Raw genomic sequence first — 72,089 nt, 5'->3', positions numbered from 1 at the left:
CTGATGGCTCGATATCAATAAGAGGAACATATTTCATATTTCCATGAGTCGTTTATTATAAACTCATTTGTGTAATGTAATATTTTATTTTAAGAGGTCGACATTAGAAGAGAATATAGTGAATTATATGGTAGTAAGTTTGACTGATCTCACACTTTAACTGATCAGCTCACAGTATTAATATATTTATGATGATTATGTGAGACTGTAGTTATGATCTGTTTATAGTCTTCATGTCGTCACTGAAGACAAACTCTTGTTTTCTCTATAGCAGTGATTTTATATTAGTAATTCTTCAGTGAATTCTGCTCTTAAACTGAATGTATTTCAGAAATGACATTTCTCTTCTTATGAGCATTAACAGTGGAAAAGTGCACAAGTTTAGTTTGTGATGAAAACTTCACAGTTTGTGTCTATACAACAATGGACAGAAATGAACAATTATCCCACATATCCTCTACATAATATACATGTGAACTTTATTATGATGAGTGTAAAACATGTTGAATTATTGATCCTTCATACAATTAAAGTTAAAGGTACAGATTGACAGATTCATGACATGATATTATTCAGTTTCTGACGGATGTTTTGTTGTTCTGCTCCACATCATCTCTCACAGAAGATGCATATGTTGAAGATGAAGATGAAGATGATGAAGTTGAAGATGAAGGAATTCCCAGGTCCCAATCTATGGATAATTTATTACTTGACATGAATCAGCCTCAGCTGGAACCCAGTGAATAATGTTGAATAATGTTGTGTATTGTAGTTCAGCCTCTCAAAATCATCAGATCAATCACATGTGTGTTTATATCAGGTCAGTGTGTGTGTTTACTGTTGATCATATGTGTGTTTATATCAGGTCAGTGTGTGTGTTTACTGTTGATCATATGAGCTCCATCATACACTCACTGACATATTTCACTGTCAGAGGCCGACATCAGAAGAGAATATGATAGTGAATTATATAATTATAATTATATAGTAAATTTGAACTGAATCACACATTCACACTGATCAGACCAAAATATGAATATATTTATGATGATTATGTGAGACTGTATAGTTGGTGGAAGTGTGTAATAACAGTGTTTATAATTATTTTAAGGACCCCTTTATAGGGCCTATTTTAACGATCTAAGCTCATCGTCTAAAGTGCACAGCGCAAGTTCACTCAGGGCGTCCGAATCCACTTCTGCTAGTTTAACGACGGGATAAATGGTCGGCGCTCCCGGCGCTGGTCTAAAAGGGTTGTCCCTATTCTCATGAGTAATGGGTGTGTTTTGGGATTTACGTGCGTTAAACCAATCAGAGTCTCATCTCCCATTCCCTTTAAATGCCAGTTGCGCTCGTTCCATGGTGGATTCGCTATTTACATGACGGAGTTTGATAGTGGAAAGACCGAACGCGTCTCCAGAGCACAGACGGATCTGCTCGTGTGCAAGGTCAAAGTGTGCAAGCAGAACATCTACGGGACAAGCCGGATTCACCATATCTTTATGTACATAGTAATAATCTTTTACATTGTAATCCTTTTATTTTAAATATTTGTTATGTTTGTGTGCCGCTGTGCGTCCCTGTGTGTGTAATAAGCAGAGAGTGTGTGTGTGTGTGTGTGTGTGTGTGTGTGTAATAAGCAGAGTGTACGCGTGTTGTGGACCCGCCTATAGGCGCACATTACTAACACGCTCTTTAAATAACAAAAGAAATTGCATCTATTTCTGATGCCTCAAAATAGCAATGCGCCAGAACACACACCTCGTTCTTTGACCAGAAGCACATGGACGATCAAATGGGCGCAAATGCATTTGCTATTTTTTTAAATAGGGGTTATTTAACATTTCTCCTACATTTAGATAGGTGGGCAAGCACATTTTTGTCTCAGTGCATGCATTGTCTTAGTCTGGCAGCGCCGCTGCTAGCTTAGCTTAGCATAATGAATTGAATCCTTTGTTGCTGCATGTCGTGAGTAAAAAAAATAAATAATAATAATTACTTCTTGTGGCCTGTGTATTCACAACGACTACAAATAGCGATGCAGATTAACACTAGGCGATTTCCTAGGCAGAGATTGACTTGGGATATTGGGGGGAAGCACAGGCGAAGCACGGCTACATGGGTGCAGAGATATCACTCAACACCTGAAATCCCACAACTTCCGTCAACATACCGGCGTGAATATTAGCTGGTATTAGTATTAAGGTGTTGCGTAATATCTCTGCACCCTGACTAAGACCATGCATGCACTGAGACAAAAATGCATTGCCCACCTACAGTATCTAAATGTGGGGAGACGGTGAATAACCCATATTTAAAAAAACGGTGGCGTGTTCCTTTAAACAGCGTGGCGCAGGACGTGAAAATGAAAACTGCGTCGGACTGAAACTAGCAGAAAACACTTGGTCTCGCGAGGCGCTGCATTGTGCCGGGTGTAAGATAGGGCCCATAGTCTTAAAAGTGCCCAAATTCTTGTTTTCTCTATAGAACTGCTTTTATATTAGGAAGACTTGCTTCAACTAAACTACATAGACTATATTATTTTATAAATAATATATTTTTATCCATTTTGTATATCTTACACGATTAAACCCCACAGGAGCACCAGACAAGTGTCAGTTATATGCTCAAAGTTTTAACCAGTGTTTTATACCCAGCAAACTTTGTTTCTCTCAAAGTTATGAACAAACGTTCTTCCAGTAACATTAATAGATGCTAGTTCAATGTTATCTGTTTTTTTATAATGTTCACAAAACATTAGAAATAGTCTCAAAATCAGGCCGTTATCATCATATGCTTTACTGCACATGTGATTTACTGAATGTTGATTTGTTTGCATTTGTACATTTGCATTTGTTTTATTCTCATAATTGTGTTATTGTTGAACTTTCTTGTTGTGTTCTCTCTCCATTGTATTGCTATAATATTTATGTCCACTAGGTGGCGCTGATGTGTTTACATGTTCAACTGATGTAAGAGCTGATATGATGATATGAAGACGATATAGTTGAGTAAAGTGAATGCTGAGCTTCTGTTTGTGTCTGTCAGCTTTCTATCCATTCCTCCTTCAACATATCAAGTGGCGTGAGGATGTTAAGATGGCCCTGTTCTCTCCACAGTAGTGTTCCTGGTGAACCAAATCTCTCTCCACATCCCCAGTAGTGTTCCTGGTGAACCAAATCTCTCTCCACATCCCCAGTAGTGTTCCTGGTGAACCCGAAACTCTCTCCACAACCCCACAGTAGTGTTCCTGGTGAACCGAAACTCTCTCCACAACCCACAGTAGTGTTCCTGGTGTCCTTTGATGCGTGGGAAACGTTATTTCAGAACTAGTTGCGATAGTTGGAGAAGAGTTTCTGCCGAGAGAAAGAGAGCACTGCTGATACACTGTTTAGGAACAGAAGGGTAATGAATCTACAATACATGGCCTCTTACGGCTGATCACTACGACGGATCGCCACAAGCACTGCAACAGGTCTTTACTCCTCAGCCGAATGTGGGTTCAGAGAGATATCGCTTCAGACAACGTGCTCAAGCCACTGATCATTACGCTGAAGCGCTTCGTGAACTAGTGAAAACATGTGCTTTTGGAAATATTGAGCATGAAATGATCCGTGATCAGATTGTGGAAAAAACGTTCATGCCCCGAATTCGACCATCCAGCATTTCACTTGTTTCTGCTGATAGTCCTGTTTCTGTATCTACTGTTGCTGGATTTGGATGCGCTAAAAATTTCACACACAAAGTGAAGATCCGCTCTGGAGTTAATCCTGTACACACAAACTCTGTCACTTTCCTTTATCAGTGCGAGCAAAAATGCATATTACCAAGTACAATTGACCGTTCGCAAAAGACCCGCCCCCATTAGTTACTGTTGCTATGTCCGACAAGCCACGCCTCTCTCATGCCACACCACGTTCTCACGCAGTGAAACACACATCAGTGGAGCAGAGAGGACACTGACAACACACTGACACACTGGACAGACCAGTTGAGAAGTCTCAACTTTGAAATTTGATAATTTTTTAAAGAAATGTAAACAATAAATACCGTTTTGTGGCTCTTTAATGTGTCTGACAGATCGCCTCAGTTAAAGCTGCTCGTGAACTGATCATCTAGTCCTTCTAGTTCATTTATTCATACTGTAGATGCCACCTACTTCACTACAAATAGAACGTCGCCATATTTACAACCGACTCGCCCGGTATGGCCGCCCAAACTGATTCGGCTGTGATTAAAAGCTATCAAGAGGTCATCAGTGATTATAATATAACGACTTAAATTGCAGTTTGTTCGTCACATAAAGCTATTATATGAATAAATAACGATATTAATATAACGGTATACAAATATTACATATACAAAAATGTCCCTTTGTCTTCCACGGAAAGTAACCTTAAAGATTTGCACATGAAGGTGAGTAAATGACGGCAGAATTATCATTTTTGGAAGAACTAGTCCTTAATATGCATTTCAAGGCTGAGATTATGCATCGTGCAGAGCTAACGTAACTTACACAAAATAACATCTGAAGAGCATGTGACGAAGACAATACTTTTATGAACTTCAGAAAAATATTTATTAGATTTAGGTAGGTATTAACTAACAGACAGACAGACAACCCCAAATCTTCAAAAAACATTATCTGTTGATACCTGTCTGTGTAAGTTTGGGCATTGAGAGTATAATGGAAATATAATTAACCACAAACCAACATGAGACTTCAAGGGCCCTATCTTGCACCCAGCACAATTGACTTTGTCCACCGACGCATGTATTATTCCTATTTTGCACCCGCGCAAAGCGGACTTTTCCCTCCACAGAAGCACGTCGGTAAACTAGCAAATACACTTGCGCTCCCTGGGCGGTTCAGCGCAAAAAGGAGGCGTGTTCCAGCGCAAACAATCCCTGGTGCTATTTTACTGTCCCATAAAACAATTGCGCCACTGGCCAGAAAAAAACCTAGTCTATAGTCAGTGGCGCGTTGCGCGTTGTTCATTATGCTATTTTAAGGGCGCATGCTTGACCATAATGTATACGTGCACAACGCGCATACACTTTGATTGTCTAATCTACACAGAAGCAGCAGTAATTTTTGCATTTTCATTTTTGCAAATCATATTATTACAAACGATAGATAGATAGACAATTTATTATAAAAGCATACATCTAGCTTACACATTTACCCACATTATTATATGCCTGTTTAACCGAAGTTAATTTGGGTGGGTTTCTCCATTCCCAATGTCACTTCTCTCTCTTTTACGGCTGTGACGAGAGCGTTGCTCTCCTCGGCTGTGAACCGCTCCTGGCGTGCGTCTGGCAAATCCGCCGTTATAATAGCAATACGCCAAGGATAAAGCGCATCTGCTCTTAAAGGGAATGTGAGATGACGCTCTGATTGGTTTATTTCACGTTACGCCCAAACCACACCTATGAGTAATGAAGCTCTTCAGACCAACCTCTTTTCGATTTGCGCCGGGCGCAAGAGTCATTTATCCCGCTGGGAAAATAGCAACAGCGCCGAGACCCGCCCACAAAGTTACTTGCGCTTTGACATTTGCGGGCCCCAAGTCTTTTAAATAAATGATTCTTTCTTCTATCCTTTTCTTTTGGTATAGAATAAAATACCAGTTCGGCATTTCTCTTTCGGCTGTTGTTGCAGCCAACTGCACAACATATTGCAGGCATACTTATACTGTCTATGGGCATTACTGAGACCGTCGGTCGCAAAGATGGCGGCGCCAAAGCTACAGTGACGTCACGTCAGGTGAACCGAATGAATAGCATCAAATAAACATGAATGAACATATGAAGGAATGTTGTTTTATCCATGGAAATACGTCAGTACACTCAAGTTCAAGTTCTTCAAGTTCAACAGTTTCACACACTTTCACGTGTTTCTTCCATCTACCGACGGTGTCGCCATTTCTCATTTCACCCGTTTTTGTGCGTATGCCTGGGTCAGAGTTTGCACATTTCCCGTCAAGTTTGATTTTTATAAATACCAATTATTGCGTAGAGAGCGGCGTACGCCTTCTTTTCTGCGTATGCAACGTTTATAAATGAGGCCCCTGGTGATCTAGTTCGAGTTAAAGGGTTAGTTCACCCAAAAATGTAAATTCTGTCAGTAATTACTATCCCTCATGTTCCCCGTCAGACTTTGGCTCATCTTCAGAACACTAATTAAGATATTTCTGATTAAATCTTAGAGCTGTCTCACTCCTCCATAGGCTTCTCTGTAATCGAAACTTGCAGCCCAGAAAGTTAGTAAAGACAATGTTTAAAATAGTCCAGTGACTACAGTGGCTCAACCTTCAGTTTATCAAGCGACGAGAATATTTTTGTGTGCAAAAAAACAACTAATATAAAGACTTTATTCAACTCTTCATGTTCTTGTGTGTTTCTCTGAGTGAGTTGACGTAGTGTAACAGCGCTGCGCTTCTGGGTTGTACGTCAGAACGGAGGCTCACTGATGCTGGCCAATAGTGAGCCTACGTTCTGACGTGACCTAATTACCCAGTAGCCTATGGAGGAGTGAGACAGTTCTCAGATTTCATCAGAAATATCTTCATTAGTGTTCTGAAGATGAATGAAAGTCTTACGGGGTTGGAACAGCATGAGGGAGAGTAATTACTGACAGATCTTTTATTTTTGGGTGAACTAACCCTTTAAGAAAGCACAACCAAAAGCTGTTGTACAGAAGAGAGGTGAGGATTCTGCTTGATGACGGTATGGTGAGGAAAGCCTCACGTCTCTCTGGAACGCAGAAATCCGCCATTTATTTAATTGTTTCAAAATACTTGTTTATTTGTGATTATTTTTTTAAATTTCTGTTGTGATAAACAAACAACTGTATTCTTTCTGAAAAGGGGAAGATGTTGTGTTCTCTCTCCATTGCATTGCTATAATATTCATGTCCACTAGGTGGCGTTTACATGTTCAACTGATGTAAGAGCTGTGAGTATGGAGCTTATAATATGACAAAATTATTTGAATTTGAATTGTGTAAATTTGAATTATTTGCAAGTGTAATCAACAAAATTTAATTTTAGGTGGTAGTTTAAATAGTTCTGAATTTGATTTTTTGAAATTTGAAATTTAACAAATTGAAATGTTTTTATGGTTGAATTTTATAGACATGTATTTTCAAACAGCTAGTTTTTTGTTCTGAATTCGTATACTGCAAATATTCAGTTTAAAAAAATACAGATTCAAGTTTTCAAGATGAAGAAATTCGGAACTTCAAATTCAGTTTTCTAAAATTCAGTCTCAAAAATTCAAGTTAAAAAATTCAGATCTTACAGAAAGTAGGTCACAGGTCATCCACAGGGAAGAGTAAAGGATCTCAGATAAGTCGAACAGAGCAGTTTGGCTGCACTGCAGTAGTTTTCTGCCGCAAACGCGGTGGTGGTTCAAGAGAATCCGTGTATCTTTCGTTCAGTCGTTTTTTTATTTAATATTAAGAGTAGAAAAATGAGAAAACAGCTTGAGTATTAGATTTCTAATATTCTAGTAATAATAGTCCGCTGCAGCAGTTGCACGGAGCTTACAAAACTTAACGCGTGTATTGCAACTATAGGCTACATTTAATTTTCTCATCAAACAACTAGACTAACGAATGGCTCGACACAACAGAAGAGCCTAAGGGCTTTCTCTCTGTGTAGACCAGCACAGGTCTGGTCTGAATTTGCTATTTAGCCTATAGCCTATTTTCGGACTGTATAGGCTAAGTCACGTTTTATCATGAAACACACTGTGATTTATTCCAAAGTGACTCAGGAATATATAATGCATTTATCGTTAAATAATCTAAATGTTGACTTTCAAAAGTAGGCGCCCCAAGAAGGCTATTCTCTGTATTTTGGTTAATTTTTGGTCAGCGCCAGAAAGATCTAGAGACAGAGACACGCTAAAGCAAACATGTTGTTTTATTTATTTTTCAATGGCATGATATTTTGTAGTCATTTTGAATGTACAAAAATAAAAGTATACATTTTACTGTTTCGAATGATGTCATATTATCTGTATGACTATAAATAACAGAGTATTAAGTTATTTCCCAGCAGTGGAACAAATCCAAGAGATGGCACTCGCGCATCGCGCTCTCACACAACATAGTATCAGTTCTGGCGTTGCTTCATATCGCAGACTGCTCATTATCAAAATGAAACACAGTCAACCAAACATATAAAAAGTTATTCTGCCTAATTTAATTGGTCTGTTGTACAATATAAAGGGCGTTTAAAATAGGCTAAATGTTGTTTGTAATAAAGGGCACAATATAGGCTATTTTTATAGTCTATATTATTTTATTATACATGGCTACTTATTTTTCATTCTTGTTGTTTTCTGCATTCATTTGTCATACAGTAAGGGAAAGTAAAATAGGCAACACATAGCCTACATGTTAATAGTGTTTATCATGTAAATGTTGTATTTTATTTACAGGTCTTTATTGCTGAATAGGCTAATATTGAAAGGTTTTTTATTTTATGACGCATTTCTCTCTCAACATGATCCGGTGTGACTTGCACTCATGTGCATGCGACTTATTTTCTGGCAAATACGGTCAGTTAAAAAATGTTGCTGTATTATTACAACTTGCTAATGATGCCTCAGGCCATCCTGCAAGGGCCTTTTTTGAAATGCTTCCTTCAGGGAGAAGGTATCGCTCGGTCAAATGTTCCACTGATCGCCATCTAAATAGTTTCTTTCCCCAAGCTGTGATCACTTTAAACAAAGCATTTTTAAAATAGGCTTTTAAATTTTTTGTATAGATTTTTAATGTACAGCATTTTACTCTTAAGACTTTTATGTGGCATTTGCTTGTTTGTTTTTTGTGTTGTGTCATCGTAAGTGTCGACTTTGCACTTTGAGCTTCTTGTACATTTTTTTCCAATGTGGTTTCATACTGCAAATGGCTAATAAAGTGAATCTGAATCTGAAATGCATAGAGTGGAGACCATTTGGGCAAAAACAAACAAACAAACAAACAAACAAACAAACAAACAAACATATTGTGTTCATTTCCCCCACCCACATTTGGGCTTAATCACTGGAGGGATAATAGGCTATCAGGAGATGTGGACTCAGAGGAACTGGAGAACATGACCGTTGGAGAGTTCAGAAGAAAAGTCGATGGCACAGGTCAAAGTAAGTCGAGTAACACAGAGTTATGTGTTAATATCCATGTGTGTTTTTTCTGACTCATTTTAAAATAACATGAATTAACATATGCGAAAATGATACAAACAGGAAAAACTGTATAAACATTGGAATTAGAGGTCTGCAAACCTGTCGGGGCCGATACGCTAAGCCCGTTTGGCCGGGCTCGGGCCATTTTTTTTTTTTTTTTTTTTACAGATCGGGCTCGGGTCGGACTCGGGCTTATTTAGCTTTTCTCCTTTCATTGTGCCCATAATGTACGTACAGAGCACACGTCACATAGTGTGTATGAAATATTGTTATATTTATTATATTATAAATATTATACACCGCCTAAGCAACACAAACGCAATACACATATGCGCACGCGTCACTCGTGCATTAACAGGTGCAGTTGACCATGCAGAGGATGAGGGAGAAGTTCGATTTTTATTTTTTATTTTTGTATTAATATTATTTAACATTAGCCAGTTGGCGAAGAGTTCTTCATTTTTGAGCATTGTTTTGAACATTGTTCTTCAGTTAGCCTACTTAAAAGCAAAGGCAAAAGGTAGGCCGTTTATTTACTTACTTTTGCGGTTGGTTCCCATACGCTATATTCTCCACTGCATGCTCATGCTTCTCTCTAATGGACAGTCTGTTCAATTTTTGTGGGCATGATTGGTGATGTTTCATGCCTATAATAAAAGTTTACCTTTCAGTAGCGTGTGACGTGCGTGTGTTTGCGTGTAGCAGAGTCAGAGACAGCGCGCATCAGAGAATCTACAGTGCATATGATTAAACGTCTACGTGTAAGAGGTAAAAACAGTGTTAGTTTATAATGTTTAATCTGACTCCTCATGTCGTCACTGAAGACAAACTCTTGTTCCCTTTCATTGTCACTCCGAGTTATGTCGGATGACGACGAATGGGGTTTCGCTTAGAAAGCCTATCATCTTCGAGTATATAAAACGAGCCAATGGCAATAAAAATGCCATGGGTCTGCGGAATTTGCATAGCGTATCTCCGCCCCACCCTGGGGGTATATAAGGAAGTCGCTGGCAACATGCAGATATGTTTTCGCTTCGGAGCCAAGTTTAATACTTCACTCCACAAGCCTTTTGAGTGTCATCTCAAATCTCTTCGAGACGAGCGGCTCTTCAGAGTGTTGGTGTGACGGCGGATTCCAGCGAGATCGCATTTCCTGCTGCTGGTCTGTGCAGTGATCTGCCGACAGTGAGTGTGTTTCTCCCTGGGCGTTTCAGCACTCTGTTGAGCTTTTCCAATCTCTAAAAGAGCTGCACGCGGCACGTCTTTTTCAAGACGGTTCGCCCGTGTATTTTCTATTTCCTGGATGTGTGTGCGTGAATCATCTGCTGCAACAGCGAGCGCTGTTTTGCGTGTTGGGCTTAATCACGCTCGGCAGCGCTCGTGGATGAGTCATGTTTTCATTGCGGGAACATGACCATCGCGATGTTTATAGATCGAGACTCAATGATCTCCATGTGAGTAGAGTCCCCTCTGCCACACCCCAATTTATCTTTTCCTCGAGAGGGGATACTTTGGCTGGTGGCCAGGGTGATCTGAGGGTTACGGTGTGGCACAACAACCGACGAGTCATTCCTCGGGCCACACCCCCCTCCACATTGCAAACCGTGGAGCTTCTGCATATGCCTGGTTCCCTTCGGGGACCCAGTGTTTTATTCGGGGCTCCGGCAGATGATCTCATGTCACTCACAGCATCACAAGGCGGGCTTGATTTCTCTGGAAATGAAGTTCGGCTGCGTTGCCTCCCACGGGAGTGCCATCGTTGCCGGGACTGATTCAGAGTTGTCAGCCATGCTTTCCCGGACAGCTGAAAGCATCGGTTGGAGTGGCGCTGCCCTCCCCCCAAGCGCTGTAGGCTTCGTCCGGATGTGCATTAGGACGCCTCCGCTCCGCGAGAGTCCACGTGACTTTTCGCGGCCCGCGGGCGTCCTCCGCCTTCGCTGCTTGATCGCACAGCGATCATGGTCTGTATGTTCTCTGTCACTATCGTGACACAGTCGTGCAGTGCTGTGTGTCGCCTGCGCCTTCGATGCAGTGCTGTCCCTCCTCAGTCTGCTTCCCGCCAAGCCCCCCTCCATGCGGCTGCTCCCCTCGGGCCTGCAAAAAACGGACCTGAGCAGGAGGAAGCCGCAGGAGGGCGGCGCTGCCCGTCTCCGCCCCTTAGACTGCCACGCCAGCCTAAGCAGCACCTTGAGGCGGGCAGCCTGGTCGGCGGGCTGGTTGAGGACTGCGCCCAACAGTCTTCGATCAATCCAGAAGCAGACTGAGGCTTCTGCACTGACGGTCATCCGTCGGTGTGGTCTGCTTAGTCTGCTTTCCGCCGACGCCGCCTCCTTGCGGCTCCTCCCCTCGAGCCTTCACTGGCCTGAGCACAAGGAGGTTGCTGGAGGCTGGCACCACCTGTCTCTGCCCCTTAGCCGGCTAACACCTGGCTGAGCAGCACAAACCTGAGACAGGCAGCTTGGAGTTAGGGCTCAGTTCTTCAGGAGCTGGTAGCAGGACCACTCCTTCCCCCGCTGGAGGGTCGGGGCAGAATCTCTACAAAAGAACTGATGCTCTTTCTCTGAGCCCCAAGAGGCTATGGATGACAGCACGCGCCGCCCACGGGCCACGCTCCTCTCATCCCCCTCTGTCGCCAGACCCCTGCCAGAGCACGCCCCCGTGGGACGCTGGTCCTCCCCCGGCCTCCTCTGGCAGGACGCGGTTATGACCGTGCCCCCGCACAGGGCCGCTATGCCACCCTCGCCTGGGCTGGTCATTCCGCCTCGCTGCACCCCCGACGGTACGTCTGTGGTTCGAATAACCCCGCTGGCGCAGTTTCTGGAGGCCTGGCTAGAGCTTTCCGGACTGTCCCGCCGGGTCGCGAGAACCATCAGGCTCGGCTCCGTGATTCAGTTCGCGCGGTCTCCTCCCCGCCTCAGGGGAATCCGCTCACTATGGCCGGTGGCAATGCCCCTGTCATGAGAGCGGAGGTCGCTACCCTACTGGCGAAGGGTGCGATCGAGACTGTCCCTCCAGCCGAAATGAAGTCTGGGTTTTACAGCCTCTACTTTATTGTACCGAAGAAATCCGGTGGGTTTCGACCAATCCTGGACCTGCGCATCCTGAACCGCTCCCTTCAAAAAAGAGGATGCCGTTCAAGATGCTCACAGCCAAACGCATTTTCGAATGCGTGCGGCCGCAGGATTGGTTTGCAGCGATCGACCTGAAGGACGCCTACTCCCATGTCTCCATTTTTCCTCGACACAGACCGTTTCTACGGTTTGCTTTCGAGGGACAGGCATACAGTATGCGGTTCTCCCTTTCGGGCTAGCCCTGTCTCCTCACGTCTTCACGAAGGTCGTCGAGGCAGCCCTTGTTCCCCTACGTGAACACGGGGTTCGCATCCTGATTTATATCGACGACTGGCTGATCCTAGCTCACTCTCGAGACCAGGTTTGCGAACACAGGGACCTTGTGCTCCGGCACCTAGCTCGTCTGGGCCTTCGGGTCAACTGGGAGGAGAGCAAACTCTGCCCCGTGCAGAGGATCTCTTTTCTCGGTATGGAGATCGACTTGTCTTCGCCAATTCGAGGGCAAGAGTGCGGCCCCACTGAAACTATTTCAGAGGCTCCTGGGGCATATGGCATCCGCAGCCGCAGTACTGCACTGGAACTGGCACCACCGGCTCGGGAACTGGCACCACCGGTTCAGGAACAGACACCACCGGCCCAGGAACAGACACCACCGGTCCAAGTGTGTGCGTAGCCCACACACACCACATAGCTGTGGTCATAATGGCCAGTGTCGCGGTCACTGAGGGCTCAGGAACAGACGCCTCCGGCTCAGGAACAGACACCACCGGCTCAGAAACAGACACAGAAACAGACACAGGCTCAGGAACTGGAACAGACACAGACACAGGCACTGGCTCCGGCTCCGGCTCCGGAACTGGAACAGACACAGACACAGGCACAGGCACAGGCACAGGCACTGGCTCCGGCTCAGGAACTGACACAGACACTGGCTCCGGCTCAGGAACAGACACTGGCTCCGGCTCAGGAACAGTCACTGGCTCCGGCTCAGGAACAGACACTGGCTCCGGCTCAGGAACAGACACTGGCTCCGGCTCAGGAACAGACACTGGCTCCGGCTCAGGAACAGACACTGGCTCCGGCTCAGGAACAGACACTGGCTCCGGCTCAGGAACAGACACTGGCTCCGGCTCAGGAACAGACACTGGCTCCGGCTCAGGAACAGACACTGGCTCCGGCTCAGGAACAGACACTGGCTCCGGCTCAGGAACAGACACTGAAGGTTTGAAGGGCGTCTCCAGGATCCGAGCTAAACGCTCTAAATAGCCGATCAGTGCCCCCCCGGCCATGAGAATGGGCATCTCCCGATCTGTCTCCGACTGGGCAGACGTGGCTTGAACCATCTCTGGCTGGGCAGATGTGACCTGAACAGTCTCTGACTGGGCAGACGGAACGTGAACAGTCTCGGGTTGGGCCACTAGACTCGGGACCACCAGACTCGGGACCACCAGACTCGGGACCACCGGAACAGGGACCACCGGAACAGGGACCACCGACATAGCCACGGAGGGGTTCCTTCCTCTCCTCCTCCGTTTCGGAACCACCGGAACTGGGACCACCGGAACTGGGTCGAGGAGGGGCCAGAGTGGAGAGTGGTCTTGAAATTCCTCTCGCCCACCTCCTCTACTGCGGCCTCCACGGGTCCCGCGAAATATGACCAACCGGGTCCCCTCAAAACTTTGCCTCCTCTCCCGCTCGGTGGCTGGGGAAGAGACCCTTTGCTGAGTCCTTGACATGGTTGGATCGTTCTGTCACGTTAATTACAGAAAACAAAGGGAGAACTCAAATGCAAAGGGAAAAAGATATTTATTACAAAAGAAACACTAAACACAAAACAAAACCCACGAGGGGGAAAACATAACTAAATACAAAACAACAACTTCAAAAATGAACATACCAAAAGGGGTCACAGGAGAACAGGAGACGTGTACAAGACAACGATCCGACACAGACTGCAAACACAAAGGAACTTATAAAAGGGACAAAATCAGGCAGGTGATGAGGAACAACAGGTGGGGCAAATGAAACCAATAATGAGATAACAAGGAGGGTGGGGTCAAAACAGTGACAGGAACACAAACACCACATGTGCTACACGAGACAGGACAGGCATGTGACAAGCGCTCCTGGTTGCATTGGCCTCTATCAAGAGGGTAGGGGACCTGCAGGCTTTTTCGGTTGACGAAGCGTGCCTGGAATTCGGGCCGGCTAACTCTCACGTGGTCCTGAGACCCCGGCCTGGATATGTGCCCAAGGTTCCTACCACTCCCTTTCGAGACCAGGTAGTGAACCTGCAAGCGCTGCCCTCGGAGGAGGCAGACCCAGCCTTGGCACTGCTCTGTCCAGTACGCGCCCTCCGTGCTTACGTAGACAGAACGCAGTGTTTCAGGACCTCAGACCAGCTCTTTGTCTGTTATGGTGGGAAGCTGAAGGGAAAGGCTCTCTCCAAGCAAAGGTTGTCTCACTGGATAGTGGACGCCATTGCTTTGGCATACCAGCAGCAAGGTCGACCATGCCCCCTTGGTGTGAAGGCTCACTCCAATCGGAGTGTGGCCTCCTCTTGGGCTCTAGCGCATGGCGCCTCGCTAACAGACATCTGCAGAGCTGCAGGCTGGGCGACACCAAACACATTTGCGAGATTCTATAATCTCAGAGTAGAGCCAGTTTCTTCTCATGTACTCGCTTCAACTAGCCGGTACTAGATTCTGCTCAGGTGTCTTCGCTTGCTCGCCATTCCTCTCCACGGACGGGATACGTGTGATATTCTCCTCAGGTGAGCCTAATAAGCCCTGAGTCTCCTCCAGCACTGTTGACGTCAACGCCAGAGTTATGCCACCGGCAGCTCTCGTGCTTGGCTAGGTGCCTCCATGTGCATGGTTCCCCCTCTGGGCGACCCCCACATGTGTATTTCCACTGTAAGCCTCTCTGAGCATGTGTCTTTCCCTCGGCAAGCCACCTTGCCACCCCTGGGGTTGAAATATTCCACCTGCGGCTGGACACCCCAGTGTTACTCCGTATGCAGCCCTTCGGGGTCATATGTGTATTCCAAGTCCCCCCCTTCGGGTTGGGCATGATTGCGTATTTCCACTGAGATATGCTTCCCAGTGTACCTTGGTATTCCTGTGTTAAGTAGGAGTCCTTCGTCCGTGCCAGTCTCACGACAGGGAGCTCAGACTTACGCAGGGCACTGGAAGACAGTCGAGAGGTGGCGTGATTACACTGGGAACCCCATTCGTCGTCATCCGACGTAACTCGGAGTGACAACGAAAGGGAACGTCTCGGTTACGTATGTAACCCTCGTTCCCTGAGTAGGGAACGGAGACGTTGCCAGCGACTTCCTTATATACCCCCAGGGTGGGGCGGAGATACGCTATGCAAATTCCGCAGACCCATGGCATTTTTATTGCCATTGGCTCGTTTTATATACTCGAAGATGATAGGCTTTCTAAGCGAAACCCCATTCGTCGTCATCCGACGTAACGTCTCCGTTCCCTACTCAGGGAACGAGGGTTACATACGTAACCGAGACGTTTTCTCTATAGCAGTGATTTTATATTAGTAATTCTTCAGTGAATTCTGCTCTTAAACTGAATGTATATTGTATTATTTTCTGTCATTATTAATATCTGTTACACGATTAAACCCCGCAGAGGAACAGCAGTCAAGTGTCAGTTTATGATCAAAGTTTTAACCAGTATTTTATACTAACAGGGAACGTTCTGGAAAGATTCTCTCAAAGTTATGATCAAACGCTCCTCCAGTAACATTACACATTTGTTCACAGTTATCTGGTGTTTAATAATGTCCTCAGAACATCAGCACTAAAACATTATTAGTACATCATTCATGGAGCTTTTATTCTCAAACGTTTCAGTTGGACGTTTTTTTTCTGGTGTTTTTTTTTTTAATGTTATTTGTTTCAGAATATTCAACATTCATAAGTAACGTTTCCATAATGTTTGTAAAATGACAATATGGAACGTTCTCTTAATGTTTTGCTGATTTAAATATAAACATGAATAATATTTTTAAAACAATAAAAAAAGAACATTCAGAAATAATGTTTTCATAACTCAACAGGAATTTTATCATACATTCTTAACATTTCTTTGTTTTCTGGGAAGATTGAATGTTTTTTACGGCGACTTCTCAAAATCAGGCCGTTATAATAACATGTTCTCTGTAACACTTTATAATAATGTTCAGTTGTAAGTCATTTATAAGTGATTAGTTAATGATGAACTAATCATTTACAAAACATTCATAAATGAGTAGCAAGTGACATACTAACATTTTATGTATGTTTTGTAAATTGTGTTACAAGTCATTTACAATTGATTAGTTAATGATTAACTAATCATTTAAAAACATGACTAATCATTCATAAATGATTAATTAGTGATATGTTCATTATATGTTTTGTAGATTTAGCTATAAGTCATTTACAATTGATTAGTTAATGATTAACTAATCATTTACTAAACATGACTATGCATTTCATAAATGTTTAATAAATGATGTTACATTTTTTGTGCATGTTTTGCTCACATCAGGTGCACAGTGGTTAAAGACTCCATGTGTTTCAGAGAAGCTGTCTATACCCTCACCAGTCAGCACTTACACTGCAGTACACACTACAGTGTTCAACACCTGTTATAGATGTGTAAACGCATGAATAAATCATTTACAACACTTTCTGCATCCCCTAATCTAAAGTGTAAACTATTCATCACTTGTAAATGTCTTACACATCATTCGTAGATTACCACTTCAAGAATCAAAAAGGCATAAGGTCTGCAAATGTTATCTACGAATGTATATGTAACACATTTACAAGTGATGAATAGTTTACACTTTAGATTAGGGGATGCAGAATGTGTTATAAATCATTTACAACACTTTCTGCATCCCCTAATCTAAAGTGTAAACTATTCATCACTTGTAAATGTGTTACATATACCTACAAATGATCTGTACATGTATTCAAGGCATTTACAACACTTTCTGCACCCTCTAATTGCTACATATATACAAAAAACAAACATTTATTAAACATTTATGAAACACATTCATGTTTTGTATATGACTAGTTAATCATTAACTAATCAATTGTAAATTACTTATAACTGAATCTACAAAACATACATCCAATAATTAACATATCACTTATTAATCATTTATGAACGCATAGTCATGTTTCGTAAATAATTAGTTAATCATTAACTAATCACTAGTAAATGACTTGTAACGGAATTTACAAAACATACATAAAATGTTAGTATATCACTTGCTACTCATTTATGAATGTTCTGTAAATGACTAGTTCATCATTAACTAACCACTTATAAATGACTTACAACTGAACGTTAGATTCACGACACGATATTATTCAGTTTCTGACGGATGTTTTGTTGTTCTGCTCCACATCAGCTCACTCAGGAGGACCTGAAGATGAAGAAGAAAAAGAAGATGAAGCAGGTGGATCTAATGAAGAACCAAGGCCCTCAATGCAGCAGGAGGAACACAGTGAATAATGTTGCTTATTGTAGTTCATAATCATCACATCAATATAATTATACTTTGAGCTGATCAGTTATAGTTAAAATTTACTACCATAACATTCACTATCATATTCTCTTCTGATATCAGCCTCTGAAAGTGAAATATTTCATGACAATTCATTTATAATGGACACCTCGTGAAACTATGAAAAACAGTCTGTCACACTGAAGGACTCGCCTGTATCACACACACACATGTACATCTGATCAGAAACTGAATATTAACCCTTCAGTGTCTATAAAGCTCACAGATTCACACAGTCTCAGAACATCATCAACAGCTCTGAACGACGAGGATCTTTATAATAACATGCACTGATGGGCCGATTTCCTGAGAGGAACATTTACTATATTTTTAATATCTCCACGAGTTGTCCATTATAAATTCATTTTTGTAATGAAATATTGTACTTTAATTAGAAATTAGAAGAGAATGAATGTTATGTAAATTTGAATGATGTCACATTTTAACTGATCAGAGCACAGTATAAATATATATGTCTGTGATTATGTGAGACTGTATAGTTGGTGGAAGTGTGTATTTAAAGGGGACCTATTATGCCAAATTACTTTTATAAGGTGTTTGAACACAAATATGTGTAAACAACCAGGATATAATGGAAAAAATCCACTCACTCCTTTTTTCTTTTTTATAATCTGACTGTTTCTTGCCTCTGGTTCTCTTAGTTGGGGACATTTTAGATCTGCACAATATTGGAAAACACTGACATCACAACATTTTGTTTTTCTGTGATATATATTGCGTTATAAAAACAATTTCACCTTATGATTTTAATAGCTCTATTTGTAAAGAAAGAATCATTCTAGGATGTTTGAGGTAATTTTGTAGGATTGTGAATCTGCATAGAAAATAATAAACAAATTACAATCATAAATGAATACAATAGAAGAAAGACAGATGAAATAAGCAGTGCTTTATGTTTTTCAGGTAAATTAACTATATTCAGGTACAGACATTGAAAATCAAATGTAAAATAACACTGGATAGTCTTCACTGTATAAACCAGAGTTCTTGTGGGGAGAAGCATTTATTGAAGGTTTGTAGTGTAGCAGTCCTTCAGCAGTGATGTTAGCATGTCGCCCTTCAACAATCTTAACCCAACGTTCTGTGTCTGAGACAGAACTTTATACATGAAGACAAAAGGGGTACAAACAAAGGAAAACTGTTAGGGACCTCCCACAGGAGATCGATCTATACTACAATCTACCTTGAGCAATGTGGTTTCACACCCATCAGTTTCTATGGGCCATTTGTCTGTATGGGCCATTTGGTTCACACCTTTACAGACACTGTTTTCAGTTGATTAAATCTAAGTCACAATGGCCCTCATTTATCATTCTTGCGTAGAAACGGGCGTATATGTTGGCGTAAGATTATGCTTACACTCTTCTCACCGCCTGATTTATGAAGCTGTGCGTACCTTTGAAATCCAAGTGTACGCAATACCTGCCCTTGATAAATGCCGCGGCTGAAAACGAGCGTCATTAGAATAACACGCCCCTATATATTCAAGTCTCCGCCCCCCCCCCCCCACGCCCTCATGTTACGCCATGGACACACGGAAGACGGCAAAGAAGAGAAACTTCTTTGAGAAAGAGAAAGAGAAACCAGGGAAGTGGAAAGAAACAAAATTTATTTCTAGATTTTTATTATTAATGACGCTTATTGTTATTTAGAAGAAGAATGTCGTTATTATTATTATTATGACCGCCGCTAGCATAGCTAGCGAAAGCGGTCATATAGGGATTGTCAAAGTTTTTTTTTTCTTTTTTTTTTCGTCACCTACTGAATTTTCCGTCAACGATACCAGGGACACCGAAGCACCGGGGAACATGAAATTTGGTGGGCATGTAGCCCCACTAGACTTTTACGGAAAAATTTCGTTTGGTCCCCGGGGGCCACTCCCCCCCCCCGCGCTGGGCCCCCTCAAACCCCAAAAATGCAGTTTTTCCTACATAACTATCTGAACCGTGGCACCGAGGATGAAGACATTTTTATGGTATGTTGGTCTTAAGGGCCCACATCAACCTAGCCCATAATCACTCATTTGTGATTTACGCCACTCCCATAAAAAATGAAAATGCAATATTATTCTGCTTTAATCGCCCCTATCTTCAGTTGAGATGTTCAGAACTGCACCATATTTCATGTGTATGATTAACTTGACATCCTCTGGGGGTATGCTAAGTTTCGTAGAATTTCATCCATGGGGGGGGTATAAAACAAATTCATTTATGTGCACATTTAGTGACTGTACACTCATCGGCCTGTAGATGGTGCTGTTGAGCGAAGGGTTGCTGGTTTAGGATGATACTGTCACACACACACATGCAGGAATACAAACAAACGCAAGCATGCGCACACACTGACATCCACACGCACAGACACACACCCATACACACACATACAAATCCACATGCACAGACACACACACACACACAGACACATACACACACACACACACACACACACACACACACACACACACACACACACACAGACAGACATGCACATACTACTACTTTTTTTAGGTATATACATAAACACGCAATACAGCCAAATTGCTCCACGTCATTTATTTTTGTGGAAAGCCAGTGCAGGCCTGAGCGGCGGTCATATTTTGTACCGCCATGCGGTACATCTAGTTATTATTATTATTATTATTTAAAAGAAGAAGAATGTCGTTTTTATTATTTTGTCAGTCTGAATTATTTTTTTGGTCATTGAAAGCCTTTCATTACTAAACCCAGTCCGTGCACACCTGCCGGGCCTAACCCTGGCCTAACCATCGTTTCAAAGAATAGTACAACGGCGAGCGCGTTGTACTATTACGCCTACTGGCAATATTAAAGCGGTTTAAAACGTCTCCCCTTAAAACGGTATTGGTCTCGACTATTTAAAAAGTTAAAGGAATATGACTTGGCCTAAAAAAAAATTTCAGTCAGAGGAATTTTTTTCACTTTAATCCCTGTGCTTAACTGTACATGTGATTTACTGAATGCTGGTCAAAACTTTGGTTTGTTTGCATTTTTACTGTTGTTTTATTCTTCATAATTGTGTTATTGTTGATCTTTCTCTGACTGATTAACACTGTTAGAAATAAAGTTATTCCATACAAGTTATTTTCTTTCCGTCCTTTATTTGGGTAGTGAATGAATAAAACAGAAGAAAGACCAGCCTGGGAAGCTAGGAAAAATAGCTCAGCTCCCAATATTCTGAACAAAGAATATATACTGAAAATGCATAGGGAGTATCACAATCTCAACCAATAAGATTATAAATGACATCATATCATATCAGATATACTTATATAACAATCCTATAAATGGTAAATATCCGGTAAAGTTTTCCTTCTGAGCCTTGTGGTCCGAAAGCTTTTCTGTATCATACATGGAAGAAAACAAGACCCTCTCTCCCTCAAACTCTGAGGGTCCTTCTTAATGTGAAACAGATGTGAGATTACATACATACAAAAGAATTTGCAAACAAGGCCTTTTCACTGTAAAGCACAGGGCCTTTTCTGTGGACACAACTTATGCTCTGGACAAAACTATTTTATGGATAAAGCTATTGCATGGACAAAGCTGAGATAAAGAAAATACATTTCTAACAATGGCCCCTTTGATAAGATAATTATCATATAACAGAATTATCATATCACACCATTCTCAGCATGTCCATTATGTGTAAGATAATACATTGGAACATTCTTCATTCAAACATTACGGCTTTACAGTCCTATTCATCAAAGCATATTGAGAAGATACAAAAGTATTCATAGCACGATAAATCAACATCCTAATGAATGGAATAATACAGCAAACAATAAATGCAAGGATTAACAGCAAGGCCGCATTAATGCACGGGCTTACCTGGGCTGAAGCCCAGGGGCCTCCCAAATCAAGGGGCCTCCCATGTTCAAGTTTATGATGAGCTGAAAAGGTCAAATTGTTTTAACTTGTCAGATTTTGTCGCAGTATGTCGCTAGTCACTTGTGGACGTTGGTAGTGCTGTCGCTCTAATGTTATTGTTATGGTGCGTTCGCACCAAACGCGAATAGAGCGTCTGGCGCGAGTGATTTCAATGTTAACCCTCTGGGGTCTGAGGTGTTTTTGGGGTCCTTGAGATGTTCTGACATGCCCTGACATTTGTGCTTTTTTCAGTTGCTTATAAACATAGTAATGGCAAAAAAAAATTACACACTATTTAGCACAAACAGGGCTACCATAATATGTGAGCAACAAGAATGTACATGTCTGCATTTTTGAGAGAATAATGTTTATGCGTGGTTATTGAAAAAACTAAAAACTAAAGTTTCTGAAATAAGACCACAAAACACACACTAAATATGTGCCCAAAAGACTTTTGTCTAATGGATGTCATCGCCTAGTGTTTTTTCTTCAAAATTATGTGAAAATCACCCTGCCTAATCCTTCACATAACACAATACATTGATTTGAATTTTGCAAAGCACTTTCTGTTTGGAAAGGCAATATTCGAGTGGGCGTCACAGATCATGCATATGTAGTGGTTCACACCTGAGGACCGCATACTTAATGAGCCATTCATTCAGGTGAGTCACTGAGCCACAAGAATGCAAGAGCAACAGTTGGAAGCATCTCAATTCTTTTTTATTTTTCCACATATTGTGCTTGCAATTTGGCCTATAATAGCCAAGGAAAACATGTAATTGTGCAGTTAATTCTCATACTGTATTTTCAGTTTTGGAATATTTATCCTCTCCCCAAATTTGTCACTAATAAAACACAATAAAAATTATTTAAAGAAAAGGCTTATATTTACCTTTTAATAGTTTGTTTACATCTACCTTGTAAATATTTAAATAAACAACAATTCAAGTGTAATCTTTCTTTGTACAAACTAAAGTATACATTTTATCATACATATTTCAAAGTTAAGGATTTGATTGATTATTTGATTATTTTTGACAAAAAAATTGGCAAATAAAAGCTTATTTGAGGTGGCAGATATTTTACAGTAAAAATGTATAATCTATCCAAAACTAATCAACGAAATGTTGTCTTTCATATGTCTGTAACATAGGTCTTTCATTTTTATTATAAGGAATATAAATGCTAATTTGCAGTTTAATACGTTGCTTATACAAATATATATATGTGCATACACACACACACATATACATGTGTATATATTTATACACAAAAATAAATTTTATTTATATTTTTTATATACATTTTTTTTTCCACAAATTGTGCTTGTAAATTGTATAATATCCAAGGTAAACATGTCTAGTAATTGTGCAGTAAATTCTCATACTGTATTTTCAGTTTTGGAATATTTATCCTCTCCCCAAATTTGTTACTAATAAAACACAATAAAAATTATTTAAAGAAAAAAAATTTATATTTACCTTTTAATAGTTTGTTTACATCTACCTTTTGAGGGACATTTTCCATTATTATTATTATTCCTCACAGCGCTGCGAGACGGTGTAAACAAGTAATGATCTGAATAAACTTGTGTTTTCTCGAGCTGATATGGGGCTCGAGAAAACACAGCCCCTCACAGGTTTGCGCCGTGGATTCCCGCGAGTCAGACGCGGATACTGTGTTTGTTTTAGGCTCACGCAGTCTTCACTCGGACGCGCGCTTCAATCCGTTGTGGAGACTCTCTTTTCGTTCCAGTGAAATTACAAAATAAAATACACACAAGCATGTCTCTGCCTGATATACAACCACTGATAAACATAATCTGATTTGACAAAAAAAAAAAAAAAAAACTATATGAGTGCAGATTTCGAACTCAGAACCTCTGACACGCTAGGCAAATGTTCTACCACTAGACCACTTGAGTTCATGATTTACTCACGTGAAAACTCGGTGTTTACTCGGCGTGATCAATTCGCTCTTGAACATGCTGCCGTTCGTCTGAGTTACAATCTTCCTCTGAGGAAAAGCCAAGGTGAGTTATTCCTCGCTGTCCAGGATCATCTGAAGGGCGTCTTTAAACGTCATCCTCTCTAAACGCGATGAACTATCAGTGAATCTGATCTGATGAAACTTCGTGTTTTCAAGGCATTGATCGGGGGGCGGGTGCGAAGCATAGATCACCTAAACTATTTACCATGTCAATAGCGCCGGGGGCGGGGCAGCCTCAGTTCATTATAGAGATAATTAGGCAGAAGGAAAAAACGGTACCTCTCCTTGCTTTCAAACGGATTACATGAGTTGAAAACATTTGTTTTTTTTATTAATTACTTCATTTAAAAGAAGAGATTTCAAGCTTCATAAAGACATATATCACGTGCCTGTGTGAGAAGTATTCGCTGAGTTATGATTCATTTTCGGACGCGTTTCAGAATGGACTACACGGACAGAGAGAAGGCAGAACTCGCTCCGTGATTATTTTTCTTAATTTGTCGAAAAGCACAACACTTTGTTTTTATTGTGAGTATACAGAAAAATAATACACATTTAACAGAATCGATTGATGTATGAAACTCCTATGGAAAATCAAAGTCAACAGAGTATTTATGAGTTTCTTTTACACTGATAAAAAAAAAGCGAGCTGGTATCGCCGGCGATACCGCCGACCTCAGGGGGTTAAGTCAATGCAAAGACGCGTTTACGCGCGTCTAGAGGTCCCGCGGCGCGAATGAGGCGATACGGTGCGTGTCCACTACAGTGGCAAAAGTCCTCTCAGTGCCTAACGTCTCCGCTTTGTGGTGTGTCTGTTGCAAGTGTGTTTAATCGAAGTTTTTTTCAACACACGGACAGTATAATCATCAGCGATGCACGCGATTACATTTAGAAATAGACAAGCTTTGTTTCCAAATGCACCAAGCAATGATCCTTTAAATTTTATTAACTTTTATAAACCCAGCCAATATAATCACAATGAACACATCCAAAATAAAATCTTTAACATGTAGGCTATATAACAACTGCAAAGCATCTAATTTGTAAACAAAATGATTTAGTTGCTGCGTGTGGTTGTTAAATAAAGTGTCTTGTGTTTATGTCCTCAGTGATATGTTAATAACAATATTAAAATTGAAAACATTATTAAAAAAACTCACTGTTGTAGGTCTCGAAAGAAACTAATGCATTCTGTGATGTAGATTACCTAGATATTACACTTTTTAAAAAATCGAGGGGATGGGGGGCCTACAAAACCTCTCAGCCCCGGGGCCTAACATTAGGTTAAGGCGGCTCTGATTAACAGTATAGTTCCTATTGGAATTAATGCAGAGACAAGCATTTGCCTCCAACTCGTTATCCAGTCCCCGAAGCCACTTCTGTCACTCACTTCTCTTCTCTGTAATTCGTCAGCAATATTTGTCATATTGTTTATTCCATCAGCTATAACATGACCATCTTCGTCATTCGCCGGGATAAAAGTACAACAAGAAATACCAACAATAACACACACACCACCCCTGGCCGCAGTAAGTTGGTCGAGTGCCAAGCGGTTTTGAAGTGCTGTCAAGCGTATGGCTCGAAGTTCTTCTTGGACACCAGCCAAAGTGTCCCTTGTAGTTTTAATAAAAGAAATCAACTCATATCTTGTAACTTCTACTTCAAGTTGAAGATTGCCAATTCCTATTGATGGAAAGATACTTTCGAAGAATTTTTCCATACCAGTCCATAGTCGATGTTCTTTTGGTACTGGATTATCTCTTCCCAAACTACTAACTGAACTGCGGTCAGAGAGGGAGCGTGTGCTTCTTTGGTTCATCACATCATTTTTGTGTGGTCTAATAATCATGGAATATTCCTCTAAAGTTACTAGGGCACATCGTCCACTCCAATTAAAAGGTAACGAGGTGTAAACCATGTGCCCGCATAACCAGAACCAATCTCTTAAAGCTCTTGTTCCTCTTACAGATGGAACATACCTATTACAATTTTTACCCGAGTAAAGTCCACAATACTCATCACACAACTCTTGAATCTCAGGAGTTGCTACTCCATAAGCACTCAAAGTAGATATAGGGCTTGGAGATGTTTTGGTACATAGTCCTAAGTAAAATTTTCCTTTTCCTGACAAACAGCTAAGACAACAGGGCATGTTTCGTACTTCACAGCGACGATATATTTGACTACATTTACTCTCAGGAATTGTACCCAATGTTGCAGCTCCTACTTTTCTTTCAATACAGAACAATGAGTCTGGAATGGGGCCTACAGTTGCCACTTTAACATGTACTTGTACTGCAACTGTCATTTTCTTGTTATTAGGACAAGTCCAATTTACCGATGAATTTTGAGGTGCTAGCACTCCAACATTACTAATGAATAAAGGACAGAACAAGTCTTCTTCAGTCGTTGGTGATTTAACACTTACATGAGGTCCGGCAGCACTTTGTGGCATTTTCGTGCAAACATAACAGTCACCCTTTTTTCCTGTAGACTTAGCAGTGAAGTTGGCTAACCTCCACCACATATTGGAGGCAAACGCATGTGGTTCGTCTTCGTGGGCTAGCCAAGTTTCATTACCACTGCTAACAAGGGCTTGTGTATAAATGAGCATGGTTGTCAGCACGAACAGGTGTAATAGCAACTTAGCAGACATGGCTTAGTGGATTCAATGAGAATTATTGCTAATCTCAATCAGCAATCTCGTTCTTCGTCTACTTCTCTTCCTCGCTCTCCCTTCGATCAGTGCTGGAGGTCCACTTCCGCATAGGCTTATGCGTTCCCCTGGGATGGAGCTGCCTTCACTCTGCTGGCGTGGATCCACTGCGGCTGGAGGTCAGTCAGAACACCAGTCCTCGTCACAGCGATCACCGTGGCAGGCCCCAAATAGTTTGGTTCCCCAAGTTTCGTGGGCTTCAGACACTTTATCAGCACCTGTTGTCCTGGAACGAAAGGATGAGTTGGCTTTTCTGAGGGAAGAGGGAGAGACAGAGAAACATCACCATTTATGCCATTCAAAGTTCTAACAAGGGAATCCACATAATCCGCGATGATCACCTCCGTGTCACCTGTGGAAAGATTGCCAGCGCGACCTCTGACCCAAGGGGTCGGGAAAGGTCTACCCATGAGAATTTCGAATGGAGACATTTTTGTGGTGGCTGATGGAGACATTCTCATTTCTGTCAATATGGCAGGCAACAAATCAACCCAATTTCTGCCAGTATCTAGACACGCTTTATTGAGACGTTCTTTTATCGTTTTGTTCAAACGTTCCACGTTCGCTGAGCTCTGCGGATAATAAGGAATGTGAAAATGCCAATTAATATTAAGCTCTTTGGCTAATAATTGTGTCACTTTAGAAGCAAACGGTGTTCCATTGTCACTCGCTATAACGGTTGGAATGCCGAAGCGCGGTATAATTTCTTTTGCAAGAACCTTTACTACCGTCTTTGCATTTTCTTTGCCACACGGAAAAGCTTCTGGCCACTTAGAAAATCGATCAATAATCACTAGCAAATATTTATTATTTCCACATGGAGGCATGTGTGTGAAGTCGATCTGTAAATATTGAAAGGGAAGTTCAGGATGCGGTAAAGCCTCATGGGCGATTGCCTTGTGCCGATTTGTTCGCGCACACACCAAGCAAGCATCCAATATCAACAAAGTACTCCTTCGAACGTTTGCTATGCAATATGATTGATTCAAATTTTGGATCACTTTCTCTTTTGATACATGCGATACACCATGATAATGCCTGCACAACATTACAATGGTGGATGCAGGTAGCGCGATTCTACCTTGTTTATCTCTCAGAATACCAGTTTGGTCTGGTTTTACTTCATTGGCTGCCCAATGATTCAAATCATCTTGAGTAGGATTCGCTTGTAGTATTTTTATGTCTTAATCATTAATCAATGACGAATTCATCATTGGCACTTCAGTGCTTTGGTCATTTACATGTGGACTACGTATCGCTTCTTTTGCTGCCCATTTCGCTACCTCGTCTGCAAATCTGTTTCCTTTTGCTTCATCAGATTCACCTGTCTTGTGACCAGCTACTTTAATGACAGCAAGCTTTAATGGTTGCTGTGCTGCATTAATCAGCTCGGCCACGATGTTATGATGCGAAATTGGTTTTCCATCGGAGGTTTTAAAATTTCTTTCTTCCCACAATTTAGCAAAATCATGGACTACGCCATACGCATATTTGGAGTCAGTGTATATGTTAACGCACTGACCTTTTGCCAATTGACAAGCTCTTGTTAAAGCAATTAGTTCTGCAACTTGTGCTGATTTATATGGCAGCGAATACGCTTCAATTACCTTATCGGGCAATTCAACAATAGCGTAACCACACAAGTATGTACTGTCATTCGGCTTGAAACAGGATCCATCGATATACCAATTCCGTCCCTCCTCTAGGACAGATGCAGACACATCTGGCCTACAGGCAGTCGACGTCTGGATCCTGGTCAGGCAGTCGTGGTCGTCACTCTGAAATTCACCCTGTGACAGTAACCTGTGCAAATGTACAGTGGGACCGTGAACAACAGAGGTTACTTTCAAAGTTAAATTAGCAGTAGCTAACAATATAGCCTCATAGCCTGAACGGCGTTGAGCAGTCATATGCTGTGTAGAAATATTATGCATAATAGCTCCGACCTGATGAGAAGTGTGTACCGTTAATGGATGAGATAAAACAACCCTTTCAGCATCCTGTACCATGATCGCTGTAGCAGCCACTGCACGCAAACAGGCAGGGAGGCCCCTAGCCACTGAATCAAGGGTTTTAGACAAATAAGCGATTGGACGAAAAGTACCGACATGATCTTGGGCCAGGATTCCCGCAGCAGTTCCTCCACTTTCGTGAATATACAGATGAAATTCGCGAGAGTAACAAGGGAGGCCGAGGGCGGGAGGCCTTAGGAGAGAGGATTTCAAATGTCTGAATGCTTGATCCATTTCAGAAGTCCAATGTCCTCTTTATCACCCAGCGTAGCTTCTCGCAGAATTTTGTCATACATGGAGCAGTTAGGGACCCATAGCCTGCAGTAATTGACCAATCCCAGAAAGCTTTGCATTTGCTTCCGTGTTGATGGAGGCTTGAATGCAGCAATGGCTGTGACCCTGTCAGCCGACAGACGTACTTGGCCTTGTGACAGTTCATGGCCCAAGCAGGTGACTTTTCTCTGCACCCACTGGAGTTTATCTTTGGATGCCTTGAATCCAGCCTCAGCTAGAATATTGCAGACAATTGTGGAGGCAGCAGCACACATCTCTGCAGAGGCGCCAGTGACTAGGATGTCATCCGCATACTGGAGCAGGCAAGTCTCTGGGGGGAGTTTGGCATCCTTCAGTGTAGCGTGCACTACGGCGGAGAAAACAGCTGGAGAATCTCGAAGGCCCTGGGGTAACCTTGTCCATTGGAATTGACAATTTCGATAACAAAACGCAAACAGTGGCTGCGTTTCAGGATCCACAGGAATGCTGAAAAAGGCAGAGCTTAAATCAATAACAGAAAAAAATGCATGTTCTGAAGGAATAGAATTGATTATAGTCTGTACATCTGGCACAATTGGTGCAAGTGGTTTTATCAAATCATTAATTTTTCTCAGGTCTTGCGTTAAACGCCAAGAACCATTTGCTTTTTTGATGATTAATTGGTGTGTTATAAGGTGAATGAGTGCGAACCAGGATGCCTTGAGCCAGTAGCTGTTCTATGAGGGGTGCAATTCCCTCCTCTTTTTCCTTTGAAAGCGGGTATTGTTTCTGAAACACTGGCCTATTGGTTATCAAATTTGCCCTATAGGGCCGGACATCAATTAGCCCTACGTCATCCTTGTGTTCCGCCCACAATTGAGGGTTGACGCTCGGAATTTCCTGTGTCAGCACAGTTGCAGGCAAATCGTCGACAAGAGCACTTCCTGTGTCGGTTGTGATGGAAAAAGCTGCAGGAAACATAAGTGTCAGAGAGTTAGCGTCAAAATTCAATTTCATACCAAGTTTATGCATTAAATCTCTACCCAACAGGCAGAATGGTGAATTCGGTATGATTGCAAAGTCATGCATTTTAAACAATGATGGTACATCCTTAGAAGTAACCGGTAAAGGTGGCGACATTTCACATTTTACTGGAACGTTGTCAATTCCGATAGAACTGATTTTCTTTCCAGTGATCAGGCCCTCATAAAAGTTTGATGACAATGATGATACACTGGCACCTGAATCAACGAGAAATACATATGGTTTATGATCAACATTTAATTCAATGAATGGCAAAACATTTGACTTATTACCATAATTCAACGTAATCATTGAAATGTTAGATTGCTGAGTGTGCAGGCTCAGTCATTGTTTTCTCCATTCAGTTGAATACGGTCTCCCTTGTTCGGAAGAGCGCAAGGAGAGGGCTTTGGGCCCGCAGCCATCAGAGCGCCTAAACATCTGGTTTCCATTAGTCTGCTGCTGTTCAGCTCTCCTTCTGCAAAACTTGGCAATATGCCCAGGACGGCCACAGCAGAAGCAAGTGATAGGCTTTTTAGAGTTATTAAACGGACGAGTCGGAGCCTTAACCTGCTCAGAATTAACTTGCAACATTAATGGAATTTTTCCTTTAGAGTCGAAAGCACCGGCACATGAAAGTTCACGTAAACGCTTGCCAAGGTCATCAACTGACATCGTGAAAAGATTATTTGTCGTAAGTCGAATTAATTGTGCAGTCTCGTTATGCATGTTGTTCAGAAACGTGTTCACAAACAACAGACAATTGTCATCATCGATCGGAAGTGCTGATTCCTCGATCCACGCACTCTTAAATCTATTAAAAAATGCCGTTGGCGTCTCGCCAGATCTTTGTTTTGTATTTGCGGCATGCGAGATATCTTGTTTAGCAGATGACAACTTCAGCAAAAATGCAGTCAATTGTTTGAAAAAAAGTTTAAGTTTGTTTGGGTTGGCCCATAGCCAACCTTTTTCCGATTCATCCTCCTCATCGTCATCCCTAAATCTCAAACCACGAAAGGATTTAGAGAGATCAATCGGTTCAGGGTCTGTTTTCACAAGACGGCGTGCCGGTGGTACGTCATTAACAGGATTCAAAAGATCAACTGCTCCAATCAATTCTTCCTCCGTAATGTCAGCAGGAAGAGTTTTAGTCAGTATAAAGCGATAATCACGACCAGTCAGCTGGCTGTAGGCAGTCAAACGCTTCAAAACAGAAACATAATGATGCAGGGTTTTTGACGGATCTGGCAGTTCTTTACAGATAGCCATTACTTCAGAGATATTTAGCGGATGAACTTTAAATCCATCTGAAGTTTCAACAAAAGGAAAAGCAAGTGCTTGTTTTAAATCTGGATATAATCTATTTCTAGCAGGTGCTTCAGCGGGAGCTTGAATGCTCTCATATTTGGGAGGGAGGGGTTGCGGCGTCTCTCCCTGCTGCACGGACTTTTTTTCCTCCTGCAGAAAAGTTTTTTCCGTGTCTGGCTGAGAGACAGAGACAGCAGAAACTGCACTGTTCCTCACAGCTAATTCAGGGTATGGAAAACGTCTCAGGTTACGACTGTAACCCTAGTTCCCTGAGAAGGGAACGAGACGATGCGTCAATGACGCTTTGGGAACGCTTCTGCGTGATTGCGTCTGAAGCACTTGTATCAACTAGTCCAATGGCGAGAGTGGGCGTCACGGGCGGGTGACGTGACGACCAGGAAAGGATAAAGGACATCTGGTTTAGAACCGCGCTAGCTTCGAAAAGGGCCGAAGCAAGTCGATCACAGGGATGTAGGAAGTATGGCAAAGTGACGCATCATCTCGTTCCCTTCTTAGGGAACTAGGGTTACAGTCGTAACCTGAGACGTTCCCTTTCGAGGGAACTCGCGATGCGTCAATGACGCTTTGGGAACGAGGATGCCCAATACGCCATACGAAACAGAACCTGTCTGTGTGAATACTGCACAACTAAGACAAGAGCATTGAGAACCTGGGGAAACGCCCAGGTCAAAGTTGCAAAACCTTACGAATGTGAGCGGAGATGACCAGGCTGCCGCATACCACATCCTACAAGGATATATACATATATAATAAGGCTTCTAAGCCGCCATACTCCTGACCTGGTCTAAAAGCACCACGGAGGAAACAACCAAAGGTCCCCCCCCCCCCCCCCCCCCCCTCAGGGAAGTACCACCAAAAGGGACATGGTTGGCATTAAGGCCGCCACATGCACCCTCAGTGTGGAAGGGGAAAACCCTGCGGAAAAATTAACCAGCAGTAACTCCAGCACTGTACCAATCGGGCAGTAAACTGGGCCACACTGCCCGAGACCCTCAATATGAAGTGAAAACCCATCACAAAGTTTCCTCGTGGAGGGAGCTCTGGAGTGAAGTATGGTCTCCACAACCTCAGTTGAGAGACCAAAGTCAATGAGTTGGGCCCCCTCAGAGGCCAAACCCACGGGATCCAAAATCTCTGGGCTGGGTGAAAGATCACCCAATCCACTTGAGACTGAAGGTCCCTCCTGACTGGAATCTCCAAGGGAGAGCCGTCGAGGAGAGACACCGGGTCTGAGAACCAGTAGGCACGGTCAGTACGGTTGTACTAATAGTATAATCATCCATCCCGGCGGACCTTCTCCAGAACTCCTGGGAGCAGAGTAATCAGGGAAAGATGTACAGACGAAGCCTCGGCCATGTCCATACCACAACGTCCAGCCCCAAGAGAGCTGGCACTGCATGAAAAGTGGGATTTTCGACAGTTACCGGCGCTGTAGATTGTCGTGGAATTTCAGGTTTACGACTGCAAACGGCAATTTACAGGCAACACTGCAAACTGTCGGAAATTGTCGGAAATTGACGTGGGACTTGCTTGCCCCGTGACCCCCCTCCCTCTAATGCTTTAACATGTAAATGAGACTGCTGTGAGCTTTACAAATGCAAATGAGGGTAGCAGGGGGAGTTTTATCCCAGGTGACTCAAAGGTATTAACTTAATTCTAAAAAAAATACAATATTTATTTATAACGCAAAATTAAAAACAGCCAAGGCTGACCAAAGTGCTGTAAAGGGCAATAGATAAAATGCAGGGCAGAAACAGGACAATTAAAAAAAAAAACAATAGTTGTGTCAAGGGGTATTAAAAGTTTTCAAGGATGTTTTGAAGATGGAAATTGAGGGAGCTAGTCTGATATAGAGGGGTAGACTGTTCCAAAGTTTTGGGCCTGCAGTCGCAAAAGTGCAGTCGCCTCGTTTTTTAAGTCTGGATCTCGATGAGAAGACAGTGATCACTGGATCTCAAAGTACGAGATGGAGTGTACGGGCAGAGGAGATTGGTCAGATATTAGGGGGCCGGTTTGTTAAGAGCTTTATACACAAATAGTACAATTTTAAAATCAATCCTGAATGTGACAGGTGGAGTTTGAATAAAATAGGGGTGATCGACTCATATTTGCGTGTCCTGGTGAGAAGTCTAGCCGCTGCGTTTTGAACTAGCTGTAGACGAGAGAGAGAGGCCTGAGATAGCCCAAAATAAAGTGAGTTACAATAGTCTAAGGCCATCCTTAAAAATATTCTTGTTTGCCGTAACCCGACCGACCCTGTCAATTTAGTAGCCTACCGACCCAATTATTTATTTTTTCCCCCTTTTAGTCCGACCGACTTGCCGGCTGAAACTTGTGTTAAGACCGACCGCTTTTTTGTAACTCTTCAAACAACTAATATAAATGCAATAAAATAATATTAGTTATTAAGTATTGTGAATATAAATTCCGTAGGCCTGCATACAAACATAAGCTATAGCAGTGTGATTTTTATTTCAAAATAAGAGATTTTTGTTTAACAGTAACACCAGTGACACAACTGCAGGGGACCACTACTTTCATTATAAATTTTATAATATGTATTCTGCATTTTTTTTTATATATATCATTTACATAATATATTTGATAGTTATGTATACATTATTGTATTTTAAATGGTGTGAAAATCTGTTATTGACCTCAAAATAAAGCATTTTCCCTCTGTACATGACTGTGGGGACGAGCACTTCTGTGGTGCTTGAAATTCTATATAATTCATAAAAATCAAATATTGCCACATTGATGGCTCAAGAGGGTGTAATTGTTCAAATAACATATTGTTTTATTTTAAAATGTAAAGAAATTGTAACCCTAAAGTGTTTTTTAAGTGTAATATTTCTGTAAAGGCTAGGGACAGAAAAATTGACATTTTCATAGAATGACCCTCTTACATTTTAGCTTAAATTGATATATTTAATGAAAGTAGCTAGATTAGTTACTATGTGTCATTAGCAATAGCCAATGTTATGTAAAAAAGACACAAAACCATTTATTTCAACAATTAATTTCAATCAGGCTTTGCCACAAAGGTAAAATGTGCATTCCATGCAAACAGCATCACAATCTCTTAGAGCCCAACCACTGTGCATAATACAACACGAACAGAAGATTGTATTTGACTCATGCTGCATACACATACGCAATGACAAGAATTATGCCTGCTGTACATATAGAGTTACAACTACGATTAGAGTTGTTTACATAAAATGTACCTCGTTTCTATTTTGCATTAAAAATGTTTGTGGCCCCTTTAAGAAATCCCTCTCTTCTCGCGATACTATTCACTTGTGCTGGACGCGTGCGCGCGACCAGAGAACGGCAGCCATTTTTCATTGTTCAGGAGAGCTCCATGACGGTGCGTGCATCGATCGGATTCTGTGTTATACGTTCTTCTTTCTTGGTAAATATTACTCCAATATCTTTAATATGCACAAATAATTTGTGAAGCGAAGTTAAAAGAACATTTGATGTGTACATTTTTGTTTATAGATTTATTTGGAGCGCATGTGTGACGAGTGAACCTCGTGGTGATCGGACGGTAAAGGATTGGGTATGTACATTTTATGGTTTATGGGGGAAATTACTGATGGCATGTTTATTTGATAAATCTGTTAATGAGTTGAATCTATATTCTGTGATTATACAGTATAACTTTATGGTTAAATGCATATTTCTGGTTCCGCGTGGCATGATTAAACGTGGGTTGTGGCTTTGTTAAAGTGCTTTTATTTCTCTTGTAACTTAGGCCTAAGTTACCTCAGCCACTGCCGTATTCCAGTTTGTGTTATCGTATTTAATTGTAGCCTAACATATTTTGGTTTGGAGAAATCAATTTAAATCTGACCAGTTGCAGTGTATTACACTGCATTTCAGTTTGAATTGAGTTAAGTATTCTGTGGATTTGGGCATTGATCCACTGGTTAAGCTTTTTGTGACATTTGATTGTCATCTTCAAATTTACTGTAAACTGTTTCTACAATTTCTTTTTTTTTTTTTTTTTTTTTTTTAACTAGTGAAATCTATTTTTTTTCTTGTGAAATCTCTTCGAACAAGGCAAACTTTTTTCTTAATCAGACTTTTATCTGTTTAATTGTGCTTCCATTGACCGCTGTCACTTATTTTAAACAGCAGTCAGAATAAAACCCCAATTTCAAAAAGCATAGTTTGCTTCCGGTGTGTATTTCTGCAATTTCACCCGGTTGCATTTTTTCTCCTTTGTTTAATTTTACTGTGACTTATGTTGTTCTTATTAATTTTACTGTGACTTATGTTGTTCTTATTAATATCACTCTCAATTAATTGTTTTCCAGCTGCCTTAAAGACATATTACAAGATAGTGCGCAGGAGCTTCAGGTACAAACAACCAGATCTTGCATTGCAGGCGGAAGCTGTGGTGAATTCAGCTCGGAGTCGAGCGAGAAGAAAGACGGTAAGATTTATTAGATTAGATTCGTTTTTGGTCAATGTGACTATTTTTCAGGTGCATTAATAGATGTGTGTTGTCCATACGCAGTGCATTGCGCAGTATTGATTGTCTTTATTGGTTTTAACAGCTGCTAAAAGCGAGACAGAGTGTGCTAGCTGAGGATGAGGTGGGCCTTCGGAAGTGTGCTACCATAGACCTGATGTCTGATGAGGAAGACGGCATCGTCGGCGGGGTGTCTGGATGGATTGTGCGACCTCCGTCCTGTCGCAGCCAGGAGCTCACCGAGCTCTGTGCTACGCTGCAGTCGAGATTAGAGGCGACTCCAAAGTTCAGGGCAACGCACCACAGACGTCTGCAAAATGGACCGAATTCAGACAGAATGCCGCTAGTTACCTGCAGCTGTATTTTGTCAGGCCTTGTGAAATGTAAGAATATTCTGTTTTTCATGATTTCATCATAAAGCAAGAGGTCATGGGATTGATGGCTATTATTTGTTTAATAATTGTAAATAATCCTGTAATTTACAGGAAGCCGTATGCCATCTTCACAACTCTGAGACAAATTGTGGGCGCTACGAACTGGATCAAGGTAAAAAAAAAAAAAAAAAGAATCTTACATTCTTTTATTTTTTTACTTTCATAAAAACTTACAAACATTTTAAAGGTAAGATTCAAAGAATATGCTTTCATTCTCTTGTATAAGAAAATAGATCCGTTATAGTTTACGATCTTATTCATACATTTTGTTTCCATAGAGTAACCTCGCCTCATAACGAGGGCGTAACCTTACATTTACTCAGAGCTATGTCTGCAAGTCCAGATTTTCATGACGCTGATCATGACGACATTGTAAGTAACTTTTACTATTTTCTCCTTGTTTCATTTTACTGTGACTTGCGTTGTTTTTATTCATATCACTCTCATTTAATTGTTTTCCAGCTGCCTGTAAGACATACTACGAGACAGTACGCAGGAGCTTCAGGTACAAACAACCAGATCTGGCATTGCAGGCCGAAGCTGTGAAGAGTTCAGCTCGGAGTCGAGCGAGAAGAAAGAGGGTAAGATTTTTAGTCAATGTGACTATTTTTCACGTGCATTAATAGATGTTTTCGTGTCCATACGCAGTGCATCACAGTACTGATTGTCTGTATTGGTTGTTTTTACAGCTGCTAGAAGCGAGACGGTGTGCTAGGTGAGGATGAGGTGGGCATTTGGAAGTGCGCCACCATAGATCTGATGTCCGATGAAGTTCAACCACCAGCCAGGAGCTCACAGAGCTCTGTGCTACGCTGCAGTCGAGATTAGAGGCGACTCCTAAATACAGGGCAACGCACCACAGACGTTTTCAAAATGGATCGAATTCAGAGAGAACGCCGCTAGTCACCTACTACAGCTCCGAAGATGAAAACAGACACTGAGCTTCCAATTTGTTGTGTGTGCAGATGATCTATGCTTTGTACATAGGTGTATATTGTTTTGTGTTTGTGCTAATAAAGCTCTTTCTTTGAAAGAGGCAAATTTTCCTTTCCTTTATAAATTCATGTCCATGATGGTAATAGTGTAGTCCATAGGTTAACAATGACATGAATATACCACAGAATAGCATATTATGAATATAAAAAAATAATTTATATAGGCTATATTATTATTTATATGAATATTATAATTTTTTGAATTTTTAATGAGCGAGGGTGACCAATAGTAACAGATCTGCCAACCAATCACGAGTGATTTTTCTTGTTTAAACCACGTGGGTTCAACCAATAGTGAGTGAGGAAATTCAAGCCTTTCTCTGGCGGGAGCTGCTATTCATATGGTAATTAGAGCCATTCACACCTCCGGCGCGAGCGCTCTGCATACGTCATGGTTCGTTTCCGACAATATTCGGCACAGACGAACGCGACGTTCACAGGCTGTAAATTGTCGTTAACTGCCGAAAATTAGGGAGATTTGCGGCCGTTTACGGGGTCGGAAATCCCAATTTTCATGCAGTGTGGGTGTGTGAGGGAGAACCGAAGAGAGACGAAGAGATCCACTTGTGCCTGACCATAAACCCCCCAAATGTACTCCTCACCTCGGTGTGGAGCCTCCATTCCCTGGGCCTCAGCCCCTGCCTCAACAGGATGTCTGCTCCAACATATTTATGTATTACCATATTACCGATGTGTTGTCTGTAAGGACAAGCACATGATGGTCCCTCAGGTCTGGGAGGAATGTCTCAACGCATTGAAGACTGCCATCATCTCCAGGCAATTTATGTGCCAAAAAGATGATGACTCCTCCACAGGCCCTGGGATGAGCGGCCTCCCAAAACCGCTCCCCAGCCGGTGAGGGAAGCATCTGTCGAGATAGCAACTCGATGGCAAAGAGCTCCCAACACCGGAACCTGGGAAAGGAACCAGTATTTCCTCCATATAACCAAGGCGCAGAGACACCGCTGCGTGATCTTGATCGTACGAAGTGGGTTTCCCCTCGGGGAGAACCCTCTGGTTCTGAGCCACCACTGCAAGGGTCTCATGTACAGTAGGCCAAAGGGAATCACAATGGACCTGCTGCCATGAGGCCCAACAGTTTCTCGAACTGTTTCACAGTGCGTGACTGCTCATGTGGGATAGGAACCAGTATTACCTCCATATAACCAAGGCGCGGAGAAACCGCCGCGTGATCTTGATCATACAAAGTGGGTTTCCCCTCGGGGAGAACCCTCTGGCTCTGAGCAACCACTGCAAGGGTCTCATGTACAGCAGGCCAAAGGATATCACATTGGATGCTGCTGCCATGAGGCCCAACAGTTTCTCAAACTGTTTCATAATGCGTGACTGCTCATGTGAGATAGGAACCAGTATTTCCTCCATATAACCAAGGCGCGGAGACACCGGCGCGTGATCTTGATCGTACGAAGTGGGTTTCCCCTCGGGGAGAACCCTCTGGTTCTGAGCCACCACTGCAAGGGTCTCATGTACAGTAGGCCAAAGGGTATCACATTGTATCACCAACAGTTTCTCGAACTGTTTTACAGTGCGTGACTGGCCTAGCATCAACTCTTTTGTGGCTGTGAGGATAGCAGCTACACGAACGGGCAATAGTGTGGCTCGCATCGTGACTGAATCCCATACCACACCAAGGAAAGTGGTTCTCTGTAATGGAGAAAGCACACTCTTCTTGGCATTGAGTCTCAACCCCAAATTCTTCATCAGAGCGAGGACGACATCTCGATGCCGAACCGCTAACTGCTCTGATTCCGCCAGAATCAGCCAGTCATCGATGTAGTTCAGAACGCGTAGCCCTGCAGCCTGACGGGGCCAGAGCTGCATCTACGCACTTTGTGAACGTGCGGGATGATAGAGCTAGACCGAATGGAAGCACCCGATAATGGTATTCTTTGCCCCCCAAAAGAAAACCACAGGAACTTCCTTTGTAGAGGGAGGATGGAAGTAAGCGCCTTTTAAATCTATCGTGACAAACCAGTCCTCGGATCTGATTTGAGTCACGATCTGTTGAGAGTGAGCATATTGAACTTGAGTTTCATGACTGCACGATACAACAGACGGAGATCTAAAATGGGACGCAACCCCCCATCCTTTTTCGGAACAATAAAGTAGCGGTAATAAAGTAACAGTAAAACCCCGATACTCTGTCGGGCGAGTACACCTGCTCTATAGCTCCCTTCGCTAATAGAGACTCTACTTCTTGCTCCATTACCAGAGCCTGCTCGGGATGTACTAACACGAGTAGCACCCCGTTGTAACAAGTTGGAGGAGAACGAAACTGGATTCTGTAACCTCTCTCTATTATCTGCAGGACCCATGGAGATATATTCGGCAGATTCTTCCACTCTGTCAGAAAATCTACTAAGGGTACCAGTCTCTCGAGACTGGCCTCTGATGTTATTGTAACAGCCACTTCGGTGACCTGAAGCATCCTGGCAGGAAACAATCGAACTGACTGTTTTTGAACCCCCCTAAGAGGGTGCGAGTTTGACACGGTGTCGTGGTGACACTGAGCCATGTGCTCGCTGGAGACCGCTGCGCCCCGAGACCAAGGGTGCGGGGTTGGCAGAACGGCCTCCTGAGGGCACCGAGGTGGGGCGGGCACCGTATACTGAGGTTAACACCGCTCCTCCTCGGTCGGGGTTGCCCCCAGAGGTCTGACACCAGTGGCATCAGGACCTTGGCCGAAGGTCCTTTTTCACCTTTTTCACAGAAAAACAGTCCTCAGATCCATCTTCTGCTTTAAAGGCTTCTGTTGAGAATGCAATTCTGGTCCCCAATCTTTCTGAGGGGGAGCACAGGAAATGACACTCTGCCTGTACAAGGAGTTTGTTAATGGCTAGTGCTGCTCCGCCCAGCAGCCCCATTTATGAAGTTATAAACTCCAAACTCATTGTACACAGGAGATTGAGATGGTTTTTAGAATCTTCAATTCCCTTAACTCGATGCTCAGCACATAATTTTACCATTTAATTCCTCCAAATAAAATGTAGTAAAAGATCAACCAGACAAGTTACACAGTCTGGATGAAATGCTGAACTTATACATGAATCTAACTAATGAAAGTCAGATAAGCAAATTTAAATGCAGCCCACTTATTTAATTCCTCAGAATCAAACAGCAAAAGATCAACCAGACAAGTTAATATAGTCTATGGCTGAATATATATTTATAGGCTATATAAGCTTATATATAAAAATAGATTCAACATACAATAAAATAATCCTAAATTCGTAGCTTGCAATACACTATATCTCTTTAATCAATGCATTGCATTTGTATAACCACTGGAGTCTTATTGCAGTCTTTTTTTAAATAAACAGTGCATGGGGAAACTCTTGATAGTGAACACACATCGGTAATGTTCATGAATGAACGTATCCAGTCCACTATTATTGTTATTGCAGACCCCGTAATCTACGCCCTGCCTCAGCACACGCGAGATCCGAGATCGAGTAACATAATCTTTATTGCAGACCCGTAATCTACGCGCTGCCTCAGCAAACGCGAGATCCGAGCCAAATAATCTTTATTGACTTTCTTCCCTCGAGAAGAAAGCCATCGGGAGCAGAGCTAAACTCTCGATAGTGCAAAAGATACACGTCGGGAATTTATGAATGAACACTGTCAGTCCCCTTATTTTACTAGAGCTGACCGTGCATGCTCCACTCCCAAACAAACAACACATGAATCGCATGTGTCCCCACTCGTAATGAAGCAAGGGCAGGGAGGAACACACAATCCAAAGCTGTTTGCTCCCCATACTCCTGTCTAGATATATATATAATATGCTTGTGGTTGTGGACATGCATCGATGCTCAGCACTCTACCTCCTCAGAGATAGACCGCTGAAACACCGGGCTCTCTAACCAGGACGGAAGAAGCCGCAGCGCGGGCTTCCGATCGCAGAGAGAGAGCGCTGGATCTCCCGGATAAAAGCAGAGAAAAGGCGGAGCCCGTCTCTAACCTCTCCGCGAGATCCATTTGCGAACCCACAATACCAACTTCCGTGCTGCCTCGGCAACACGGGGTCGGTACTGCAAGGAACGCGAGCCTGAACACCCTCCTCAAAGAGTGACAAGCGGGAACGGAGCGAGTACGATAGTAACTCGCAATGCTCGTAGTCAGCACCCTCGAGCGCTGACAGAACATGCTCCGTTCCAAACAAACAACACATACATCGTGTGTATCCCCACCCGTAAAGATAGAGGGCAGGGAGGAATACACGATATAAGGTTGTTTTGTTCGCCATAATATCTATGCTTGTGACAGACAACAATAGAAAGACTGATCAGGTCTTTTCTGTCGTCCCTCCTGCTATTGCAAGGATAACCAATTATGCCAAATATGGTACAACTCACGGCACGTTTCAAAATTCATCTATCTCAGCAGATAGTAAGAAACTGTTCTTATTAAAAAAAGAAATTTTCTTACCATCTGGAGTAGATCGGACGAGCTCCCATTTCTGTTAGAAATAAAGTTATTCCATACAAGTTATTTTCTTTCCGTCCTTTATTTGGGTAGTGAATGAATAAAACAGAAGAAAGACCAGCCTGGGAAGCTAGGAAAAATAGCTCAGCTCCCAATATTCTGAACAAAGAATATATACTGAAAATGCATAGGGAGTATCACAATCTCAACCAATAAGATTATAAATGACATCATATCATATCAGATATACTTATATAACAATCCTATAAATTGTAAATATCCGGTAAAGTTTTCCTTCTGAGCCTTGTGGTCCGAAGGCTTTTCTGTATCATACATGGAAGAAAACAAGACCCTCTCTCCCTCAAACTCTGAGGGTCCTTCTTAATGTGAAACAGATGTGAGATTACATACATACAAAAGAATTTGCAAACAAGGCCTTTTCACTGTAAAGCACAGGGCCTTTTCTGTGGACACAACTTATGCTCTGGACAAAACTATTTTATGGATAAAGCTATTGCATGGACAAAGCTGAGATAAAGAAAATACATTTCTAACACTCATGGACGAACAAATGGGCACAAATGCATTTGCTATTTAAAGGAACACGCCACCGTTTTTTTAAATATGGGTTATTCACCGTCTCCCCTACATTTAGATAGGTGGGCAAACACATTTTTGTCTCAGTGCATGCATTGTCTTAGTCTGACAGCGCCGCCGCTAGCTTACCTTAGCATAATGAATGGAATCCTTTGTTGCCGGATAGCATGTCGTGAGTAAAAGTGATCCAAAAAAAAAAAAAAACGAATTTCTTCTTGTGGCCTGCGTATTCACAACGAGTACAAATAGCGATGCAGATTAACACTGGGCGATTTCCTAGGCAGAGATTGACTTGGGACTATATTAGGGACTACATGGGTGCAGAGATATCACTCAACACCTGAAATCCCACAACTTCCGTCAACATACCGGAGTGAATATAGCTGGTATTAGTATTAAGGTGTTGCGTAATATCTCTGCACCCTGTCGTGGAAATTCTTTTCTCAACTTTTCTCAATAATTGTAAGACAGTAGGATATCTCAAAGGTTAACAAAGATCAGCTTTATTTCTTGCAAGAAATGGCTGTTCACACATCAGTCAGTCTGATATGAGAAGCGCCCCGACTTCTGCTTTTTGCCCAGCTTATATACACAAAACACATCCTGGTTGTCTCAAAAGATCGCCTTAGTTACCTTAAAAGGCAACACGTCTCTGTTCGAGATCTCTGTCTGGCATAAATTATATCTAGACAGAACAATACCACGTTTGCAAAAGTTTTCTTAAACTTTTGCAAACGTTTTCTGTTTTTAGCTGCAGCTTTTTCACACATTTTGCTTATCTCTATTTCTATCAAAGCTGCGCACATACTTTTCACACTTGGAGTACAACAATAGGTCACTTGAGTACTCATAGTCTCTTTGCTACCCAAAACATTTTGTTCCTGCAAGCTTATATGATTATATTTCTTTAAATGCTTATGAGTAAAAATAAATGTTCAACGTTAACACAAGTTGCACACATCTGAAAGTAAAAAACACATCTAAATGTAAAATTCCATTACAATCCATCACATTCAATCACGTTCATTCAAAGAACATACACACAATTTGACATTTACTTCTCCATAATCATAGTAATTTACAACAAGTAAATTTTCTTAGTTTCTTAGTCAAACTCATGTTCGCTCTCGTTCTCGTATACCTCATCTTCAGGCACTGTAACCTCAACTTCATCTTCTTACCAACATTCTATCTTCAAGAAATCTAATTCTATTTTCAAAAAAAAAAAACTAATCATACCATAGTACATTGCCTTTTAACTTTGAATCAAGTTTCATTATCCTTTGCTAAATTTTGAATCACATTGATCTATTAGGCCTTTAACAGGCTGATACTGCTGATTAACCATTTTTCTTAACCTTATTTTGCTAGCTTTTATTTCAAGTAGGCGATTGTTTTACTTAGTCAGATCTATTTAAGGATCTGTGTAATAAAATCTAACCAAAAAGTTCTAAAATACTTTCATGTTTATCCTTAACACAAATATCAATAATTGTATTATCTTGTTTCAAACAATGTCATTAATTTTAAAATTAACTCTCACCCAGCTGTTGCCATGAGAATAGCTTTAGCTGCTGATGTGCCATTTAATCATTTATCACCTATCCTAAAATCCTATTTTTCCAGAATTAACCGATGGACATAACATGTCCTGCCTCTATTTGTTGGCAATGCAGAATAATTCATAATGGATCCATTGATCCAGATCATTAAATCTGTAACTTAATTTTGAATTAAGAAAGCTTTTTAGAATTTTGCTTTATGAGCAAATATTCTATTTCACTGAAATGTCTTAACTGTTTAGATTCATTTTAGTTTAAATTTAACATGTTTGGGTTACATTATTCTTGGTCTAGGTTTTAACTTTGTGCCCCATACATAATTATTTTTAATTCGTTGAAGACCTTTCTCAACAAAACAAGTCCATATTTCATTTATGGAAGCCTGGCTAAATTAGCAAGCACTGTTACTGCATTCCTAGAAAGACTAGACCTGCAGTCACCTCTCAGATATCAAATACAGAAATTAGACAATACATGAAAGGAACATTTCAATAATCACACTGGTAACTTCTTTAACTAATAATAATCCAGAAATTAAATATGTTTCCCAAAATCAATCTCCTTTTGAAAGTTTTTCTTTTGCTATTTTAACAAATGGAAACACCTAAAAAATATTTTATGTAGTCATTAATTAATCGCTATAGAAGTTTACCCAATTATCTATTCGGACCTAGTCCAGCAAAGTAACTTATTCTCTCTTATTAGAGAACAACTATTACAACTATTAATTTTTTTAGCATCTATGATATCTGAATTAGGGTTCTAAACCCCTCAAGTTTCTTCAAAAATAGTCCTTAGATTATTTTTATCTTTACAGTAATGTACCTATTTAGAGTCCCTATACTCTACAGAATTAAGACATTTTCCTCTTCTTAATTTACATGTACCTGAATGTACCTATTAATTAGTAATTGTTCAAATCATGAGATCTATATCAATTCTCAGTCGCACAGTTTGATTGAACTGAATAAAAACATCAATTAACATAACACACAATTAATTATTATGCTAAGCTTAAACCATTTGTTGGTCCACATCTTCCTCCAGATGTGTTGATCATCTCGTTGCCCCATGGACGTTCCATCTTCACCAGGGTGATTCTTTGCGAAACGTTGCAATGGGCTTTCCCACGCTGGCAAGGGAGGAAAGTTACTAGCACTTCCTTTGTCCCTCACTTTACGCTGTGCGTTGTCGTTGGTGTCTGCGTTTGGGGTTGCTGAGGGCTGGTTGGTGTAGTTTAAGACGATATGCTTGGACGGAGGTGTCACCGCACCCCAGATTGGACCTTGTTTGTGGAGTGAACCACAAGAACAACCTGTGAATGGAGACCTTAAGTATTTTTGTTAGTGACAACATGTATCATGTCGCCAGACTCATCTGCTTGTCTGGCCGGTCGTCCTTTTTTGATGAGACCTGTAAAATTTCATGTTAAACAGTAACAAGACAATATTTTATACATATGGAACAGAATCAGTTCTGTTCGCTGAGATCCATCATGACATCCTGTAAAAAGTAAAAAGTTAAATATGGGGTGGACAGGGCAAGCTTGCTTGCTCTCTGCCTTCCCAAAGTTATACGCTGCGCAGGTGTGGCATTGTTTATTTCTGCCACAACAATAACCCAGCTCAGGATAGTTAGTCAAAATCATCCATGGTTGTTATTTTGTTGGGAATATTTTCTTCCCTGTTGGGTCATATTTTACCTGTTTAGATACAGCTGTTTTGATTGACATCATTTATGTCTCTGAACACCATAATTCACACATCCACTTTCACACACTCCACACACACCTCTCTGGCCAGAGATTCATTCATTCATTCATTCATTCTTGTCTGCCTTAGCAGTTTATGAACTGAATGGGGAACATATATTAGGAGTGGAATACCACCAAATATGAACGGTAACAAAGTTCGACGACGACAAACTACTGAACGTAGACACACTGTGGCATTCCCCTTGCGACAGTGTCTGAACGTTACGATATCAATTCTCAGTTGTCCGATGCAGTCGTCATGTGTTTGAGTTTAACACAGTGAACGTAAACCTAACTTTTCAAAATCAAATAGATTAAACACTTTAAATAGAAATCGTATAGACCTACAATTGCAGTTGAGAGAATCCGTTTTAATTTCTCAAATGCAATTTGTCATTCTTTGCACAATTTCAATTTTCCACTTTTTGTTGTTGCTCATAAGCTATTTAAAAGAAGATTTGGAAATCTTCACACAATCTTTGATCCATGGACAAAAATAAAATAACATTTCTATCTCGCTGATGATGACAGCATGAGATTTCAAATGTTTATAATTAGAAAACATTGTTTCTATTGAATCTAGAAAATTACCTTTTAAATGAAATGGAGTGACCAATATTTTTGTCAAATCACAATTTATATTTAAAGTTGGTCACCCAATCTCATTCCCATATGCACAATGCACAAAAAAGTATCTTAGTTAAACATACAGTAAACCATTGACTCTTAGAATCTCATAGATCAAAACCATTTTTCCACACTGTCTCCCAGGGATAACGGGATACAAATTCTAGACGCCTTCATATAAAAAGTATAATATTTAAACACGTGCAATTCATATAGTACTATTTATTCATCACTTTAACAGTTCTGATTCCCTTAATATTTACTCTTAGTAGTAGTGACTGTTTGTAAAACCCTGTGCTCTCAGATGGCCACACATTTTGTCAGCCACCAATCTTTTAGTGAGTCACATTGTTTCACAAAAAGCCCCAATTTCTCCACTCTGCAGTCTGTGGTTTAGCTAAAGAGATGTGAGGGACTTCCCCCTCCACATCATACAGTGATGCTTGGCTATCAGTCAATTCAACCTTCACAGCACACCATTTATCTGACCAAACTAACTCTGAGGTTTTCAGTTCCTCAATCTCTAGTTCAGACCATTTTTCAGCAAAAATTTCATCTGGCTCACTGCTAACATGACATGTGCAATGCAAATCACTTTCTTCCATGAAATCATGGTCAGGAGGCATCCTATCTGTGGCTTTGTTTTGCAGACCACACTGAGGAGTGCTCCATTCAAAAACATATAATGTTTCAGTTGGCATTCGCACCATGCTCATATCAGCAGTGAGGCCACTGTCATCACAATACAAGTTCAGCTTCAGTTTACAAATCTCTTCCCAGAAGATTACAAGGACAGGTAGTAGTTACAAGAAAAGCATTAGAAAATGAGTGATCACCAATCTGACAAGACAAATCTGCTGTATATGGTTCCTTAGATGCCCTGTGGCACTTCTGGAGGTTGTCCATTTTCCAGATAATACAGTTAAATCAGGCAATTGTTCATTTTTAATTGCTGAGTTCGTCACTCCACTGTCAATTTAGAAACTTAACTTTCCTACCCTCGACACTAATGTCAATCATTGGTAATTTTGCAAATGCTTTATACCAAAAGTTCAGTGTCAGCAAGCGAATTTTCTTCATTGCAAGAAACAGCAAGCATATTTTCTTCATTGCAAGGAGCAGAAAAAGAGATAAGATTAAACATATTTACCACCTGGGAGTCAGACCCTTCACCGTCGCTCCCCTCCCCCTCCTTCTTTCAATCTCCTTGTGGCTCTGGTGGCTGTTGGAATCCTTTCTTCTTTGGAGGATCCGGACAGTCATTTCTCCAGTGTCCTTTTCGCCCACAATTATAACAAACTTCAGGGTCCATTGCGGGTCGGTCACCCATTCCACGTCCTCTTCCTCCTCTGCCTCGTCCTCTTCTGCCACCTCTTCCTCCTCCTCTTCAGCAGAGCCAGTTGAGTGTCTTTGTCAGTCTTTTTCTGTTTGTTCTTGGCTTGGTCTCTCAGCAGCTGTTCTTGATGCGTTGCGTGTCGCCGGATTTCTTCCAGACGCTGTTTTGACCTTTTTCCCTATTTCAGGGTCCAGACCGTCCAGAAAAAACAGTTTTCAGCTTATTCTTCATACGTACTTATCTTTGATTGTCTGGCCTGTGCTTCTCTTTGGGTTGGTGAACATTTACGAATTTTGGAGATGGAGGAGTGTAGTCTGGAGGAGCAGAAGGCAGGGTAGTCGAACCTAGCAAGCTTCGATGTTCAGGGTGTCTTGGTGGTCTTGCTTGCAGACTCGTTCCCTCTTCTTCTTTGTCTTCCTCAGGATCTTGACCTCCCATTGCTCCTGGTTGTCTTTGTGGTTCGTGGAGGGCCACTGCTGGTGGTGATTGGTAGGGGGAGTAGGGAGCCGGACAGCGGTCGTCCTCAGCCAGGCGGGTTTTCATGCATCTCATTTCCTCAGAAGAATTAGAAACAGAGTTTAGTAAAGTTTTTCTGGCTTCCTCTGCCTTTGTCTCTCTACTATTTGCACTCTCTAATGGTGCTAATGCTGCGTTTATCTGTCTTCTTTGTCTGGTAATTGCCTCATTTAACCATACATCTATAATTCGACCATCAAAGTCATAACTATATTTTTCTGTATATTTTTGGACTTGTTTTTTTGTCCAATTTTCCTTTGTCTTTTGCAGATGGCTTACACTCAGACATTAAACAGACATTAAATCCGTACAATTTAACTGTGTTCCATTTTTCTTGGTCATGGAACAATAATTCCCTTTTGAGAAATCCACTGTCTCCAATTCTTTATCATTAACATTACCCATTTTTGCACTAATTTTACTCAACAGTATTTATATTTGCGTATTTAAATTCTTCAGTATTTATATTTGCGTATTTAAATTTTTTCCCCGCGTGGTCACCACGCACTATATTCACTGTGTTAATTCTTTCCCCCAGCGTGGCCACCACGCCTGCCTAAATCCGTCAATCTAGGACTTTCAAAAATGCCCACATCCGTCGATGCTAGGTCTTTTTCCCAGACAAGTGCCTTCTCAAATGTTTGAAAATTACTATCAGGCTTATTTCAAACTGCACCTTGTCTAGACGTTTGAGAAAATTACTTTCAGGCTTATTCTCAAAACTCTGGCCCTTCTGGGAAAACAATTAACACCTGGCACTTGAGAAATTACTTTCAGGCTTATTCTCAAACTATTTTTGTAAATAACTTTCAGGCTTATTCCAAACTCCCTGACCCTTTTAGGAAAAATATTCAATACGCAAATAATTTTCTTATTTACCACGTAAATAATTTTCTCTCACCGTGCTTTTTGCAGCTTGGTTCTTTATTCGGGATCGCGTCCACCTAGGCCTGCCGTGGTGTCTACAATTCTCCCGTCCCTTGCAGTTTTAGCGTTGGGGTATCGGAGCCAGAGACTTCTTGTCTTTGGGATGTTCAATCAATTGCTTCGTCCACGGAGGTCATCAGCTTTGCGATTCCATCCTCGTCGCCATTTGTTGTGGAAATTCTTTTCTCAACTTTTATCAATAATTGTAAGACAGTAGGATATCTCAAAGGTTAACAAAGATCAGCTTTATTTCTTGCAAGAAATGGCTGTTCACACATCAGTCAGTCTGATATGAGAAGCGCCCCGACTTCTGCTTTTTGCCCAGCTTATATACACAAAACACATCCTGGTTGTCTCAAAAGATCGCCTTAGTTACCTTAAAAGGCAACACGTCTCTGTTCGAGATCTCTGTCTGGCATAAATTATATCTAGACAGAACAATACCACGTTTGCAAAAGTTTCCTGTTTTTAGCTGCAGCTTTTTCACACATTTTGCTTATCTCTATTTCTATCAAAGCTGCACACATACTTTTCACACTTGGAGTACAACAATAGGTCACTTGAGTACTCATAGTCTCTTTGCTACCCAAAACATTTTGTTCCTGCAAGCTTATATGATTATATTTCTTTAAATGCTTATGAGTAAAAATAAATGTTCAACGTTAACACAAGTTGCACACATCTGAAAGTAAAAAACACATCTAAATGTAAAATTCCATTACAACCCTGACTAAGACAATGCATGCACTGAGACAAAAATGCATTGCCCACCTATCGAAATGTGGGGAGACGGTGAATAACCCATATTTCAAAAAACGGTGGCGTGTTCCTTTAAACAGCGCGGCGCAGGACGTGAAAATGAAAACTGCGTCGGACTGAAACTAGCAGAAAACACTTGGTCTCGCGAGGCGCTGCATTGTGCCGGGTGTAAGATAGGGCCCATAGTCTTAAAAGTGACAGAATTCTTGTTTTCTCTATAGAACTGCTTTTATATTAGGAAGACTTGCTTCAACTAAACTACATAGACTATATTATTTTATAAATAATATATTTTTATCCATTTTGTATATCTTACATGATTAAACCCCACAGGAGCACCAGACAAGTGTCAGTTATATGCTCAAAGTTTTAACCAGTGTTTTATATCCAGCAAACAAGTTTCTCTCAAAGTTATGAACAAACGTTCTTCCAGTAACATTAATAGACCGTTCGCTCAATGTTATCTGTTTTTTATAATGTTCTCAAAACATTAGAAATATTCTCAATATCAGGCCGTTATCATCATATGCTTTACTGCACATGTGATTTACTGAATGCTGGTTTGTTTGTATTGTACTGTTGTTTTATTCTTCATAATTGTGTTATTGTTGAACTTTCTTGTTGTGTTCTCTCTCCATTGTATTGCTATAATATTCATGTCCACTAGGTGGCGCTGATGTGTTCACATGTTCATCTGATGTAAGAGCTGTGTGGAAGAAGACGATATAGTTGAGTAAAGTGAATGCTGAGCTTCTGCTTGTGTCTGTCAGCTTTCTATCCATTCCTCCTTCAACATGACATTTCTCTGATTAACACATATAGGGCCCTATCTTGCACCCAGCGCAATTGACTTTGTACACTGACGCATGTATCATTCCTATTTTGCACCCGCGCAAAGCGGACTTTTCCCTCCACAGACGCGCGTCGGTTAACTAGCAAATACACTTGCGCTCCCCGGGGCGGTTCAGCGCAAAGAGGAGGCGTGTTCCGGCGCAAACGTTCCCTCATGCTATTTTACAGGTTTAGAAAACAATTCCGCCAGTGACCAGGAAAAACCTAGTCTAAAGTCAGTGGCGCGTTGCGCATGTTATCCATGCTATTTTAAGGGCGCATGCTTGGCCATAATCAATGTAGCGTGTGCACAACGCGCATTACAATTTGATGCTCTCATCTACACAGAAGCAGCCGTTTTCATTTTTGCAAATCATACATTATTACTAGGAAAAATATTAGGTCTTGTAGGTCTTGATAAGCCTAGGGCTTCTACATATCCCTTTTCGAACAGTGTGATTATTATGCAAAAAAAAAAGAAAAAAAAAGGTTTTGTTTTTCTTGATTTTGTTTTATTTTTATTGATGGATATTTAATGTGTTGCTGTCTTTGGTTTAATTTATTTTTTAATTGTTCGAAATAAAGATTTCATTCATTTATTCATATTAATACACGAGGGAAATCATTGTTGTGTCCATGAAGATGTGAAAATAAAATAGGCATAAATCTAGCTTACACATTTAATCACACGCCCAAATTATCATACGCCTGTTTAACCGAAGCTAATTTGGGTGTGTTTGTTTCTCCATCCCCAATGTCACTTCTCTGTGTGTTACGGCCGTGACGAGGACGTCGGTCTCCTCGGCTGTGAACCGCTCCTGGCGCGCGCCTGGCAAATCCGCCGTTATAATAGGAATCCGCTTAGAAAAAGCGCGCCTGCTCTTAAAGGGAATGTGAGATGTCGCTCTGATTGGTTTATTTCACGTTACGCCCAAACCACACCTATGAATAATGAAGCTACTTCAGACCAACCCCTTTTAGATTTGCGTCGGGCGCAAGAGTCATTTATCCCGCCGGGAAAATAGCAACAGCGCCGAGACCCGCCCACAAAGTTACTTGCGCTTTGCGCTTTGACACTTGCGTTTCAGATCGTTAAAATAGGGCCCATAGTGTAATAACATGCTATCTATGAGCTGTATGATTGACAGTTCTCTTCTTATGAGCATTAACAGTGGAAAAGTGCACACGTTTAGTTTTTGATGAAAGGTTTGAAGCCACAGTTGCCGCTCGCATCAAATGCACATCAAGCATTTTCATCCACATCAAGGCAGCATCTGATAAATTAAAATTCAGAAGTTTTGACATTAAACAGTTGTGATTCACAGTGTCAAATGCCTTTGCTAAGTCAAAAACACAGCTCCAACAACACCACCTTTGTCAAGTTGACCTCTAATTTGTTCGACAAAATAACAATTAGCAGTTTCAGTAGAATAATTTTTTCGAAACCCAAATTGCATTGGGTGTAGATTCACTTCACTTTCGTTTAAATAAGAAACTAATTGATCACAAACTACTCTTTCTGCAATTTTTGATGCTATTGGAAGGATACTTATGGGTCTATAATTTGATGGAAGAGTCCTATCACCTGTTTTAAAAATAGGTGTCACTACTGCCGCCTTCCAGCAATTTGGAAAATAGGAGTTTGTTATTGACAGATTTGTCAAGTGTGTTAGAGGTTTGCAAAAAATGGATTTATAAGTTTTAAAAAATCGTGCATCAATATCATAAACATCTTTAGACCTAGATCCTTTTAAATTATCAATTATTTTCAATCTGAGACATTTTCAATAGTGAAGACAGGCATTTCATTGTTTATGGGTTCTAATACTCCAGATCTAGCACCAAATTTCCTAGCCAGACACTGTACAGAGTTCAAGAAGAAGGAATTAAAAACTGTAGCTATTTTTTCTTTATTTTCTATTAATTTCGATTGGTCCCGTATAATCCAATTTTGAACTGATTTATTCTCCTTTTTTGTAATTTTATCAATATTTTTCCAAATTAATTTACTATTTCCTTTAGAATCCTCAATTAATTTAATGAAATAATTAGCTTTGGCCTGTCTTAATTCTTTTACTACTTTATTTCGCAAATTCTGGAATTTTCTCTTATCATGTGGTAATTTAGATTTAAGAGCAGCCTTTAATGCCAAGTCTCTCTGCTTCATTAGCTTCCAGAGCTGTGAAAGTGAAAGTGACACGTGACGGCCAAGTATGGTAACCCATACTTGGAATTTGACCTCTGCATTTAACCCATCCAAGTTAATGCACACACATTAGGAGCAGAGTAGTGAGTAGTTAACACACACACACTGCAAACGTGAATACATACACCCAGAGCAGCGGGCAGCCTTTGTGTGGCGCCCGGGGAGCGATTAGGGGTTAGGTGCCTTGCTCAAGGGCACCTCAGTCATTTCCCACCGGTTCTGGAATCGAACCAGCAACCTTTGGGTTACCAGTCCAACTCCCTAACCACTAGGCCATGACTGCCCCATGACTGCCCCATGACTGCCCCAGCTGTTCATTTAACCATGGTAGATGTACTTTACTCGAGTAAGATATATTTTTACTAAATTCATTTTTAGTTGTATTAACTCTATCCATCATACAGATACATGCTTGTTCTATATCACCAGACTGCATAACATCATTCCAGTCCAGGTGCTTTAATTTCTCCTCGAATTGGCCAATTAGGGATTTTGGTATAATATTAAACAAGCTTTTGCCTTCTTGTCTGTATAAAAACCTTTTTTTTTTGTCAACTTTCTTACAATTAAGGTCAGGTTGTGGTCTGACATACCTGTTACCAAATTAAATGATTTTGTAATTCTTTCAGGTTTATTAGTAAAAATTAAATCTATCTGAGTTTGTGTTGATTGAGTAATCCTGGTTGGGCCAAGAATCATTTGTGTAAGATTAAACTGATCTGATATACTTTTAAGTTGATATCTCATAGCTTTTTCCGCCCAGTTTATATTAAAATCACCTAGAACAATTAATTCCTTTTTTGTACCAATTTTCTTTAGTACAGATTTCAATTTATCATAAAATGTCTTCGTAGAATTAGGGGGTCTGTATAATCCAACCACAGTAAAAGACATTTGAGGAGATAAGACAATAGTAACAATAATGCATTCTAGATCTTGCGTTGAATTAAGGTGAACCTCCACACATTTAAAATGATTACGAACATACAGAAGGACTCCTCCTGCTCTACCTGATTTTCTATCCTTCCTAAAAACATGATATCCCTGTACAGCAAAAGCAGTCGTTGGTGATAACTCAGTTAGCCATGATTCCGAGAGAAAAAGAAAGTCCAAATTCGAATCCATCAGCAGACCCTCAATTTGCTCTGTCTTTGATACAATACTTCTTATGTTCAGATGTCCACCGAGCAGGCCTTTGGGTTTTAGTCTTTTATCCCACAATAATTTAAACTGGTTTACCGGTTGAAAAAGTTCAAACTTCCTTTTAGTAGTCATTCTATTTAAATGTTCTTTACAGCCATTCAGGTTAAGAATAGTGTTTTGTGGAATTGCGATCGGACTTACAGATCGATTGTCACTTCCTCGATGCAGTTCAGTGGCGTTCTCTTACGAGAGATACTCTCGTACTGCGTAGAATACGCTAGGGGAAAATCCTTTTCCACGAGAATACTGAAGCCCAAAAAATTATCCTTTAATTTTGTATTAATGTAAAACGCGTTGCGGCAGCATACAGACATAGGCGAGGCAGCTCGCGCGCCTATTGGCTGGTCTGCTGGCAACTGCTTAAGCCTATCGAGCGAGACCTAGAGTGACGTCAGACCCAATGAGTCACGTCCCGCCGAGACGGGCGTGGCTTAGGTCTATAAATACCGCTCGCAGGCATTATTTCTCTGATTTTTCATCCTTCAGCGAAGCAACTCACATCGCTGGATCCGAGAAGAAGCCGCGCTGTTGAAGAAGCACCTCAGCGGGACGAGTCGACGAAGCTGCTGGCCGCGCCGCCTTCATCGCCTTCCTGCTGCGCTATCCAGCGCCCATATCCTTTATTGCACTGTGTGTGTGTGTTCGCCGGCGCGACTCACACTGTCTAAAAGAGCTGCGTCTTTTTCAAGATGCCTGCTTGTGGCTCGTGCAAAGCCTCACTCAGCGACGGGGACCGCCATGTCATCTGCGCTTCCTGCCTGGGTCAAGAACATGCAGCTCTCGCGCTCGCTGATGGCGGCTGCCATCACTGCGAGCTGTTGCCATTAGCGACTCTGAGGACTCGCTTGGCACTGTTCAACGAGACTGCGCCCACACCTGCTGTTGTGCCGCGCCGTAAAAAGCGCCGCGCTCAGCGAATCCCGGAGCCCTCTCTCTGACATGACTGAGTCAGAACGCACCGCGTTCCTCGATGCGCCGCTTTCCCCTGCCGGCCTCTTCGGAACCTCGGTCAAAGATTTCGCCGATAGGTTCGCTGAGGTGCAGAAAGCGACCCAGGCCATGAAGCACTTCCTCCCGAAGCGCTCCGGTTCTGCAGCAGGCCGTGCGAAACCGTCTGCTCAGAGCTCACAGCCTAAGCCTCCGCCCGCCGCCTCCTCTTCTCAACGCCGCCAAACCCAGAGCTCGAGACCGCGCTCTCGCTCATCCGGCCGCCGCCCCGCCCCGCGTGGCCCGCGGCAGAAGATTGCGTTGAAGCCAGAGGCCCCGAAATCGTCCTAGCACGCCTAGGAAAGCGACGGTGTCCAAGTCCCGCTGCGGCCGGACTTCCACCAAAGCTTGCCGCTCGTCCAGTTCCAGGAAATGTGACTGGTCCAGCGTATTTAGCAGCCAACAAGCCGGTTCCATTACCCGCTTGCCTGCACACAAAAGCCGTTTTTACGGCTACCCAGATAAATCCCTTAAAGAGTGTATTTTCTGGTGTCCCGGCCACGGCCGACGGTGTTTCATGTGTAGAAAAAATGCCCACTACTCAGTGCCCATTCCTACACACAAGCACAGCCCTTCACACAGGGCTCGCGCACATAAAATCGACTCAGATCGATTGCGCTTCAAATGTAGCAAAAGTGCCCACTACCCAGTGCCCACAAACGCTACTTCCCACATGTCTCACGGTCCCTGTAAATACAGGACCAGTATGCATATGCTCTGCTCACGCGAGCAATGCTGTAAAGGTGGTGTATGTGCCCGCTGCTCTGCGCCCACGCCCACACAGACATGAAACTAGCCCAGCCCTTCTCCTCTCAGCAAAACACTGCGGAGGAGTCGAGCGCGGGCATTCTGCCGGCTGTTATCAGCGTGCCCCCTGCCTCAGATGTCATGAGCGCGACGCTTATGTCACAGCACATAAAAGCCGCTGTATCGCGAGCCGATCAGAGCGTGCTTCGCATCCAGCCCCTAGCTACTCGCGCACCTGCGTGGGAAAAGCTTCCCGGGGTTTCGAGATGGGTGCTGAACATCATAAAAGAAGGCTATTCGCTGCAGTTTCGCCGACGCCCTCGCCGCTTCATGGCGCGCGTCGAGACCACGGTAGAATCGAAAGTAGCTCATCTACTTCGAGCCGAGATTTTGAAACTGTTGGGCAAAGGGGCTATAGAACCCCTATCTCGAGCTCAAAGCGAAGGGGGGCTTTACAGCAGATACTTCCTAGTGCCCAAAAAAGACGGGGGTCTCAGACCCATACTAGATCTGCGGCAGCTGAACAGAGCGCTTATGAAGCGCCAGTTCAGGATGCTCACAACCAGAAAAATCCTCGCGCACGTCCGCCAGGGGGACTGGTTTGTGTCAATAGATCTAAAGGACGCGTATTTTCAAATACAGATAGCGTCACGTCACAGGCGATTTTTGAGATTCGCCTTCGAGGGCCAGGCATATCAGTACACAGTCCTGCCTTTCGGCTTGTCCCTGGCACCCCGTACATTTACGAAGTGCATGGACGCAGCGCTCGCACCCCTCAGATTACGGGGCATACGAGTGCTGAACTATCTGGACGACTGGCTGATTCTAGCCCAATCTCACTCAGAGCTCGTAGAGCACAGGACCATTTTACTCGATCACCTCGAGAATCTCGGTCTCGCAGTGAACTGGGAAAAGAGCTCGCTTTTCCCCAGACAGATTATATCTTTTCTGGGAATAGAGCTGAACTCGCTGCTAATGACAGCACGCCTGTCATCTCAGCGCACACTGGACATTCGGCGCGCAGCCGGCTCGTTCCGCTGCGGCGCGATAGTCCCTCTCAAAGCCTTTCAAAGGATGCTCGGTCTGATGGCCTCAGCATCTTCAGTTCTCCAGTTGGGCCTTCTGCGCATGCGCCCACTGCAGTTCTGGCTCAGAAAGAGAGTACCACGCACAGCGTGGGCCTCCGGTCGGCTTCGCGTCAAGGTCAATCAAGCATGCATTGCAGCTTTGAAACCTTGGGAGGCAAAAGACTGGTACCAATCAGGTGTAAGCCTGGGGACTTCCTCGAGAGTGATGGTGGTGTCCACGGACGACGCATCCACCTCGGGATGGGGAGCGCTGCTCGAGGGCAGACCGCTTTTTGGCCAATGGTCAAAGCAGGAGAAGCTCTTACATATCAACTGCCTCGAAATGTTGGCAGTGAGCAAAGCGCTCACGCGCTTTTGTCCCCTCATAAAGGGACACCACGTGCTAATACGTTCAGACAACGTCTCAGTGGTGTCCTACATAAATCGCCAGGGCGGCCTCAGGTCCCTGACTCTGTACAGGCTAACCAGGCGCCTCCTGATATGGGCCCGCAGCAACCTGCTCTCGCTGAGAGCAGCGCACGTGCCAGGGCTCCTAAATATAGGACCAGACAGACTGTCCAGGAACCAGGTTCCGACAGGAGAATGGTCTTTGCACCCACAGACAGTCCAGCTGCTGTGGAAGAAATTCGGCAGAGCGGAAGTAGACCTGTTCGCGTCTCAAGAAAACGCTCACTGTCCAGAATTTTTCTCGAAGAGCAAGGACGCGCTGACCCACGAGTGGCCTCGCCGTCCTCTCTACGCTTTTCCCCCCGTCTCCCTCCTGACTCAGGTGGTAGAACGGGTCAGGGAAGAAGGATGCTCAGTGCTGCTTGTAGCCCCACTTTGGATGAGCCAACCTTGGTTCCCAATTGTGATGCAGTTAGCAAGCACCGCCCCGTGGCCAGTGCCTCTGAGGAGGGATCTCCTCTCTCAAGCCAACGGCTCAATTTGGCATCCTCACCCAGAGCTGTGGTCCCTCCATGTGTGGGCCATCAACGGGTACCCGCTGACCTCCCACAGGGAGTGTTAAACACTATCACACAGGCCAGAGCTCCGTCTACGCGACGTCTCTATGCCTCAAAATGGTCAGTGTTCTCTAGCTGGTGCACAGCTCGTGGTGTGTCACCCCTGCATTGCGGTGTGACGGAGGTTCTCTCCTTCCTACAGGAGCTGTTGGATAAGGGCAGGTCCCCTTCCACGCTCAAAGTCTATGTAGCGGCCATAGCAGTGTTCTCTTCGACCACGCTCGGCCAGTCTATTGGAAGGAACGATTTAGTCATTCGCTTCCTTCGAGGAGCTAAGAGACTGAATCCTCCCAGACCTCCCACAGTCCCTATATGGGACCTTTCTACGGTACTGGAAGCCATGAAGGGTCATCCATTTGAGCCCTTGCAGGAGATTGATCTTAAACACCTGTCTTTCAAGACGGCGTTTCTTCTGGCTCTCGCTTCAGTGAAGCGCATAGGGGACTTACACGCGCTCTCAGTAAGCGCGACGTGCATGGAATTTGGGCCGAATGACTCTAGAGTTATACTCAAACCTAAGCACGGTTATGTTCCTAAATCCCTCAATACACCGTTCAGAGCACAGGTCATTTCCCTGTCTGCCCTGCCGGTCACTGAAGGAAATATGGACGAAAGCTCCCTTTGCCCAGTCAGGGCGTTAAGAGCTTATCTGTCTCGCTCGTCTGTTTTCAGACAGACGGAGCAGCTCTTTGTTTCGTTCAGTGGGCGTTCTAAGGGACTAGCCGCTTCGAAACAGACCCTATCCAGATGGGTAGTGGACGCAATAGCGCTAGCTTACACAACCAAGGGCATGCAGTGCCCGCTGGGTGTCAAAGCGCACTCCACGAGAAGCATGGCTTCATCGTGGGCATGGTCAAGTGGGATTGCCTTGCAAGATATTTGTATGGCGGCAGGCTGGGCCTCTCCGTCTACATTTATAAGGTTTTACAACCTAGAGGTTCCCGCACTACAGGCCAGACTACTGTCGGTCTAGTATGGCCAAAATCTCATAACTGGCGCTGTCAGTTATGCAGCTATTGAGTATTGCAATCCTTGCTCTATGCTGCTATAAGGAAGATAGTGGCTAACCCCCCTCTCTTCCAGGATTCCCTGTGAGTCCCCTGGGTGATTATGTACTGTAGGAACTCCGGGCTGTCGCCCTTGAGTCTATGGTATCAGATCCCAGCACGCACGACGTTTTACAGTAGGTTCCCCTAGCGTATTCTACGCAGTACGAGAGTATCTCTCGTAAGAGAACGTACTCGGTTACTAACGTAACCTCGGTTCTCTCTAGAGAGAGGAACGAGTACTGCGTATCCTGCCGTGCCTGCACGCGCTCTGGTTGCTTCGACTATGAAAAACCAGAGAAATAATGCCTGCGAGCGGTATTTATAGACCTAAGCCACGCCCGTCTCGGCGGGATGTGACGCAGAGGGCGCGAAGCGCCCTCATTGGGTCTGACGTCACTCTAGGTCTCGCTCGATAGGCTTAAGCAGTTGCCAGCAGACCAGCCAATAGGCGCGCGAGCTGCCTCGCCTATGTCTGTATGCTGCCGCAACGCGTTTTACATTAATACAAAATTAAAGGATAATTTTTTTGGCTTCAGTATTCTCGTGGAAAAGGATTTTCCCCTAGCGTATTCTACGCAGTACTCGTTCCTCTCTCTAGAGAGAACCGAGGTTACGTTAGTCACCGAGTACGTTTTCAAGCTGAGGTGTAACGCTATCCGGCAAAGATTGCTTTCGTTCAACTTTGCAAACTGGTCCCGGGTTTGAATGAACGTCACCTGCCAGTAAGATCGTGATTAGCAGGTAGCTGGTTAGCTTGTAGTTTGGGCTTGAAGATTTCATCCTGGAGCGTGGCCGGACAGTAGTTGGTAAATTAGTCGTTCCATTGCTCAGGATATTTTGATATACAGCTTGATGACTCAGCTGAGCGAAGACAGCAACGCTTCCCCGCGCAACACCGCCAGCTCGACCAGGCCAGCAGCGACGGAGCGAAAGCAGCAGGAGAGCTAAGATGTAAATAATCATTCCACCTCGATACGCCATATTTCCAGTAAATTGCTTTAATCCGGTTCCAGTTCTAGGTTTGAAGTTTGATTTGCAACAAAAACCATTCTTATTGAAGTTAGTATTGTACTTGTATTTGGTTTTGGCTGAGCGAACTCCAGCAGCACCTGCCGTACTCCGCGTACGCTCCGCCATCTCTCTAAACCGAAAGAAACAATCCCTACAATTTAATAAAATAACATATTATAAAGATGCATTAAATTGATTAAAGCTTCAATTAAACATTAGCAGTTGATTTGTAAAAGGTGTTCCCTTTCAAAAGCTACAATCGATGCTGCGCTGTTTAGCACATTGGGCACGTCTTCAAACGTGACCAGCTGTGAATATATTTTCTGATATTAGCCACCCGGTCCATCGATTGTTCAGCAAGCTACCATCGGGCAGGAGGCTTAGAAGCATCCAGACCAAGACCAACAGGTTCAGGGACAGCTTCTTCCCCCTGGCCGTTAGGCTATATAACTCGTAATGTACTTCCTTCATTCTGCACCAAATATAGACTGTCTTTTATACTGTCATTTCACTTACAAATTGCTACTTAGCTAACTGGACTTAGCATATTATTGTATGGTCACTGGCACTTATTGATACTGTACATAGTTGGCTACTTGGTTTTTGTTTAATCTATTGTTATTATATTTATCTTACTGTTAGTATATTTATTTATTCATGTGGATGTGATAAGATGTTTTTATTCTAGGTAGGTTTTTAATTTTATCATTTGTATGGCAACGGGGGGGGGGGTCTAAGCATTTCATTACATAACCTGTTATTGTAATGACAAATAAACTACCTTGAACCTTGAACCTTGAACCTTGATATAGGGTGTAAACACGTCAATAGAATTGACCCGGAGCTAATATAGCCTTGGTTGGTGACGTGATCAGCGCGCCCCCGTGACACGAGGCTATAAATAGATGAGCCACAGGTGCATCGTCAAGTCTTTTGTTTTCAGACCACTCTGTGTATGTGTGTCAAGCAATCTCTCTACAAAACTCACTTCAGATCTTTGTTAGGAGTTAGTGTTCAAAACTGGTAGTGTGCAGATTTCTCTCTTTCTCATCTCTACATACAAGTGCAAAGAGTTCAGGTTAGAAGAAATCAGCTCACACATGCATAAATCATGTTATAACAATCAAATGTATGTTTATTGAAGATTATAAAACTAACAAACAAACAAATAAATGCACATAGCCCATACAGCAGAAAAAAAAGAAAGCACTTCCGGAAGAGAGTTATATAAAGTGGGCGGAGTCTATCTCTGAGCGGATGCCGTTACAACAGTGAAAGTAAAACTAAACACTGCGCAATATTCATTTCAAATCCTACATTAATTCCACAAAATGAGGTGCACAATTCATGTCAAAACCCATACCGAAATGATAATAAAAGTAGACGTGGATTCAGAGGATCTGGAGAACATGAGCGTTGTAGAGTTCAGAAGAAGATTCATTCAAAGTAAGTCGAACTCTTCAGAGTTATGTGTTAATGCCCACGTGTGTTTCTGCGACTCATTTAATAATAACATTAATTATCATATGCGAAAATGATATAAACAGGAAAAACTGTATCAATGTTTGAATGTTTATTCATCAGCTCTGATCAACCCAAAGGCCTGAACTACATAAGATTGTATAATAACATCTGTTGGATTTATCCTTATGAAAATTAACCATCATTTACTACAGTAACCATATTTCAACCATGATATTTATAGTAAAATGATGTTAATTACAGGAAAAGCCTGTTAATGATGAGATGATAGTCTTCAGCTCTTAATGAGGTTTATACACTGATGTTTCTCACGCATTCGTTGTTTTTCACAGGTGAAGATTACAGACTAATCTACAGAGGCCGAGAACTGGAGGATCATCAAACACTGCGGGATTATGGCATAACACATGATTCTACACTGCATAAGGTTTTAAGTCTATGTAGAGGAGGTAAAAACTGTGTTAGTTTATAATGTTTAATCTGACTCTTCATGTCGTCACTGAAGACAAACTCTTGTTTTCTCTATAGCAGTGATTTTATATTAGTAATTCTTCAGTGAATTCTGCTCTTAAACTGAATGTATATTGTATTATTTTCTGTCATTATTAATATCTGTTACACGATTAAACCCCGCAGAGGAACAGCAGTCAAGTGTCAGTTTATGATCACAGTTTTAACCAGTATTTTATACTAACAGGGAACGTTCTGGAAAGATTCTCTCAAAGTTATGATCAAACGCTCCTCCAGTAACATTACACATTTGTTCAGAGTTATCTGGTGTTTAATAATGTCCTCAGAACATCAGCACTAAATATTATTTATAATTCATTAATGGAAACTTTTTTGTTCTGAAACGTTTCAGCTGGACGTTTTGTTTCTGGTGTTTTTTTTTTAAATGTTACTTGTTTCAAAATGTTCAACATTCAAAAGTAACTTTCTCAGAATGTTGGGAGTGGAAAAGTGCACAAGTTTAGTTTGTGATGAAAACTTCACAGTTTGTGTCTATACAACAATGCACAGAAATGAACAATTATCCCACATATCCTCAACAAAATATAAATGTAAATTTATTATGATGAGTGTAAAACATGTTTAATTATTGATCCTTCATAATTCAAGTTAAAGGTACAGATTGACAGATTCACGACACGATATTATTCAGTTTCTGACGGATGTTTTGTTGTTCTGCTCCACAGCAGCTCACTCAGTCCTAGGTTCACCTGAAGATGATGATGATGACGATGATGATGATGATGATGATGATGAAGACGATGATGATGATGATGATGATGATGATGAAGACGATGATGATGGCGATGAAGATGATGATGAAGATCCTCCAAGTCAGCAGCCGGAATCCAATGAATCGTGTTGTATAATGTAACTAAATATGAATATGTATATGGGGGGTGGGGTACAATAGAAATGACTAATACTTTAGACAAATATACTTTAAGCATATTCCTCGCCAACGATTGATGTCTAAAAATGATTTGTACCTGATATCGGATCAGTTTAATTAATTTGTACACATTTCGTGACACATTCATATAATAAAAAGGAAGAGTTATATTTAAAAGTCTCTTATTCTTCTGATTAATCAAGCTGTCTTTTCATTTCATTTTATTGTTTATTTTTACAGGGACAATGCACAATTAAAAGTAATTGCACCAGAATTAGCTAATAGCTAGTTTACATCTGCTGTCCCTGGGCAGGTAAACAAATAAAATAACATGCATTATACACAACATAAAAAACATCACAATACATACAGGTCCAGGAATATAAAATTTAAAACAAATAATGTACAGTCACACAGTCATTAGTGGTTGCAGATCTGTTGTGATAGTAGCCATTGCTTAAGCTTATTTGTAAAAATTGAGAAGCTATTGAGGCTTCGAATGTTTGTAGGTAAGGAGTTCCACAACCCCACTACTCTAACTGAAAAAGCTTTTTGCCCAAAGGCTGTTTTTCTGTACTGCGGTACCAAATCTCCCCTGGCCGATGCTCTAGTCCTACCTGCACTTCCGTTATGGGTCACGCATCCCTGAAGAGGGGGTGGAGCAAGATTATGAATAATTTTATACATCAGGCACACATCAGTATAAAATACAAAATTATAAAAACTTAAAAAATGTAACCTTTTCAAAATAGTACAATGATGGTAGTCCCTTGGTTTTTTATCTAACACAGGCACAGTACACAGGCTTAAGTGTAGTTGCATCAGCTTGTGACCAAGTTGTTAGACAATACGACAAATGAGGGAGAATCAGAGTATGTACTAAAAGAAGTGCAGCTGACTCAGAGAGCTGGTGCCTGATGTTTTTAAAATTATTCAAATTGAATTTAACATTACTTATAACCCTTTTTACTTGCTTTTTAAAAGACAGGTGTTGGTCTATGATTATTCCTAAATATTTAACATGTGTCACAAATTTGATTGCTTCACCATTAAATATGATATCTGGATTCACAGAGTTTTGTTTTCGTGCAGTGAAATACGTGCATACAGTTTTACTTACATTTAGAGACAAACAAGACTCATTCAACCAATTTGAGACTTTCACCATTGCAGATGACAGTTTGTTTGCAGCTAGTTCTTTAGTTCTTGCATGAGTAAAAAGCACAGTATCATCTGCATACATTATAACATTTACACCTGGACATGCTTGAGGGAGATCATTAATATAAATACTAAATAAAATCGGTCCTAAAATTGACCCCTGAGGAACCCCCGTAGGACAGCTAGCAAATGAAGAACATTTATCAGCCACTCTTGTGCATTGACTTCTATTACTGAAGTATGATTTCATCCACATCAAGGCAGCATCTGATAAATTAAAATTCAGAAGTTTTGACATTAAACAGTTGTGATTCACAGTGTCAAATGCCTTTGCTAAGTCTAAAAACACAGCTCCAACAACACCACCTTTGTCAAGTTGACCTCTAATTTGTTCGACAAAATAACAATTAGCAGTTTCAGTAGAATAATTTTTTCGAAACCCAAATTGCATTGGGTGTAGATTCACTTCACTTTCGTTTAAATAAGAAACTAATTGATCACAAACTACTCTTTCTGCAATTTTTGATGCTATTGGAAGGATACTTATGGGTCTATAATTTGATGGAAGAGTCCTATCACCTGTTTTAAAAATAGGTGTCACTACTGCCGCCTTCCAGCAATTTGGAAAATAGGAGTTTGTTATTGACAGATTTGTCAAGTGTGTTAGAGGTTTGCAAAAAATGGATTTATAAGTTTTAAAAAATCGTGCATCAATATCATAAACATCTTTAGACCTAGATCCTTTTAAATTATCAATTATTTTCAATACAGTAGATTCTGAGACATTTTTTAATAGTGAAGACAGGCATTTCATTGTTTATGGGTTCTAATACTCCAGATCTAGCACCAAATTTCCTAGCCAGACACTGTACAGAGTTCAAGAAGAAGGAATTAAAAACTGTAGCTATTTTTTCTTTATCTTCTATTAATTTCGATTGGTCCCGTACAGAGCCATAGAGAGAAAGAGTTGCGACACTCTTTGATGTCGCCGCTATGGCTGTCACGTGGTTCATGTAAGCCCCAATAGTTCCAAAACATACGCTGGCTGTCATGTTCTTCTATGGGACAGACAGCAGCAATTGCATTATTGAACGGTAAATATAAAATAAAACACACACCCAAGTACTTTTTCAGCTGTTATTGCATTATTGCATTTTGTTAATGTCAATTTTGCATTTGGAGATAGGCTTTAGGCTATATTTTTGGAGGGAAAAGCTTAGTGTTCATGTTCGCATGGGTAGTAGCACTGGCTTTAGCGGCTCTAACTTAACTTTTCCATATCATTCATCTGATGATAGACGTCTCATGATATTTATTTTAGCACAACTGGGCTGTATTAGGCTATTGATTCCCGTGATTTTGTTTATAAATTCCGATTCAGCCATTAGCCTACCTGCGTGATCACGCAAAGAGGTCTGCTGTGGCGGTCCATTCAGAAATCGCTTAGAAGCTAGCTCACTTCTTCTGATGAAAGTGGCCACCCCCAGGACCACAACATGAAACATTATCATGTTAAGAGAATATTATTTTAAGATTAAGCCATACACATTATCAAAACTATAACAGATTAAAAACGAATGTAAGCATGGCTGATACAAATGAAGGTTTTCAAATAAAATATTTTTTATTAAACAATGACAGACAACAAAAATGTGTGCTTGTGTGAGTGTGTGTGAACAAGAAAAACAAAAACCAGGGGCAGGTGATCCATGAAACAGACAGGACTGGTGATGGCCATAACAATCCTAGAGGTCCAGCATTGTTCTCACAAGCTGCTTCACTCAAGACAATAAAACATAATGAAAAGTTAGTATATCCCAAAAAAAATTAATTAAATAAAAGTTGCTATAAAGGTGGCAGCGATTCATTACCGAACTCTTAGCTGACGAAATCGCGCTAGCTAACTAGCTAGCAGGCAGTGCTTGAAAATTGGTTGAAACAACCAACATAAAATATAAATAATTACGCTGTGCATGTACAAATGAAGACCAGTATAAGCATCGCAAAGGGCCTCTGATACAATATAGACAGTTGACAATTCAAAAGAGGTCGATATTTCAGCAACTTAACTCTGGAACAACTCGACGCGCAGCAATGTAAGTGAATGGTGTCCAACGCCCAAATGACAGTGTTTGGAACTATTCCGATCTTCATATCCCGGAAGTAGGCGGTTAAAAGCGCCGCCATTTTTTACAACGGAGGTCTATGGGAGTGTCGCAACTCTTTCTCTCTATGGCTCTGGTCCCGTATAATCCAATTTTGAACTGATTTATTCTCCTTTTTTGTAATTTTATCAATATTTTTCCAAATTAATTTACTATTTCCTTTAGAATCCTCAATTAATTTAATGAAATAATTAGCTTTGGCCTGTCTTAATTCTTTTACTACTTTATTTCGCAAATTCTGGAATTTTCTCTTATCATGTGGTAATTTAGATTTAAGAGCAGCCTTTAATGCCAAGTCTCTCTGCTTCATTAGCTTCCAGAGCTGTTCATTTAACCATGGTAGATGTACTTTACTCGAGTAAGATATATTTTTACTAAATTCATTTTTAGTTGTATTAACTCTATCCATCATACAGATACATGCTTGTTCTATATCACCAGACTGCATAACATCATTCCAGTCCAGGTGCTTTAATTTCTCCTCGAATTGGCCAATTAGGGATTTTGGTATAATATTAAACAAGCTTTTGCCTTCTTGTCTGTATAAAAACCTTTTTTTTTTGTCAACTTTCTTACAATTAAGGTCAGGTTGTGGTCTGACATACCTGTTACCAAATTAAATGATTTTGTAATTCTTTCAGGTTTATTAGTAAAAATTAAATCTATCTGAGTTTGTGTTGATTGAGTAATCCTGGTTGGGCCAAGAATCATTTGTGTAAGATTAAACTGATCTGATATACTTTTAAGTTGATATCTCATAGCTTTTTCCGCCCAGTTTATATTAAAATCACCTAGAACAATTAATTCCTTTTTTGTACCAATTTTCTTTAGTACAGATTTCAATTTATCATAAAATGTCTTCGTAGAATTAGGGGGTCTGTATAATCCAACCACAGTAAAAGACATTTGAGGAGATAAGACAATAGTAACAATAATGCATTCTAGATCTTGCGTTGAATTAAGGTGAACCTCCACACATTTAAAATGATTACGAACATACAGAAGGACTCCTCCTGCTCTACCTGATTTTCTATCCTTCCTAAAAACATGATATCCCTGTACAGCAAAAGCAGTCGTTGGTGATAACTCAGTTAGCCATGATTCCGAGAGAAAAAGAAAGTCCAAATTCGAATCCATCAGCAGACCCTCAATTTGCTCTGTCTTTGATACAATACTTCGGTAACACTTTAGAATACTGTATCTTACTTACTGCATAACTACTAAGGAATTATTGAGGAACTAATAGATAATTATTTATTAACACTTAAGTCACTACTGTTAACTATTAAGGAAGATGTGTTAACTAATTAGTATGTAATAGAATTGTATGATTGTGTTAAGTTTCAGTTAGTTAATCAATAACTAATGAATTATGTCATAACTCTTGAAGAACTATTATTAATTATCTATTAATTAATGTGCAAGAAAAATAACTAAGAAGTAACTACTAATGAACAGTCACACACAGTGGTTACTACAATAAACCGTTTTATTTTAGCGGTGGAGTGGTGGATGAAGTACACAAATCAAGTACTTGAGTAAAAGTACAGATAACCCAATAAAATATTACTCCAGTAAAATGATAAACTATTGGCCTATTCATTTTCAAAATTACCTTAGTAAAAGTACAAAGGTAATTACTTGAAAAGTAAAAAGCACTGATCAATGTTTTTTATTTTATTTTCAGTTTTAGTCATTATTCAGCACTAATAAGAAAGATAAGTGCAGACATTTACTAGGCTATATATTGATCTGCAAATAAGCAAACTTTTTATTTAATTAGCAAAATGTATCATAATGTATGATAACTTATCTATTTTACAAAGGTTTAGATAATACCGTTAATAATGTGTTTTTTTTCAGTAAGTTTGATTTGAGTCAGAAGTATGTGGTAATTCTGTATTAATTACTAATGAGTTCCCTATATTCTCACTTTAGAATACTGTTCCAGGTTCCAAGTAATTCCTGAAGAATTATCTAATAATTATTTGTTAATTACCAATTAATTTCCTTATATGTTCACTTTAGAATACTGTTTCAGGTTATAAGTAGCCTAATTCCTGGATAATTATTTGATAATTATTTATTAATTACTAATGAGTTCCCTATATTCTCACTTTAGAATACTGTTCCAGGTTCCAAGTAATTCCTGAAGAATTATCTAATAATTATTTGTTAATTACCAATTAATTTCCTTATATGTTCACTTTAGAATACTGTTTCAGGTTATAAGTAGCCTAATTCCTGGATAGTTATTTGATAATTATTTATTAATTACTAATGAGTTCCCTATATTCTCACTTTAGAATACTGTTCCAGGTTCTAAGTAATTCCTGCAGAATTATTTGATAATTATTTATGTAAGTTTCCCTCAGTCGTTGCCTCAAACATGAATTTACTCAATGGCATTCTATGCTGAGGAAAACAGACACACACAGTACTGTATATAAAATATAAAAACTAATCTGAGGTTAGTTTTGTATGACTGTTCATTAGTAGTTACTTCTTAGTTATTTTTCTTGAACCTTAATTAGTAGATAATTAGGAGTAGTTCTTCAAGAGTTATGACAGAATTCATTATTTATTGATTAACTAACTGTTACTTAACACAATCATAAAAATATATTACATACTGATTAGTTAACACATCTTCCTTAGTAGTTAACAGTAGTGAAGAAGTAGTTAATGAATAATTACCTATTAGTTCTTCAATAATTACTTATTAGTTATGCAGTAAGTAAGATACAGTTTTCTAAAGTGTTACCAATACTTCTTATGTTCAGATGTCCGCCGAGCAGGCCTTTGGGTTTTAGTCTTTTATCCCACAATAATTTAAACTGGTTTACCGGTTGAAAAAGTTCAAACTTCCTTTTAGTAGTCATTCTATTTAAATGTTCTTTACAGCCATTCAGGTTAAGAATAGTGTTTTGTGGAATTGCGATCGGACTTACAGATCGATTGTCACTTCCTCGATGCAGTTCAGTGGCGTTTTCAAGCTGAGGTGTAACGCTATCCGGCAAAGATTGCTTTCGTTCAACTTTGCAAACTGGTCCCGGGTTTGAATGAGCGTCACCTGCCAGTAAGATCGTGATTAGCAGGTAGCTGGTTAGCTTGTAGTTTGGGCTTGAAGATTTCATCCTGGAGCGTGGCCGGACAGTAGTTGGTAAATTAGTCGTTCCATTGCTCAGGATATTTTGATATACAGCTTGATGACTCAGCTGAGCGAAGACAGCAACGCTTCCCCGCGCAACACCGCCAGCTCGACCAGGCCAGCAGCAACGGAGCGAAAGCAGCAGGAGAGCTAAGATGTAAATAATCATTCCACCTCGATACGCCATATTTCCAGTAAATTGCTTTAATCCGGTTCCAGTTCTAGGTTTGAAGTTTGATTTGCAACAAAAAACATTCTTATTGAAGTTAGTATTGTACTTGTATTTGGTTTTGGCTGAGCGAACTCCAGCAGCACCTGCCGTTCCCTTTCGAAAGCTACAATCGATGCTGCGCTGCTCAGCGCATTGGGAGCATCTTTAATCGTGACCAGCTGTGAATATTGTGTATAACACGTCAATGAAATTGACCCGGAGGCAATATAGCCTCGGTCGGTGACGTCATCTGCGTGCCCCCGCGACACGAGGCTATAAGTAGATGAGCCACAGGTGCATCGTCAGGTCTTTTGTCTTCAGACCATTACTGTGCATGTGTGAACGTCAAAACTCTCTCTCTACCTTTTATCTGCTACAGATCTTTGCTAGGAGTTAGTTTATTCAGGCAGTGTGCAGAAAATTTCTCATTTCTCAAGCCTTTTCTCTCTCGCACATCAAAGAGTTTAAAAAGAGGAGAAATGAGCCAACAAAACAATAAGTGTTGTGTTCCTCCATGCTCCCATTCCATGTCAGAACTGGATACACACACTTACTGCTTGCTTTGTTTGGGAAAGATCATGCTGCCCTTGCATTTGAGCATGGTGATTGCGAGCACGGTGGAATGTTTACAGTTAAGTGCTTTGCGTTCGCTTTGCTTATTTCAAGGGGTAGCGCCCATAATGATTGTGGGGCTCGCGTGCGATCTGACTGAGAAGCGAGAGACGGTGGTTCCCTATCGCTCGCTCTCTCTCCAGATCGCGATGTCCTTTTGCCTGACTACCGAAGCGTGCCTCGGCGCTTCTTTGGCTCGGGCAGAGGACATTGAATCTCGTGGGTTTGTCGCCTCCGAGCGTTTCTCCCGTGATGATAAAAGGAGATCGCTCGTGGCGATCGCTTGTGCAGTGACCAGATTGATCTGATCACAACAAAAAGAGTCACATAAACACAGTCTATAAATAAATAAAGATAAACCCAAAACGGCTTTTGCTACACGACAAGGTTTTTTTGAATTTAATGTTCTTGGCTTTGGCCTGTGTAACTCCCCTTCCACTTTCCAAAGGTTGATGGATTTGGTTCTGGCAGATCTTCAGTGGACTACGTGCTTAGTATACCTTGATGATATAATTGTTTTTGGTAAAACATTTCAGGAACACCTGGGGCGCTTGGAACAAGTTTTTGGGAACTTGTATAAGGCCAATTTGAAGGTGAAACCCTCCAAATGCAATTTATTTGCAAAACAGGTATCCTATTTGGGTCATGTAATTTCAGCGGAGGGCGTTAAGGCTGATCCTTCTAAAGTTGAGGCAGTGAGGGGGTGGCCGGTCCCTAGAAATCAGACCGAGGTTCGTAGTTTTCTGGGACTGGCCTCTTACTACCGTCGCTTTATGAGGGGTTTTGCGGAGATTGCTAGGCCCTTACACCAATTGACGGAAAAGGGAAAGAAATTTCACTGGGGAGAAGATTGTCAAAGAGCGTTTTTTACACTCAAGTCATGTCTTATATCAGCCCCAGTTTTGGCCTATCCCGATCCCGTGAAACAATTTATTTTGGATACCGATGCTTCAGATGTTGGGATAGGTGCTGTACTATCCCAGGTAGAGGGGGGGATGGAATGCGTAGTGGCCTATGCAAGTCGAGCCCTGACAAAACAAGAACGCAAGTATGCTACCACCAAAAAGGAATTGTTGAGTATGGTGACGTTTATGAAACATTTTAAGCATTACCTTTTAGGGGCAGAGTTTGTGCTGCGTACAGATCACAATTCCTTGCGGTGGTTACATAATTTTCAAGGAATTGAAGGACAGTTGGCCCGTTGGTTAGAACAGTTAGCAAGTTTTCAGTATAGGATCGTTCATAGGCCAGGGAAACAACATGCTAATGCAGATGCTTTATCGAGATTGCCGGGCCTGAGTGTAATTCCGGGTCATGTGTCAGACCAGATTGGGGGTGTGGCGATTGAGGAAAGTTGTCCTGTGAGAGTAGTGCAAGTGGCTAAAACGAAGGTAGGGCTAACACCTGGAGAAAGACTGGAAGACGATATGGTTAGGTTGCAGAGGGAGGATAATGAGTTGGGGCAATTATTTCAGCTGCTAACTAAGCCATTAAAGGAGTGTGGGGAGGTAAGAAACTACCCTGAGCTGCAGAAATTTGGAAGGGTGTGGGATCAGCTTCGGATACAGGACCAGTTATTGGTGCGAGTCCCTCCACAAAATTCTGATGCAGCTAATAAAGTACAGGTGGTGCTTCCAAAGTGTTTGGTTCCAAAAGTGTTAGCCATGTTGCACAATGTGGTTACAGGTGGCCATCTGGGGGTGCAAAAACTACAAGGAAAAGTTAAAGATCGGTTCTATTGGCCGGGGTGGTTTGCCGATGTGAGGAGGTGGTGTAGTGAGTGCTCTGAGTGCGGCTCACGGAAGCTTCCAATTCGAACTCCACAGGCCCCGATGTGTCCTTCTGTCATGTCTCGCCCTTATGAGCGTGTGGCTCTGGATATTTTGGGCCCACTTCCCGAAACCGTTGATAAAAATCGGTATGTTTTGGTGGTGGGAGACTATTTTTCTAAGTGGACAGAGGCTTTTGAGTCTCCAAGTGAATATGTGCAACGTATGGCAGGGATTTTGTCCACTGTTGTTGGGGCAGTACAGCAACATCAGTTACAGGCTTCTTCCCAGCAGAAAAAGTATTTTGATTTTCGGGCTCAAGTACAGTATTATTCAGTGGGAGAACTAGTCTGGGTTCGAAATAAGGCTCGGAAGAAAGGGGTTTGCTTTAAATTGCAGAGATGTTATAAGGGCCCCTTTAAAGTAATCGAGCGGTTATCTGATGTGCTGTATCAGTTACAGTCAGTTGAGGGAGGGGCTACTAC

General features: G+C 41.6%; 1 protein-coding gene and 1 long non-coding RNA gene across 2 annotated transcripts; both read left to right on the top strand.

Annotated features, from left to right (window-relative positions):
• Positions 1-33,677: 33,677 nt before the first annotated feature.
• LOC311283525 lies at positions 33,678-36,961 on the top strand. The gene is made up of 7 exons (XR_014626083.1): positions 33,678-34,502; positions 34,592-35,531; positions 35,656-35,953; positions 36,056-36,116; positions 36,283-36,376; positions 36,467-36,585; positions 36,694-36,961. It is a non-coding gene; the product is annotated as an uncharacterized lncRNA (long non-coding RNA).
• A 23,943-nt stretch (positions 36,962-60,904) lies between these two features.
• Positions 60,905-62,731, top strand: LOC311283523 (uncharacterized protein). The gene is made up of 3 exons (XM_084397983.1): positions 60,905-61,097; positions 61,466-61,582; positions 62,330-62,731. Exons 1-3 carry the CDS (start codon positions 60,983-60,985, stop codon positions 62,515-62,517), a joined length of 420 nt encoding a protein of 139 aa, XP_084254109.1. The 5' UTR covers positions 60,905-60,982; the 3' UTR covers positions 62,518-62,731.
• Positions 62,732-72,089: the final 9,358 nt, after the last annotated feature.

The sequence above is a fragment of the Rutilus rutilus genome (assembly GCF_951802725.1).
Source record: "Rutilus rutilus genome assembly, chromosome: 23".
Lineage (NCBI taxonomy): Eukaryota > Metazoa > Chordata > Actinopteri > Cypriniformes > Leuciscidae > Rutilus > Rutilus rutilus.
Note: the sequence above shows the minus strand (reverse complement) of the source record. Positions and strands in the feature narration are given on the sequence as shown.

Excerpts from the sequence above, each read along its gene's own strand:
- LOC311283523 (XM_084397983.1), top strand. The coding sequence starts at position 60,983 with ATGAGGTGCACAATTCATGTCAAAACCCATACCGAAATGATAATAAAA. Across the intron at positions 61,098-61,465 it reads CAGAAGAAGATTCATTCAAA|GTGAAGATTACAGACTAATC; the intron begins GTAAGTCGAACT and ends TGTTTTTCACAG. Across the intron at positions 61,583-62,329 it reads TTTAAGTCTATGTAGAGGAG|CAGCTCACTCAGTCCTAGGT; the intron begins GTAAAAACTGTG and ends TCTGCTCCACAG.